Genomic DNA, 60,658 nt, shown 5'->3' on the forward strand with positions numbered 1-60,658 from the left:
GACAACTCGATTTCCGCATTATACGGGTCCACTCCTTCACCTGGGATTCCCCCTCCCCTCTGGTTCCTCTTGCCAGAGAGAGAGAGACAGAGATAGTTTCGTACCCAAGGCAACCCACACGCATTCTCCGGCCGGCGTTGCCTTCACTGCAAAGCTACGTAGCCGCGAGCGCTGCTGAACCAACTGCTCGCGCACTCGGAGCTCGGTCGTCGACGAGCGGCAACGACGCGCCTTCACCGGACAGCGAGCGGATTGTTCGGCGTGCAGGGGGCGCTGGGAACACCCCTGTGTGTCATCGTGCGCTCAGTAAGACATCACGAATTGCGGATTGGCCATGGCCACCTTCCTGGGATTACCGGATTGGATTATCTTGGCAGCGACGGTCTGTGTCCTCTTATATCTGTGAGTATATTATTTTACTTTGCGATCCGAGACATGCTACGCATCCTCTTGGCAGCCAGAAGAAGCTGCGCGCCATGTGGCGGGTAGCTAATTAAATTAAGGATAGATAAAAAGAAGGCACAAGAAAGGGCACAAACGTACGAAGGGCATTCAAGGGTTGTGTGTTCGAGGTGCATGCGTACATGTATATCCCTATAGGAATGCACGCTAAAAAAATTGGAAATGGTCCTCTCAGTTAAACACAACTCTCTCTCTCCCTTGCGTGGCTCACAGAAGGCGTCTTTAAAGGACAACGTCTTTAAATGGCCAGAACTCCCCGGCCGTTTTTTCGTCGTGACGAGAAATTGGATTTTAAGGCGAAAGCCTTAAGTTGCTCATTCCCCGATGGCCTTGATGAAAGCGCGTCGTCTTGTCCAATGTTGCAAAAAGTATCATCATCAGGAATGACTCATATCCCCTAAGCAAGCAAAGAATGCACTGGCTCATCCCTCTCGTAATGCTGAGGCTACACGTACGCATCAAAGCGAAGTGAACAGTGAATGCATTCATTGAATCCCGATAAAACGTATAGAAACGCGGCGTCTAGTTGAGCGGTACAAAAGAACCGTGTGACTTTCTCAATGGCTCAGACACCTGTAATCAATGGCTCATGCCCCGGAAGCAATCAAAACATGCAATGACTCATACCCCCGTATGGCTGAGGCTACAAGAGCTCAGCAAAGTGAAGCCACACCATTGAACTTTTGAATAACCTTCAAGTGTGCTTGCGGGAATTGTTTCATGGTCAATTTGTTGTTCAATGGCTCAAATATGTATGCTAATCTTTCTTTGTTTTCAAGACATGTATTCACTCCTGCGAGGTCTTGCTTAAGGAAAATGGCAGTAATTGTAAATAAAATAAACAAATAATAACTGAACAGGACGTACATTCATTGAAATCACACATACAACATAGGGAACAGCATACGTCCCAATCCCCTACTGAGAGGATGCAACGTGAAGTCGAAGAGAAGCGTCGTTGGCCAGAGTCTGACCCCGCTGTACGCGCGCGCAAAGCCGCAGCTAAACGTCGAAAGCGAGCCGAAGCAGGTGAAATGAAAAATCAGCAACGCGACGATGCGAGTCTTGCGCATTGCCAAGTGGGCAGCAGGCTTTCGCCTTCACGTGTTACAGGAGTTTAGCATGCTTCCGAATTTTGTTTGTTTCGTTGTAGCTTCTCTGTTATTTATTCGATGTAAAACGAAAGCCAAAAATTTTTATTTTTCTCACAACTCCTCTTGGTGTAAGTGGCGAACAGAGGCAACAAGAGATAACCTAAGGTTACAATAAAGCGGCTGACGTAGTATCTCCAGGGCACCTAAGCGGCAGCGGAGGAAGCAGAATGATCCATAGGTTCGGGCCGCCGAGGCCGGATCGTGCCATATAACGTTACGCCTTACTTCTCTGCTGATAGGTTGTACATTCTGGAGAGTCTTGCGAAGCAATATTGACCAAAAGTAGGACAATGGAAAAGCAGAAGAATATAAGGTCGCTATGGCAGGGTGTCCCAGAGTTAAAAATATGCCGATGCAATCTGAACACGACGCGACGAAACGCATGTCGCTGACTATTGTATGTAGTAAGCCAATCTATTTTTTTTGTATTCTGCCTAATTACAAAAGTGGAGAAGGTTAACTTCATTAACCAACTTCGGAAGCAACGAAGTTAGGCAAAAAATTCTAATTATCAAGTTGGGGAGCGCTTTGCAATATGTCCGATTAAACAGTTTCTAACTTCTTATCTATCAGGCATTAGTGCTTTTCCGCTTATTGCAGACGCCCGCGAAATACAAAAAAAGAAGAAAGAAATACTACGCGACGTGCCCACTCACGCGTCGCGATTGCAGCGCAACGAACATAGCATCTAGCAGGGCGTGCTACCGCTTAAAAGGCGACAGGACCGTGACGTAAGCGTCGGCGGTGCGATTTACGCCACCGATGTGATTCCCCCACGGCGGTTCATGATAGCGAGAAGCCGGCGACGCGGAAGCACTCAAGGTTAAATCCATTGTTCGTTTGTACGCGGAGCGTTTGGCAACGCGGAAATCACGGCGCGCAAGCGGGCATTTCACCTGGTACATTTTTTATCTATTTTGTGGGTATCTGTAGTAAGAGGAAAAAAATCACTAATGCCTAATAGATATAACGTTGGCAACTGTTTAACCAGACGTTTCGCAAAGCGTTCTACAACTTCCTAATCCGTGTTCTTTTTTTTTTGCCTAACTTCGTAGCTTCCGAAGTTGCAATGTTTAGTTAGCCTTAACTAATTATGCAATTAAGCAAAATACAAAGAATAGTATGAAAAGTAAGCCTGGACACCCTGCAAATTATGGGGTTTTACGTGCCAAACCATTTTCTGATTATGAGGCACGCCGTAGTGGAGGACTCCGGAAATTTTGACCACCTGAGGTTGTTTAACGTGCCCGTAAACCTAAGCACACGGGTGTTTTCGCATTGCGCCCCCATCGAAATGCGGCCGCCGTGGCCGGGATTCAATCCCGCGACCTCGTGCTCAGCAGCCCAAGGCCATAGCCACTGAGCAACCATCGCATGTATATGTAGTGCAAGCAATGAGAACAGAAAGAACAAGTGCAACAAAAAAAAAAAAGAAAAGCAACGAGGGCCACAGATATCGCAAGCATAACATGCCTTAACGCAAGACATTGCTATTGAGGCCGACCAAATTCAAAACTAGGAAAAAAAAAAGATCGGAGGACGCTTAAGTTTCGCTTTTAACAGTGGAATGCGATAGGATTTAAACACCCCTGACTGCTTCTCACGTTTCCCAGAAAGGGCAGTTTATGTAACCTTAACGTGTACCGGGAAACGCTGGCGGCGAACGGTATGTACGCAGCCGAGCTTTCTCGTAGAAACGCGGCCTCTTGCGTGGGCCTATCCTGGAGGTTGTACACATAAGCGCCAAAATAATTACATCATTTCGAGGTTTCTCGTATTCAAGGTTCAACTTGAAAGGCATGCGCTGTCGGTGTTTAGTTTCACGACAGTTGTTCGTGGGCTGTCATTCTCCAAATTCCGAGGAATAACTTTCTCAAGAATGTAAGACATGGTATGAACCACTTCAATGACAAAATGGCGTGGAAATATAGCCTGCATATACCACATGTGCATATACCTAAATATATATGGCACTTTTCACTCACGGACAACTTCGTCGACGGCGACACCGGATTTGCTGCGACGTGGGACTTTTAACGCTACCAAGTTAAAACATCGCCCCCTTACCAACTCACCAAAATGCGCAGTTTACTTGTGAAGAAGATGGACGGAAAGGTACGACTCACCCCTTAAACTATTTATTCCAAAATCTGTCCTATGCAAGACACCTAAACCAAATCGGCTCCTCATTGGCTGCATTGTCGTGCTACTGAAAACGAGGTAACGGTTTCGGAACCCGGCTGCGGCTGTTAAATTCTGATAAGGCCATCCCCAACAATCTTTACACACGCACGCCTTGAGAGCCAACTCATGCGCCACTATCGCTATGCTGTGCTCGTCCTTTGTTTCCTTCACACAGTCCGCCATTCTTTTTCGTGCTGTTACCACTATGAATGCTTACCATCTTGCTCACCTTTCTACTTTATTACTTCTACTACTCTCCCCCCCCCCCCCCCCCCCCCATACTGAGTCTTCAAAAGAAAAAATGAAAGGTGCCCTTTCTCACAATATTTCATTCGAGTTGTCGACAAATTCGACTTAACTCTGCCATCTGCTAGTCGCATGGTTAGCTTAGATGGTAGAGCGGCGGCCCAGGAAAGGCGGTCGTCCCGGGTTCGAGTCCCGGGCCAATTTTTCTTCAACTGCGAGGCTTTTCTTTCGAGTATCTCGTATGGATTTCCTTTGTAGCAATTGCTACGATTGGGTGGATGTCTCATTTTCCCCTAATTAATGCAATATACCAAATTCCGCTCGGCCTTGAGCGATCGGCGCGGCGGCCACAGCTGTGTTTCTTAGCAAACCGTGACTGCTTGATGACGTCATTAACCTGCGCCTATTCCGTCACACAAACGTTAGCTTTGCCGTCACGCGACGTGAAGAATGAAAAATGAGGCGGTTCCTACGAATCAGCAATTTTGTCCCTCGTTTCATAAACACGCTGCTTCAAACTCCCAGTGGCGTTTCCCTGATGTGCCAATGTGGCCCCTGTCTAAGCCTCAAAATTGGTATAACAAACATCTGGGGCCGAGTCCACAAATCTTATCGTTCGTAAGTGCTGTCATTGGCAGGTCGCCTTTGCTAATGAAATGTCCTGCACCAGCATGGGCTGGAATCGGTTCTTAGGAACAATTCTAGTTTACGAGCTTTATATGAATACCGGCCGTGATGAAGAGGGCGCTTTCTGCACTTTTTGTTACTGCCCAGTTCATTGATGCACGTTCTGTGCAAGCTGCAGAAGGATGTCGCGATACACCTTTCAACTTAGTATATACCTGTCGTAGAAAAAGGTTTAAATAAAGGTAACGCAAGTAATATTTTCAAATTATTTCGATTATGGTGGCTGGCAGTTGGCTGTGAGTTATTAGCAAGCTGATGTATTATAAATATTAGTTATATACATTTTCTTGACAGTCGATAGGTTCTACAAAGATGATACCGTATCATGTCGGTAAGAGCAGCTCATAAGGATGGACTGTATGGTTCCTTGATTTTAAAAATCGTTTACCAACAGTCACCAGTACCTTTACAGCATGTTATTAAAACGCCTAATGACAGTTAATAAACTCGATGCTCACTATCAATTGGTTCTCAAACATTAATCTGTTTTGCAATGTACTTTTCGCTAGAAATTTCAATTTCAATTTTGTGCTTCTAAAGCCCTGAAGCAGGAGTTTTTATGGGGGCTGAGACGAGAGAAGAAATAAATGGCGCTTGTCGATGACGTCACAATTAGCGATGTGTGCGTGCGGCTGTGCGTGTACTACATGTGCATGTGTGGAATGAGTACGCATGCGATACCAGTGGGTTGCACATAGTTCTTGCACATATCAGCGTAGTGCGACATCCTATATTCGTTCTGCGGTTCGCCAGCAATTCTATGGCACGTGAATAATGAAAAAAAAAAAGAAAACAGTGTCCATGTTAACAGATAATATTTGAGGTTGCGCAGTTCACGCAAAAACCAAACGCACGAGCAACTGTTATTTCTTCAATCTTCGCAGGTATGCATATCGGAACCGCAACTACTGGAAGAACCAAAATGTCACGTCAGAGCCATTTGCCCTCATATTTGGCCCCACGTTGAAGCTCATGTTCCAAGTAAGCTATTATTTACAATTATTAGTAGTTATTGTTACAACTCTGCCATGTACCGACGCCGTAAAATAAGTAAACTTCAGAGTTTGAAATTCGAAATGCTTATATCTGCCCGGTCATTCTTCGTTTCAAGAGGTCGCATACGCGGAAGCTCATTAACCTTTCAGATCACATACAGTACAACGCACGAAGCATTATGACTTGAGGCAACCCTTCATCACGAAAAATAAAAAAAAGAAAGAAAAGGAGAAATTAAAGAAAACAGAAAAGGAAGAAAAAAGAAATATATTTAATGACCATCAATTATTATGCTCTTTCAACAAAACGTTGTTATTATGGGTCATTTTCTTGTTTTGTATAATACGTGTTTGTTCTTTATACCAACACTTTACAATGTTAAAACCAGTATGTAGCTGCCTGCTTGATATTTCAACTGATTGCGGTTTGTTTGTAAACAAATACGTGCACAAATTACGGCAGAATGATGTCTTCTTCTATGCTTGAGCAGCATCATGATGTGTGTTCCTGAAATGTGTGTCGAAAGAGACTTTTTTTCTGTAATATCCTTACCACGAAGTTGCGCTCATGAATGGATAGCTTCTGACCTCCACGCTCCATAACCCCACAAAGCGTTGCACCTCACCGAACCAGACAATTATATTATTCAATGGCGCCTGTAGCAATACGCTGGTTCCTATCCTCAGGCAGAATATAGTTAGGAACGTTGGCGATGCAAGTATTGCTGTCTTCTTACCAAAGGCTTAGCGCTTGACAACCGAGGCAACTTCGAGTTATCAAGATGGTTGCGTGTTCACCCGTCGCCACTGCTATGTTGTATAGTTTTGCATAACAAAATGATTTCATGGTTTCCTTCCTCGCGTCGTCCTGATTGATGTGATCGTTGTTTTATTATTTCACTCAACTGATCTAGGAAATGTTAGCGCCATTTGTCGTCTGGCTTTCAAGCCATAACTGGTCGTCAGACGACGAAACGGAAACGACATGATGGAAAAATAAAGCCGCAAGAGAACGAAAAAATACGCTTAACACAAAGGGTGTCTGGAAAGTAGTGACATCATCCATAACGAAAGAGTATATGGATTGAAGGACTCATATTAATTGCGGTGTACGAATTAATGCCGCAAAAATGATATAAAGCTTTGCATAATCATTTTCCTAATAAACTACCGAGTCATATACCTGCGTTATGAGTAGCCATGCTACATTTATGCGCAGGAGTTAGGTTCGCTTTTGAAGGCAATAATTACCATGCTTAAAATAATCAAATATCCAGGCGATATTGTGCGCCAGAGATCCACTCTTCACTTAAGTTTGTCGTACTGTATTTTCCTTCATTACATGAACGCACGCGTTCTGTTTTGTTGAATTTGGCTTCAATGCCCTCTTACTTTACAGCCTATGCATTTCCTCGATACCAACCGGTACAACAAGTATGGAAAATTATTCGGGTGAGTGCACTAGTCACAGTTAGGTAATTGTCTCTGGCTAAGCAAAAACATGTAGGGCACACAAACTTTTAAGATGTTTATTTGATTCATTGCATCGAACGCGAACCAGGGCTCTTGAATACTAGACGCCACAGAAATCTAAATAATTATCTCATAATGAAGCAGACGATAAAACAAGTATTTTTTTTTTTTTTGCTTAGTATGGTAGATATGTTATTGGCCGCTCGATACCTGGAAGTTCGATACCGGCAAATTCTTTTTTAAGCACTGAAAGCTTAAACCATACTCAAAAGCAGCGCTTTCGATGAGCTGAAGTGAGATTTCAGTTGTGGACAGTTTAGCACGTAAATCGCTAATTAATTATTTACTATACTAATCAAGTTCTAGCACAAACAAAATATCACCGCCTTTTCTTATATATACAAATCTGCTCTCCGGTGTTGGGAAAGAAAGGTGAGCCAGTCGCCTATTTTTCCTTCATGTGGAAAGTTGGCAAACTATTTTACATCAAAGAAAGTTCAAACTTGTTCACATTCATTTCTGGCTATGGAGGGTATTCCCAATAAGAAAACAGTGAAATAAATGACAGTTGATGAAAAATTATTACGCTAATTAATGAATTAGTAATTGATTTGCTGAGGTAGCCACGACTGAAAACTCCCATCAGCGCATCAAAAAAGCTAGTACTATGGGCTCTAAATTCGGTTTCCAGCGCTTAAATTCAAGTTTGTAAGCATCAATATTAGCGTATCACAAATGATACGTAGGGCTCTGTGGGGTTAAGGAGAAACGCAATAATGCCCTGATTTCGTGCTTTGATTGAGCGTCAGAGACGCTCGGCCCTTAATTGCGTGTGCTGACAGTGCAACTAAAAGTGGCCTTCCGCCATCTAAATTTTGTGAAGTATTCGTACTATAACGCGTAAGTGGCTGTCGGTTACGCTCAGTCAGGTAACTGGAGAAACCGAAACTGCACTAGAACCTAACCACGGACTAACATGGCAAAGCTCCACAATATTTTATTTTTTTATTGAGAGCCTAGACATTTGGACAGCGTGGTGCATTAGCAATCAGTTAAATACATGTCACCGAATGTAACTTTCCTCATTCTCCTCTTGTGATTACATGCAAGGGACGACTGGTTAATTTTATGCAGCACCTTTGAGACCGGCAAGAGCGTCCTCTTTGTCGCCGAACCCGAACTGGTGAAGCAAGTCATGGTCAAGGATTTTCCTGCATTGCCCAATCGAAGGGTACGTCGTGTAGCAGGGCTACACCCACTTCCTCCTAAGTGATGCGATGGAAATATGACGAAAAAAGAAGCTGCGGTGTGTATAAGATGATTGATATTGCAACATAGTTCTCTTTTATTTCGTAGAATCAACCACGTTGCAAAACTAGATATTCTGCGACAAACGAACAAACAAATGCATGAACGAACGAACGAACGTACGAAAGAAAGAAAGAAAGAAAGAAGACAAGAAAGAAAGAAAGAGAGAAAGAACGAACGAAAGAACAAACGAACGAACGAACGAACGAACGAACGAACGAACGAACGAACGAACGAACGAACGAACAAATGGATGGCTGTATAGACACAACTTTAATACCGCAAAGTTTAACGACCCGGGCTCAAACTAAGAGCTTAGCAGTGTTCCCTCATTCTATATATTGCACCCTTATTCACACTACGGTACCGTCATTTTAGGATGCAACGGTTACTTTGTCTATTGACTTTTGCTGAAATTGCCGGAAGTGACCTGCGGACCTTTTCTAAAGGGGACAGTGAACAGGTCAATGAGTCTTTCCTAGCTACCCAATTTCTCCTGTTACAGACGTTCAAGTTCTCCGACCCCATATTGGACAACATGATGAACATCACTCCCGTGGATAGATGGCGTAAGATTCGACCGGCCTCGAGTCCTGCATTTTCCACTGGAAGGCTAAGAAAGGTGATGATAGTTGTTGCCTTCGTTATTTTTAGCAGTATATAGCCAGTACGTAGTGACAGTGCCATGTTATAGAACAGAGACGGTCCAGGACAAGAAGTATATTTTTTAAAGCACATGCATGCTTAACGGAACGCTGAAGATGCATAGCCGGTGGGAAAGTAAAAACGAAACAAGGAGTTCACGAAAAGATGGAGTCGAACTGCTGAGCCAACGGGCGGACCAGGAAAATATCAGACTGAGTCAATGTTTCAAAGACACGTCTCTTTGTCGAAACTTTGGCTTCAAGCTTACACTTTTCTTTGTTCTGTCGCTGGTTATCACGTGAATAACAAAATAAGAAATTGGAAACGTGATCTCTAAAGACAAGGAATGATTGAGACGTTCTTTAAACGAGCGTAGCTGCTTGTTTCCTATTAATGTTCATTGCATAGAGTTTTATTGCTCCCTGAAGGAATATGCTCACATTTCTTTTGGTTAATACGAGCGAACATAGCCCAGCGGGGAAGTAATTATTCAACGCCAAATAACATATCAGAAAGGAGTCGCAAGCAGCCTTTTAACTGCGACATTATGGATGTGTACTGATCATTCTGCAGAAGGCTCGATGTCAAGTATATGTTCAGCAGTAGAAAAAAAAATGTTTTATTATTTAAGAGAGGCTACATTGTTTACGAGTGCTTGGGTATTATAACTTCTATCTAGCGCGTTAAAAAGTTAAAAAGGGGGGATATTAAAAGGCCTGTGTAAGAAGACAGTAATGATCCATAACAGTGTGGGAAAACGCTTTTTTGGCTCTTCTGGAAGAAGAAAAACAGGAGGCATTGAAACAGAAACCATCTTTTACAGTGACAATGGTATCGAAAGATAGTAGCTCGCCTTAAAATACCCATGATGATAAAGACAAGAATTGGCAGGTGCGTAGGAAACAGCTTGGTGAACGGCATGATAACGAATGTTAAGCCGTGAGAACCCTTGCTTTGGGATGGACGTGTCGGTCTTACACCGCAGTACAGATTTCACTGACCATGTCTGTTTCTTAGGGATCATTTAGAACACAAACTTGTTCTATTGTTCGGGCATAATAGCCAAAAAATAGTTGGAAGAGGGTGCAACACAGCGCAGTCGAGATGAATTCTCAACAAGTGCACAACCATGAAAGACGTTGCGTGGAACGGCAATATTCCATCATGAAGCCATGCGTCAATGTACCAGTGCACTCGCATTGCTGTATAAATTGTTTTCACATATTACTGTCTTTTGTTCAGTAACATAGTTGTGTTTTATTTGTTTTTGTAGCTTGTAAGAGGTTTTAAGGCACAGAAAATCGTCCGGAAGTCGCAATGATAGTTAAAGGGGTTTATTCGTGGGGACATCCAGGTGTGCTACTTTAGTGGCATGTAGCAAGCAAATATTGCTAAAGGTAATTAGCGCTAAGAACACGCACGCACAGAAAAATAGTACGAACACAAGTAAAGGATGCAGCAATATCACACGATGACGCTTGCAAATCAAACACGGCTGCTGAGCATTCACATTCAGAAGCATGCATTACAAATAGCGGCTCAAGTATGCAGCTTAATTATCTAGGGCTATTTTCCCTCCACCGTTAAGCAACACAAACTAGCGCAAGGACTAGTACTGCTTCTGCAAATATTCCGTTTAAGTTGCCATAGTCAGAGACATGATGTATAATTGGCATCTACAAATAAACGCAGATGAATTTCTTGATTGAGGACTGCGCAGTGGTTACAGCACAACACCTGAAAGAGGCGGCGGCAAAGGAGGAGGACATCGACATCAAACAGTGAGTGCCCGCGCCTAATTTTCGAAATAATTAATATAATTAAAGAAGCAGCTCCAACGCTCGTATTCTCAAGGACACCCGGGATATCGGCCAAGGATTTTACTTTTAGGAGCAAATAATAGGGAAGCTAACGAAATAGCATTGTTCATAATACTATTACGGGAGCATAAAGAAGAGAGAGGAGGGAGAAGATCGCGAGAAGCTTGCTGCTGCGTGGTGTTAGTAGTCAGCCATCTTAACCCCATTGACTCTGCTTATATATACATTGTGAATACAGTCTTATACTCTCATACTCTCATACTCTCATAACATACCCCTAGCATATTGGTGGGAGGTGCGGGGTACCACGGAATTAAACAGAGCTCGGCAGTGGACGTCACATCACCGTCCTCACCATGAATGACGGTGAGAACTTGAAATCAACGTCGCTGCCGCCTTTTCACCATCGCCCGCTACGCCGCTGTCCTCTTCGGTTGTATTCGTGCCACCCAAGGATCCTGGAACTTTCTTCTGACTGATGACGCCGACGTTGAAGAGTGGGTGGCTATGTACGAACGTGTGAGGGGAATCAAGAGATGGAAGCCTACGCTTATGCTAGCTAGCCTGTTGTTGTTCCTAAGAGGCACGGCAAAGCTGTGGTTTCCAAACCATGAAGAGGAGCTGACTATCTGGGACCTGTGCAAATAGAAGTTCACAGAGTTCTTTGGCAAACCAGCGGGCCGTAATATTGCCGCAAAGCAGGAACTGGCCTCTCGTGCCCAATCCCCCACATAGTCCTATGTCTCGTATATCCAGGACGTGCTGGCGCTTTGGCGTGAAGCCGATCACGACATGACAGAAGTTGAGAAGGTAGGGCATGCGCTCAAGGACATTGCTGACGACGCCTTTAATCGGCTCATGTGCGAAAGCTGCTCTAGAGTTGATGCTATCATCAAAGAGTGCCGACAATTCGAGCAGGCCAAAAGCCGACGCGTCTTGCAACCATTCGCCAGACTTCCCAATACTGCCGCAACGTCGACGTGTGAAGATCAGCCCGCACAGCTGCATGCGTCACCATCAGAGGACGTGTGCGAATCGTTCGACATGAACTGGACGCGATGGCGCCCGCAGCTTTCTGTGCGCGCAGCCTTCATGCTACCCCTTTTTCACTTGCCGTCATGCAAGCCATCGCTCGACAGGAACTTGAAAACACTGGCCTACATCCTGTCTGTGCTGTCGACCACCTCAGAGCCAACGAACGCCTTTCTACTATTTTCGCTCCGCCCCGACGCTTCTGTGCGCGTTATCGCTACCCGACTGATTGGATGGATGGATGGAAAACTTAATTTGGTCCTGCAAGTAGTGATAACTAACCACTAAGCGGGCCGCTGCCACGTCGGGACCGGAAGGCCAAGCCCCACGGCCACGTAGTCAGCCTGCTGGACAGCCCAGAATTGTTCATCCAGTTACGGGCTGATTGCAAAAACGCGGACAACTAGCCGATATATTTCACCTGTCCCCGAATTGGTCATGTCGCCAGATAATGCCGCAATTCGTGGCCCTCAAGACCTCGCACCTTGACCAACCTGAGCGGTTTTAATTGAAATGCCCGCACTGTTTCGCCCACCGCCGAGTTTAACAGCGCCGACAACTCTGCTAGGAACACGTGGTATAGTCGCACACCATAGCCGAGCGGACACCAGCCTCGTTCACCGCAAACGCGCCGCCCATTTTCCCGCTCGCCGCTGCCACGTCGCCTTTCGTCCCCTGTGGCTTTTGGCCGCACCCTTCCGGAAATCTATAAAATGAAGCCCTCGGAGGTGGTGCTGCATTGCCTACTACTGCAGCAAATCCTCTATCTGTGCCCCCAAAGAGAAGTGTAATTGACGTTTAAATAGACGGCTTACCTGCCCAAGCATTCGTCGACACTGGAGGTCACGTATAAGGAACACGTGCATAGGGTACACCGATGCACCTTTGCCGTCATGTAGTGCAAGGCGAGCGCTATGGTGTCGAGTTTCGTGTTCAAGGTACATAGTTGCTATAAGATATGCAGGACGTCATCGATGCGCAAACAGATCGGTGTGTGTTACTTCAGACGTAGATGATTACAATTTGCTCTAAATCTAGAGGTGTTTATAGTACCACCGCATTATTCCTTTATTATAGATATCTACGCTCTAACCTCACAGCTGCGCCTCACTCGATTTTTTTTATTTGGATCAGTACGCACGTGCATGTTGTGTCCTTCTCATATAGATCGAAGGAATGAGAAACTACAGAGTAACATCGACTGCTCACTTTCGAAATTAACGATCACAATCTCGTCAACGACATTTGTGGGAAGGCTGAACTAGTAAAGACACTGTTTGTTTAACTGATGAAATATCCTCGTGTTGCCGGCTGCGGGAAGCATAAAATGAAAGGAACATTGCAGCTGCGCGCGTGGTAGTCAATAGCTATAGTAAGTCTGAAGCAATGCGTTGACCTCAGCTATTCGCCATTTTCGACAACTACGAAGAGCCTTCACCACTATTAATGTAATCATTTTATTACCTACAATGTATGGCCTACTTAATGGTTCCTGCCACACAGGTTCTTCAGCAACTATGCACTAGACGTAATTGCAAGATGCGCATTTGGCACGAAGTTGGACTCTCACTCGGACCAGACCAATGAGTTTGTCACCAAATCACGACAGATCTTCTCGGGACGTGTCACACCACGCCTTATTATGTTTTGTGAGTAGTCCAACGTGAGCATATCATTCTTTTCTTACTTAGCTCGTTACTTGATCTTTCCACGCAGGTGATGAGTCTATGACTACTTTGTTTAGCGAAAAGCAACAGACACAAGAAAGATGACCAGGACAAGGCGCTACTATCAACTGACATTATTTTATTGCGTCACTCCTTTATAGACGGCTGAAACTAGAGGAACATGCGCAGTGAGCACCATGTGCTGGAACCACCAACATCGAATCCCAAGAGCGCACTCATGCGACAGAATGAAAAAAACATATTCAGCACTGTACAAGTTTAAGGAAGGCACACTAATGCACTGTGACCTCAATGACTGAATGAAGAATGCTTCCGATAATAGAGCCGTGACACCACCGCCCGAGAGTTATCGGAAGCATTCTTAATTCAGTCATTGGGGTCATAGTGCATTAGTGTGCCTTCCTTAACCTTGTACAGGGCTCAATATGTTTTTTTTTTTATTCTGTCGCATGAGTGCGCTCTTGTGATCGGATGTTGGTGGTTCCACTACATGGTGCTCACTGCGCATGTTTCTCTAGTTACAGCTGTCTATAAAGGAGTGACGTAATAAAATGTCAGTTTAATGTGCTTTGTCCTGGTCGTCTTTCTTGTGTCTGTTGTTTTGCGCTAAACAAAGTATTCATGGATTCGCACCAACTAACCCGCCAACGCATTGTGATAATGAGTGTTATTTACAACAAGCGTTATTTCTCGCCTTATACCTTTTGTTTAGTCGTTGCTTCCGTTTTTCCACCAGTGTGACTTAGTGGTTATGGCACAAAGGTGAGTTTAAGGTCCCGCTGCGGCCGCTGCTCTGACGGGGATGGAGTGTATAAACTTTCACGTACAGTGCTTCCGGTGCATGTTAAAGAACCATAGGTGATCAAAATCAACCCGGAGTCCAGTGTCCCTCATAAACCACTACGCAGCTTCGAGATGCTCAGCCAACGTATCTAATGCGTTCATTCCATTTGTAGCGCGTACTGTTTAGTTCTTTCTTTTTTTAAACATTGTGGCCTCAACAAACGTTCCCGTTTGGTAACATAAAATGGTGTTATCGAATGTCAATAAATAAAATAAAAGAAAGCTCAGCCTCTACTCCGCAAATATTGGCTTGTTTTCCCGAACGTCGCATGAACATTCATTCTCATACTACTCGCCACATGCATGTGCATGTGGCCAGTAGTAATAAACAGACTACGTACGTAAGGTTAAGATGTACCCAATGTACGAAACATTGTAGCGCTTAGCGCGGGCTTGGGCCAGTTAAGATATATTCTAAGAAAAAACATGGTGCTTGTTTTCATACAGATGGTGCGCATAGCTCTGACACACATTTTATGAAGTTAAAGGCCGCTATTGACTTTAGTTTCTTTCTTGGATAGATAAATGAGGCGCTGAAATAGCGAAGTCTGCAATAAATAATTTCTCCATTTCAGTTGTATTCCCAGCCATCTCAAGATTACTTGGGCTGCGACCATTTAATATGGAAATATTTCTCTACTTCAAGCAGATATGCCTCAACATCATCAAGGACCGGCAGGACAAACAATCTGTAAGTAATGTTGTGGCCGTTTTGTAAACGTTAATTGACGATTAATAAAGAAGCAATGCTTGCGCCTACCGATGCCGATACCGTCACCACCTTCTTATCCAGACATGACATTACGGCACTGCTCTCCTGTGCAACAAGGAGAACCTTCAGTATGGACTGGGCCATTTATAACTATCGCCAACCTTACTTTTTTCCGCCAGACCTAGAACTGAGTTTCAGTCATCATCATCATCATCAGCCTGGTTACGCGTTACGCCCACTGCTGGGCAAAGGCCTCTCCCATACTTCTCCAACTACCCCGGTCATGTACTAATTGTGGCCATGTTGTCCCTGCAAACTTCTTAATCTCATCCGCCCACATAACTTTCTGCCGCCCTCTGCTACGCTTCCCTTCCCTTCGAATCCATTCCGTAACTCTTAATGCCCATCGGTTATCTTCCCTCCTCATTACGTGTCCTGCCCATGCCCATTTCTTTTTCTTGATTTTAACTAAGATATCATTAACTCGCGTTTGTTCCCTCACCCAATAAGCTCTTTTCTTATCCCTTAACGTTACACCTATCATTCTTCTTTCCATAGCTCGTTGCGTCGTCCTCGATTTAAGTAGGACCCTTTTCGTAAGCCTCCAGGTTTCTGCCCCGTACGTGAGTACTGGTAAGACACAGCTGTTATACACTTTTCTCTTGAGGGATAATGGCAACCTGCTGTTCATGATCTGAGAATGCCTGCCAAACGCGCCCCAGCCCATTCTAATTCTTCTGATTATTTCAGTCTCATGATCCGGATCCGCAGTCACTACCTGTCCTAAGTAGATGTATTCCCTTACCACTTCTAGTGCCTCACTACCTATCGTAAACTGCTTTTCTATTCCGAGACTGTTAAACATTACTTTAGTTTTCTGCAAATTATTTTTTAGACCCACCCTTCGGCTTTGCCTCTCCAGGTCAGTGAGCATGCACTGCAGCTGGTCCCCTGAGTTACTAAGCAAGGCAATATCATCAGCGAATCGCAAGTTACTAAGGTTTTCTCCATTAACTCTTATCCCCAATTCTTCGCTAGCCAGGTCTCTGAATACCTCCTGTAAAAATGCTGTGAATAGCATTCGAGAGATCGTATCTCCCTGTCTGACGCCTTTCTTTATTGGGATTTCGTTGCTTTCTTTGCGGAGGACTACGGTGGCTGTGGAGCCGCTATAGATATCTTCCAGTATTTTTACGTATGGCTCATCTACACCCTGATTCCGTAATGCCTCCATGACTGCTGAGGTTCCGACTCGTGGTTTTGGCACGTAAACCCCCAAATATTATTATTATTATTAGGTTTAGACTGAATCAAACGCTTTCTAGTAATCAATGAAAGCTATATATAAAGGTTGGTTATATTCCGCACATTTTTCTATCACCTGATTGATAGTGTGAATATGGTCTATTGTTGAGTAGCCTTTACGGAATCCTGCCTGGTCCTTTGGTTGACGGAAGTCTAAGGTGTTCCTGATTCTATTTGCAATTTCCTTAGTAAATACGTTGTAGGCAACGGACAGTAAGCTGATCGGTCTATAATTTTTCAAGTCTTTGGCGTCCCCTTTCTTATGGATTAGAATTATGTTAGCGTTTTTCCAAGATTCCGGTACGCTCGAAGTCATGAAGCACTGCGTATACAGGATGGCCAGTTTCTCTAGAACAATCTACCCGCCATCCTTCAACAAATCTGCTGTTACCTGATCCTCCCCAGCTGCCTTCCGCCTTTGCATAGCTCCCAAGCCTTTCCTTACTTCTTCCGGCATTACCAGTGGGATTTCAAATTCCTCTAGACTATTATATCTTCCATTATCGTCGTGGGTGCCACTGGTACTGTATAAATCTCTATAGAACTCCTCTGCCACTTGGACTATCTTATCTATATTAGTAATGATATTGCCGGCTTTGTCTCTTAGTTTCAGTATTCCAACCTAAGCAAAGCAAGTGCATACAACTTTACTGCAGACTCAAGATGACGTTTATCGGACGTTAACTTGATAAGATCGGCCGTGAAAGTGACTCCGACTGCCACAGCCAAAGCCAGAGACGATCTCGCTCATCCTCTGTGACGGCCCTCATCGCAGTAAAGAATGTTGGGCGCTTAATGCCAGAGTGTCTGGTTTGAACGACAGACGGCTTTCGGAGCTGAAGATTCTGGCGCCATCGAAAACACCAAAAGTGCATGGCGAACAAGAGCCCCCTTGAACTTCGTTAACGCAGAGCGGCCTCAACTCCGGGCTTTAGAACTGTATGACAGGCGCATGCGTATTGTGACGTGTTATGCGATGAACATACTTACGAGTCGCACGCATAGGTAGTTCACTATAGCCTTCATGGCGCACTGTCTCAATTGCCTTCCCTTTCTCCTTATCCGCTAAGTATAATAGGCCAGCGAGCCCTTCCGGCCAATCCTATTGGTTTTTGGCATAAAATATATATATATATATCTCTCTCTTAGCGGCACGAAGACTTTCTTCAACTCATGATGGACGCCAAGGAAGGCAACCTTGCATCCGCAGTAGAAAAGGCTTCTGAACGCGACAATCAACTCTTCAACCTTGGTTCAGGCCTGAAGCCAGACACGTCGTTTTCATCAAACAAAAGTATGGCTATCATTTACTAAATGTTATCTTTTTTTCAGATCTAGTAAATGGGAAAGGTGACTAGGTGGGGTCGAGTGACACGTACAGACACGAAGCTGAATATACATCAAGTGATGTTGAAGACCTCAGTGCCACTGAAATATAGCATTGTTAGTGCTTTCTGTACAGTATGCTGCTCTTCAAGGTGCCGTCAAATGTGGCCGCTTCATTGAAAACAGGAGGCATCAGGCGTGAATCCGTTTAAATGAGCATTCTGTCATTCTGCTACCGTAAGCATACCTCGCTTACATTAGCCCATGCTTGGGCATCGAGAATATCCCACGAGCAGACGTGTTTTTGTGCCTCTACCTGTACCCACAGCGTTGGGCTTTTACACGTTGAAAAGAAGAATTAGCTTGTGCCAGTATGATTGTTGACAAGAGATTCTTACTAACGTATGCAATGCGCGATCAACCTATCAACGAAGGAAAAAGAACTTGATGCTTTACACGCCGGAAATGCCAAGCAGGCTAAATGTGAGCATCTTTGGTTTACGTTTCTGGTCATTTGCAGGTATTGCCATGGCAGAACATATTCTAGATTGTTCTTGGTTGTTCGATGTGATATTAGTGCAGTGTACCCGATGGTGGCCGTCACGATATTGTGTCTTCATTATTTCCCACTTGATTTCAGATTAGCTCAGCGCTATGTTTCCAAACCAGAGGATCACTAAATGCACTTTTATTATAGCGCCTACAAGAATTCATTATGCAGCGTAAGTTGACAGCGTAACAATTACATAAAATCTTCAAAGCAACTCTAACGAATTTGAAAGCTTTAATGTGAATAAGTTTGATGCCATATGGTCCTGAACCCGGCATTGGTATTTTTAATATAACCGTTGATAATTCTGTAGGTTTCTCGGAACTACCTCGTTGAGCCCAATCCAGCGCGACAGACTTGCGTGTCACAGCGAAATACGGTACCTGCAGAGAAAAAAAAACTGTTTCACACTGAAAGCATAAAAAATAGCCACGATATAGGCACTGTAACATTTTTGCTTGCTCACCCCTTGTCATCACCGTGCCTTGTATTATACATGTAATGTATGATTACGCGTGAACGCGTAGTAGCAGCTTTAAATGGTACTGCATTGTCTCTTTGCCAAGCTCTCTTATTTTTGCGTTCGTTACAGTGCGATTCTATTCTTCACAGCCTTACAGTCTTGTTGAACGGTCTTATGCTATTATTAATCTACAAAAAGTATGACTGTCATGAGCGCTTGCCATAGCAGTGGGAACTTCAGTGGTACCATAGCTCAATCGCATGCGAGGACAGCTGGTCTTTTTGACATTCAAGAGCCGTTCCTGCAACTGGTTAGTGCTTTAGAGCACGGGAAAATTGGCTAGGCGCACCGTAACAGAAAAATTATGCGCCAACCAGGACTCGAACATGGAAAGTAGGCAACACACAAACCGAAGCTGCTTCGACATCACTTGTAAACCATCCTACGTGGTGCCTTCCTTCATACTGGAGATCCAAGAGGCATATGTCGCTTATCAAAGATGAATCTCGCTTAGTGCGGTGGGGGCCCCGGAATGCGCTAGACGAGATGACCGAGCAGCAATGTACTTAGCCAGACCATCGTCGTCATCACTGCCATCTGTAGATCACATTTAGAAATTAAGGAGCGGGTAAGGTTACTAAAGAAGATAGTGAATGTTTGCCTGTTTTCAATAGCAATATAGGGAAAGGGGCGTCAGATCGAAAACTGCAAGAGGTAGCTTCAAATCTTTTGATGCTAGGTAACAAACGCCACAACTAGCAGCTCATCATCTAGGAAATATTTCTGTATCCAGACTAATGGCAAACAATAAAATAAGAAAAAGCCTATACTGGTTCATATGTACCACACAAAGACGTCATAAAACGGCATTAAATCTATAGAGAAGAGTGCGTGCGCGGTCTAATACGTTCAGTTAGCTACAAGTATAGTTCGCAAAGAAAGCGGCGCTTTAAAATCTAACTATGGGAACTTTCTCTTATAGCTACATATTTAGGTGCAGCTTGGCGAAGCTGATCTTCGTAACAGTTACTAAAGAATAATATTGGAAGAGGATTAGAAGCTGTGTTTCAAGGTTGCTGTAAGGGTAAGGTTAAACCGTATTTACATAACTGAGAGCAGAAAGCGTGGAGCTAGTGCTGCGACGATCTTTTTAACCACTGATGCGCATTTTGCAGCACTGACTCAGGATGAAGCAATGGCCCAATGCGTGCTCTTCTTCTTTGCCGGCCAGGACACGACCTCGAGTGTGATCTCGTACACGCTTTACCAACTGGCAATTAACCCCGAGGTGCAGGAAAAGCTGAGAGAAGAAGTGGACGAATGCTTCACTATGCACGTACGCTAAGTACATGCTTATATAATGTAGCTTCGTATGTTACAAAATATACGCCCTTTCTTATATGAAAGTATTCGAAGCAGTAACATTCAACAATCTGTTACTGTCCGTCGTTTCCATAGCGGCTATATGCACTGCAGAAAGAAGAGTCATTCTTCTTAAGACCCTTTTGAAGACCCTTTTTTGCTGACGTTCCCTTCTTAGTAAAACTACAATGATGCTGCTCGCCGCATCGACGCTGAGGGCAGCACTGCTCCAACAACACGTGCGAGCCTATTCATTTTAGTTAATTGAGAGGAAACACGGTAGCTACAGTAACGGTACTAAACGTAAATCTGCGAACACGTGGCACATAAACGCGGTCTTGTTCACAATCCCCTTTTTATCACGGGCTTCGTGTAGCGCTTTAAAAGCAGTGCCACAAAAGGGCTCATGATCCAAAAATAAAGAATATAGTAATAAGAAAACCACTGCGAAAGAGATAGCGGGACTTTGTCACTTGGAAACGCTCGCGAAAAAAAAATATATATAGTTGGTATACCAGAGGCAAAATTGGTGATCACTTTCTCAGAATATTCTCTAACATTTTGTCGTTTTCCGTGTGCCCAACAGGGAGAACGTCCCAGCTTGGATGTGATTACTAAACTCAAATACCTACACGGTGTTGTCTCCGAGGCTCTTCGAATGTACCCTCCAGCTACACGGTAATGTCATTTGTTGCATATGTTGCCGATATCACAGAATATAAGCGGCACGAAAAGTGACGTATTTCCCTTCGAGTACGAAGGAAGTATCTTTACTCTGATTGTCTCCCCTTTGCGCAAATGGTTATTTTATGCACGTTCAATATATTCTTGTTTAGTGTAGTATTGCATTTCTTTTCATTATCTTGAGAAAAACTGAGGAATTTGGATTGCTGCATTCTTGCTTTTCCGTGTTCACTACTTCTCATTGTTTTGTATTCGTGTGCCCTCGCATCAGTTCTTTAAATGCGTAATAGGAGAGTTTTACTACAGAGGTTTCACTTCAGAACCCTTTTCTGTTCTTCGGTTGGCCAATCCAGTTTCTCTATAAATGTACAATCGCCGTACGGTGTGTGCCTCTTTTTCCGTGCGCTTTCGAAGATGTATTATGGACGTGCCAAAATACTTGCTTGTACGAGCAAAAGAAGAAGAGGAACCGAGGGGCTCGATCCGGTTAATCATGACCACACAAAGCCAACAGACAATGAAATCAAGGAAAGCATCGAGGAAATTAACTGTGGTTGAAATTGGAATGTATAAAATAATGAAGTAAAGAGAAATGAAGAAGGAAGAAAAGATAACGTGTCGCCATTGGGAGCCATTATGTCATTAGGTAGCATAGAAGGGTTTATTGGACAAATGCCTGCTCTCCTAATATAACGTGTTAGGTGACGCCATAGGGCAAAAAAAAAAATATGTTCCACATCTGCCCACCATGGCTCTGAGTGGCGCTGGCTAACATTCCCAGGGCTGGACCTTGTAATACATAAATTCCCAAGTTAGTGGACGAATTGATAGCCGTGGCCGTAGCACAGCTGGCAGTGCAACGCACGCGTAATGCGGACGTTGTGGGCTCGGATCCCAGTGGCGACAAATGCTATTTTCGTCAACTTTCATTTCCCCTTGACTTCATTATTTCCTACATTCCAATTTCAACCGCAGTTAATTTTCATGATGATTTGCTTGGCTTCTTTGTCTGTTTGCTTTATGTGGTCATTACTCGTATGTAGTAAGTTAAGTTCATACTCTTTTCAAGCTGCATCAAAGAACTCGTAAGTACACGTCACCATTCACACACCAGGAATATAAATATCGTGCATTGGCTAATCCAGGAAGTAATCTAATTTTACATATAAGTGGCACGCTAAGTGGTTATTCATTCGTTTACTTCGCGATATATTTGCGTCGACTTTGCCTGGTGAAGCAGGCACTGCTTCAGCAGATCCTAACAGTTCACACAGGAAATTATTGCTGACTAGCGAAATATTTCTGGATTAATGAGCTTAGCATCCCGAATTTAAGAGAGCTAGTAGGTAGGCATCATATTCACCGTGCCTTTTCACGTGAGCGCCCGATCCACTGAATGCTAGTACCCGCTAAATTCGGTCAAGTACCGAATTTTTCACGATACTTGAGTGATACAACTTCGAAGCAACGTCTTTCATTCCATTCTCAAGCTTTGAATTATCACTAAACCTTTCATATTAGTTCATATTTAACAACTGAGCGTAAATGGCTAAAAAATAATACAGAAAAAACCGTAACGTAGAAATATGTGCAGATATCGCTACTGTGTTCGCCTGCGTAAATTCACACAATCTGAAATATTATTTACCCTTAATTTTATGGGCTTTGTGAACTGGCCCATAGTAACAACGGGTCACAATGTCAAATTAGGCAGTAAGTCCTTGCTTCCAATGAAAGCCAGAACGGGAGAGAGACGAAGAAGGGAATGTAAGGAGGTTGGCCGTGCGGAGGAAAAGACAGACAGATTTATAAAAAAGGAAAGAGGGAGTCAGTGCGAATATACTCACAAAGCCCATCGCAAGAAAATTATAACTTTCGGAAGTGAGCTCCAAACCTCAATGACAGTTATACAAACGACTGATAGGCTACTGCACCTCTCATTGTGACAGAATTGAGCGATCGCCAGTCGAGGACTACGTCCTGGGAGACACTGGAATCAAAGTGAAGAAAGGAGACATAATTGCAATCCCCGTCTACTCCATGCATCACGACCCGCAGTACTTTTCTGATCCGTTTACGTTCAACCCCGACAGGTAAGGCAATAAATCCTGAATACGAAAATCTCGAATACTCTGTACTTAGAGGGTTGAAATGTCGGCTTGTTGGTGTATTATGACAAAGCGAGTTACAACACGAAAATAAAAACACCACAAAAGGACACAAGAAGACACAGAAGAAGAGACAGGCCTCTCATAAAGGCCGTGTGTATTGAGTGTAAAGGAGCAAGACACCGGGGACGTTGTCGACTGCAGGCTGATCTTACCTTAGAGGGCATGTCGGTAAGTGCTCTGCCCGAGCACTTTCTTTCAAACAGCTTTAGAAAACCCCAATGTTATAAGTATCTCTTAAAGTTCGTCATCGTTAAGAAGCGCAGTGCCAGAAAGCTGAACAAGACGACGCTCAGAGCGACACTTAGCTGGCCATAGTCACTGAGCTCCTGGCATTCCTCTCTCGTCGTGCTTCTTTTTTTTTATCCCCGGAGTTATGTGTAACTCGCCTTGACTGCATACTCCGCTGCCTCATGCTGGTACAGTCACCTAAGCTTAGTCTATTTTGAAATGAAGAAGGTCAGAGAGACACATTTGACCTACTTCTTGCAGGTTCAGCGACGAGAACATGGATTCCATCCAGCCGTACACGTACCTGCCTTTCGGTGCTGGGCCGCGCAACTGCATCGGCATGCGCTTCGCTCTGCAAGAAGTGAAGCTTTCTTTGCTCTACACTATTCGCAACGTCAAGGTGGTGCGCACGAAAAAAACGAGAGTGAGTTGAAATGCTTTCGTCAACACCGTGCGTTTGTCTTTAACGGTTACAGAATACTTGGATCATGTGAAAGAAGCTAGCAAGGTACCAAGGGAGGGGAAGGGGGGTTGTCAAGAGCGTTTGTGAGACACTCATTATAAAGTCACCTGTTAGGTTTTAACACCACAAATTACCGTGCTAGCACCTCTGAAAGCATGGCTTGGTGTCATATTGTGTCACTGTGTTAAATAAGTTTATGGTGAAATCATATTGCGATCTTTGGCGGCGTGCTCGGATGTATCAGTGTAAATGTGTATATTGAAGACGTGCCAAACAAATATTCTAGAAAGTACAGAATTTGCATTTGTACAGTTTCTTCAAGAATCTCGAATATCTAAACGTTCCTGACTTTTATCATTGAAATCGTATTTGTGGATAGAATACTTTTTCTGCATTTGCGCATAACCGTATTTCCGTGTTCTCTTTTTTCATCGTCTTCCCTTGGCTCTTGCGTAGAAATAACGCGAAACTCATGCGTAATATCATTTATACCTCCAAAGCAAGATTTATGTTTTGGAAAATGTCTAAGAAATGTTTCTGTTTCTGTTGGTGATTTTATGTTGTGAAAGTAAACTTTAATTGTCACTATAATTCTTTCGTTATCCTTTGCTTCATGTTCTTGCATCATTTCGTGCATATCTAGGAATTAAAAAGTAGCCAACACTTTCTTAGTGACATCTATTTGAACGTTAATTAATATATGAATATCACAACAGAACACTGTAGCTCAGTTTGCGGTTTAAACACAAAAACATAAACGAAATCAGCTTGAGAAACATGATGAAATAAAATCACTACGTCACAAAAAATGTTTTAATGGATGAACGTGTCAGATAGGTGCTGGAGACAAGGAGAGTAGTGTAGAAGCTTTGATTATTTGCGTAGTGGAGGAGTGCTTCACTACAGGTTGTTGAGCTAAAGGTGCAGATAAACTTGAGTGCTCAAAACTGGTTGCGACAGTATTTCATATTTTACTGATACTATCTGCGGATCCCTTCATTAACTTTGCGGAGAACTGCAGCACATTTGCGCACGCGCTTGAGACTGCGGAAGTATGATCCTATGAAGCTGGATGTTATGGTTCCATTTGTTAGCTTAAATCAATCTCAATGTACTTCATGATCAGCCATAGACATGAAAACAGCAAGTACGAAAAACGTCCCAAGTTTCGGTCACCGAGAAATCACTGCGCCTTACATTTTATGACGCTCAGAATACCTTGCAATATGCTTACTGATCCTAGGAACAAAGTTGAGAATTTCGACTACCTTTGATCAATGACCACATATCTTTTAGGGTTTGCGATACTATGGTAAGTAACTAAAATTATCTTTATTTACAGGTGCCTCTGGAATTCCAAAACGGGTACAGCCTCCTCACTGCCAAAGACATCACACTGGGAATCAGGAAACGAGGCTAACAAGGGGAATGTTCTCTCAAGTTATTAAACTCGTAATAACCTCGAAACTTGGTTTCCACCTTACCACCTGACGAAAATTTTCGCCTGGCCGAAACAAAGCGACACCAAGCTACTCTCTAGAAAGACAGCGTTATCAATGCAGGCGCAAGTTCCCTCCCGCATCGCAGTTCCTAATGTATAGTAGCAACGTAAGTTATTATTAGGTTTACACAATCAAGTACTGTGCGAAGAACAAAGGAGATCTAAATTAATTTGGTTTCTTACCTCAGATACACGTAGTGCACTTGACGTACTTATTATAATACGCAGTTGCCAATTCCTGCACGAATACAGACTGCAATGGAATAAGGAGTTTGCAAATAAAACCTAGCATTCATTTCGTGAATTCCGAAAAGCGTTATTAAATTTTCTAAGAAATCTTCATGCTTTTCACGTTGAGACGTTACGAACTAAGAGAGCAAATAGATAATACGTGATAAGTGGACCGCTTATAGACACAAAATACAGCACTCTTAGATTTAATAAAGATGCTGAAATGATACACAGAACCACACTATCTCATTGTTTCGATTATATATGCTGTAGAGATGTTCTCCACCCGTGTTTTATTTTAAGTATACTATTTTTGTGTGCGTGTGTGGGTGGGCGTACGTGCGTGCGTGTTCTCACGCTACCTAATACTGACGAATACACGTGAGAGAAAGTCGGTTGAACGGTTAGGGTCATTTGGCTGCGTAGCCGTAAGGTATGGTGCAAGGCAGCATGCGTTATAATTGGGCAAATATTGGCTTCTTGGTCGTCCTCACCATATCAGTGCTGCAGAAGAAAAATTCGCAAAAAGACTGCGCACCAGACGGCAGTTGCATAGGAATCACTCCAAAAATAATGTATATCCTGTAACTGGAGCGTTGATCAGGCAGTAAGGTGTATGATGTTTGTTTGGAAGACATTACACTTGGAAGATGAGCTTGGAAACCCAGTCAAAGTGCTGAAGTGTAGAAGAGTGTTCGTGGCTATGACCTGAACGTATGTTGCCACCTTAAAAATTGGGCACCTTCTCGGCTCAGAAGCATTGTCAAGGACAAGATGCTGTGGCGTTGTAGAATGTGTCTGGCAAAGATGAGAAGTAATACTAGCCTTTATCAATAAATACATGATTACGATAATTTGTTGCTGAATAATTACGAACACGCTCTTTCGCAAGACGCACTTTCCAAACCAGACACTGTCAGCCAAGAAGCTTTTCAGAGCTAATTTAAGTTGCTATATGAAACTGTAATGGTTTCTTGCCCCCATTTTTATTGAAATGGTGTAATAGGAAAGATTCTTTAGTTGGCACCGGCTACACCTCGTCGATTGGCAAAGAAAAAAAAGTTATGACAATGTGTCCCGCAATGCATCCCATAGGCTTTTAAAGTGCTAGATTTTGTTAGTTACTTCGCCCACTTTGAATGTTTGGACAATTCTGAACAATAGACAGTATAACATATGCAGCGACTCTAGTTGTGTATACTAACTTGCGTCACGAAGTTTGTACAGGCTCCTGTTTTGTCGAGGAGACAACGTGCTCCACTGTGTATGTGCCACTTGGCCTGTCGGAACATACAACATCGTAGCAACGTCGGAAATGTGTATGTCATATTGGTGTGCACCTATTATTTGACAATTCTCCAGGATGGATGTGCCAAGGTGACACAAGGGGCCGTTCTTGGCCTTGGATATTGTTACGGTGCAACCAAGAGTGGCGCAAGTAAGAAGAAGACGATTTGACGTGTGGACGTGGAATCGCTCTCGACAGCCACCTTGTTTATGCATCGTTGTCTCACTTGTTAAATTCATCTTCATATGTGACTTCTGCAACATAACAAATTGGTGGAGGTACTGGGTGCGCACGAGAAGCAACAACGGAGTTCCGCAGTGGTTGTCACCTCGTACGAGACAACATGAAGGATGAAAGAGGATACGACGTGGCGCGGCCCACGTCAACGCCTACAACAGCGACGGTTGTGATGGCTCAGCTGCGGGACCCAGGAACGTTCTGCGGCACTGACCGCTTCGACGTAGAAGGCTGGATCGCCACGTATGAGCGTGTAGGTGCCCACAACAAATCGTATCCGACGATTATGTTGGATAACTTGGTCTTCTACCTACAAAGCACGGCAAAAGTGAGGCATGACACCACGATGAAGAGCTTAAAGACTGGGACACATGCAAACAAAAGCCGAGGGACTTGTTCAGCCGTCCCGCCGGGCGCAAGAGCACCGCTAAGGAAGAGCTAGTGACCACCCCCGGACGTCCACAGAATCGTATACGTCTCTTACATCCAGTACGTACTGGCTCTGTGCCGTAAGGCCGACAGGGATATGGCTGAGTCAGAGAATGTTGGGCATGTACAGAAAGGGATCGCTGACTATGCTGCAAAAGTTGTGAAGCAGTACAGGACATCAGAAAAGGGTGTGAACGCTTTGAGTAGGCCAAGAGCCGCCGCACTGGAACGCAGTTCGCACGTCTGCTGAACACAGCTACGACATCCTCTTGTGATGACACGCTAGGAGTTCAGCGACCATCATCATCAGATGACCAGATGCGGATAGCGCGGCGAGAACTTGAAGCCGTTGCAGCATTTTTTTTTTTTTTTGCGCCCCAGTGAGCCGAATAACGTGCCTACAGTACCATTTGTGCAGGCAATAGTCCGTGAAGAACTCGATAACCTTGGAGTTCATTTTATATGTGCCGTTGCTGCTGCACAGCTGTCTCACGCTCCAGGTCCATCGACTGGTCCGCGGTATCCTGCACGCTACCAAAATCCAGCCGAGCGGCGAATCGCGGACAATCGACCAATCTGTTTTGCCTGCCGGCGTATTGGTCACGTTGCTGGCCATTCTAACAACCGTACTGCATCCTTCCATATGGGACCGCCATTCACCAGTTATTGTAGCCCCGAACAGAGCGACTGTCGTTACCAGCCTCCATTGGCACCGCAACAGTCAAACAATGACGCTCGTTCTCCTTGGAACAGTCCCTCGTCGTCATTCAGACGTCACCAGTCCATTTCGCCCCCTTATGGTCGGCGATCGTCCCTATCAACGCAAGCTCGTCGCCCACCGTCCCCGATGCAGCCCGGTGCCAGTCTCTGCAAAATTAAGCGCTGCAGCTCCCGTAGGTGACGCTGCATTGACGACTCGACCGCAAAACCCTCTGATCACTTTGCCGACCAAACAAAACGTGGTTTTAGTCGATGGCATCAGTGGCTCAGCACTCATTGACATTGGCGTGCACGTATCCGTGATGAGTGCGCATTTGCACCGACGCCTGAACAAAGTTCTCACACCCGCTGCCTTACGCACCCTCCGTGTGTCCAACGGAGTAGCACCTATCGTGTTTGGTATGTGCACCTCTCGCATTGACACCGGGGGGCGCTTAACGACTGTGTTGTTTGCCGTTTTGTAAATATGCCCTTACGACGTCATGCCCGGCTTAGACTTTTTATCATCCGATTCAGTCCTCTTTGATTGCGCGTCCAGTGTAATTCAGCTTGAACTACCCCATAGCTACTATAGTCTACCAGTCATAGAACCACGGTTATGCACTCCCGGAGACATCCGTCCGTCGCCTCAAGCTACGACGTAGGTCACTCGATTGGCGTTCACATCTGTCCCTGATGGTGTCAATGTACTATGTCCCACCGCGGACATACTGCTTGAAAGAAATCTGGCCGTTCCCCATACCTTGCTCACTGTTACAGGCAATCAGACTTCGCTCCTTCTCCTTAACTTTAACTGCTCGACTCAATTTCTTCGCGGAGGCATGTCTTTGGGCGATATCTCGCCTGTGAGCAATTGCGAGATATTGGCTCTTGACATTGAAATTCGGTCACCCTCTACAGTAACCTCCGATTCACCGACTCTCACAGACAAATTTAGCAAGATGATTGCACCTGATCTTCCGGCACAAGCTGCTGACCACCGCTGTCTCTTGGAAACTTACTGCGACATTTTTGACCTCGATGGCCGCCCTTCAGCCCAGCCATCAGTGGTCACCCATCGTATTTACATCGGAGACCTCAATCCGATGCGCCGCCGGCCATAGCGTGTTTCACATGCTGAACAAAGAGGGATACAACGAGAAATCTATAAGATGTTGAGTAAAGGCGTTATCGATCCATCCTGAATGAATGAATGTTTGATGTTTTATGGCGCAAGGGCCAAGTATGGCCAAAGAGCGCCATGTCCGTGGTAATGACTTCGCAGTGTAATCATGAGTTCGATGAAGTTGGTGTGACGTGGCTGTAGAGGGGCCTTAAAAATGGTCGCGCTAAAGTGCGCAAAATCTGTATAAGATTATGGCGATGACTTATGACGTGTACTATGAACATTAAGATGTATTTAAATAGGATGATACGACGCGTAAAATATATAAGGTTATAAGATATGCTAGAGCACTACTGCCTCCTTAGAGCCCTTGAGAAACAAGGGCCTGGAGGCATGTGCTATGCAAAACTGTTATCGCAGCGGCATCCTCTGGAGCGAGGATGCTATACGAATTTGATGGGCAGATAACGTGTAGTACGACATCATTTAAGAAGCTGAGGACTGCCTTGGTGTCAAAAAGCGGTTCCTTACCAAGAAACATAGCCGGGTGTAGAGGGATGTAATGTTGGTAAGGAAGCGGAAAATGTTTCTTTCTCTCCGTTTCGGCTTCCTGACACTTCAGAAGCGCGTGGAGGACGGTAAGCCTCTCACCGCATCTACCACAGATTGGAGGTGTGTCCTGTTCCGAGGCGACAGAATAGGACATCTGTTCGCCGAGATTTTGTTGGGGAGGGCCAGAAACCTAACTGTTGCTTTATAACGTGCAGTTTATTATTTATTTCTGCGTCCAACATGCGTTGCCAGTGGTTTCGCAGTTTCTTTCGTATGTAAGGTTTGAGATCTGTGAGAGGTACCACAGCAGTATTATTAACAGCAGGGAGTGCAACTGACGTAGCCATCTGGTCTGCCAAAACGTTACCTTCGATTCCCCTGTGGCCGGGTACCCAGCATATGATGATTTGCTGGTTAGATAGATAAGCTTTGCACAGGTCGGAATAGACCTCAGTAAGTACAGGATTTTTATGTTTGTAGGGTGACATTAAGGCCTACACCGCACTTAGGGAATCTGTATATACAACGGCCTTTTGGAGTTTTAATTTCTTTATATGCTTTACAGCCGACCATATAGCGTAGGGCTCTGCCGTAAAGATACTTGTTTCTGGATGTAGTACATCGGATTCGGAAAAAGAAGGGCCGACGGCTGCATAGGATACTCCGGCATGTGACTTGGAAGCGTCAGTGTAGAACTCTGCATGAGTGCTTGTACTGAAGTTCTAGGAAATGCATTCGAATTTCTACCTCTGGAGCATGCTTTGAAACTTTTAGAAAGGATACGTCACATTCTGTGACCTGCCAGTCCCAAGGAGGTAATAGCTTGGTTGGGCGCATTAAGCGGTGCTCCAGGAGTGGAACATGCATGTCATCGCTAAGCTCCTTCACACCCAGCGTGAAAGGCTGTCTTATAGACGGACGGTTGCGGAAAAGTGTAGCACACGTCATATCAGTAACGGTATTAAAACATGGATGTTCAGGATTAGAGTGCACTTTAGGGAAATATGCAAAGCTGATGTATGATCTCTGCAAGTGGAGCGGCCACTCATTCGATTCGGCATATAAGCTTTCAATCGGGCTTGTTCTGAAAGCGCCAGTTGCTAAGCGGATGCCCAGATGGTGGACAGGATCCAGCATTCTTAGCGCGCTCGGGCCGGCCGAGTTATACACTATGGCACCATAATCCAATCGTGACCGAATTAGGCTCTTGTAGAGGTTCATTAGACACTTTCTGTCACTACCCCACGTAGTCTTAGATAGAAGTTTCATTAGGTTCATTGTTTTTAGACATTTCTCTTTCAGATATTTAAGGTGTGGAATGAAAGTGAGTCTATCGTCAAGTATAATACCTAGAAATTTGTGCTCTTTGTTTACAGGTATTTGCTGTCCACACAGTTCTAAACAAGGATCCGGAGTCAGGCCTCTCTTTCGTGTAAAAAGAACACCAGAACTTTTGTTAGGATTGATTTGAAATCCATTTTTCTCTGCCCATTTTGATACTTTGTTCAAGCCATGCTGTACCTGTCTCTCGCACACTGCGATGTTACAGGACTTAAAAGCTATTTGAATGTCGTCCACATAGACAGAATAGAAAATGGCCGGCGGTAATGAAGCACGAAGCGTGTTCATCTTCACGATAAAGAGCGTGCAGCTAAGCACGCCTCCCTGAGGTACACCGGTTTCCTGTGTAAAAGGACGTGACAGTACATTACCGACTTTTACTCTGAAGATACGATTCGACAAATAGCTTTCTATTAGGTTTAGCATATTGCCATAAATGCCATTTCTGACAAGTCTCTCAAGATTCCGTAGCGCCACATTGTGTCGTATGCCTTCTCCATGTCGAGGAATACGGATAGGAAAAACTGTTTGTGTACAAATGCATCACGGATGTTTCCTTCAATACGTACAAGATGATCAGTTGTGGAGCGCCCCTCTCTGAAGCCACACTGATAGGGATCAAGCAATTTCTTCTGTTCAAGGAAATGAATGAGACGCCGATTAATCATTTTTTCAAATAACGTACAGAGGCAACTTGTGAGGGCTATCGGGCGGTAACTTCCCACTGAGGAAGGGTCTTTGCCTTGTTTCAAAACCGGGACCACAATGGCTTCCTTCCATGCGCTTGGAAGGTACCCTGCAGCCCAGATGGTGTTGAAAAGTGTGAGTAGTGAAACTTGCGTATCATTGTGTAAGTTTTTGAGCATTTCATACATGATTTTATCAGACCCTGGTGCGGAGCTCTTGCATGCGCTCAATGCAGCTCTCAATTCGGCAATACTAAAAGGACGATTGTAAGGCTCATTCTCTCGACTTTTTTTGTGAGTGGCTTACGTTCTTCTATTTGTTTATATTTAAGAAAAGATTGTGAATAATTGGTTGAACTTGACGCCCTCTCAAAGTGCTCCCCAAGTGAGTCTGCCTGATCTTGCAGTGCATCGCCCTGTGTGTTTACCAAAGGAAGTGAATATGCTTGTCGCCCTGTCATCCTATTAACTCTGTTCCAGGCTTTGGCCTCATCCGTAAACCAGTTGATACTCGATAGAAACTTCTGCCAACTTTCTCTTCTGGCGTGTCGGCGGGTTCGCCTGCCTTGGGATTTTACTTTTTTGAACTTGATAAGATTCTCCGCAGTGGGAGACGCGCGTAGCCACCCCCACGCTTCGTTCTGTTTCTTACGGGCGCTCCTGCATTCGTCGTTCCACCACGGGACGCGCCGTTTGCGTGCCAAGCCACTTACTTCAGATATGCATTTAGATGCGGCATCTATAATGAATGCTGTAAAGTACTCCACATCAGCATTGATTTCTAAAGAACACATATCAGCCAACGAGATATTAGTAAGAGTTCGGAATTTCTCCCAGTCGGCTGTATGTATCTTCCACCTAGGAGCTTGTGGAGGAAATTCATTTTCTTTAGATGTTCTTAGCAGTACGGGGAAGTGATCGCTCCCGTAAGGATTGCTCGTAACTTCCCATTCGAGTTCGGGTAGTATAGACGCGAAAACTATACTAAGATCTATTCACGAAAAGGTTCTGTTTGCAAGAGAGTAATATGTGGGTTCTTTCTTATTGAGAAGGCACGCTCCAGAAGAAATAAGGAATTATTCAACGAGATGACCTCGCGCATCGATACGAGAGTCTCCCCACAAGCTGCTGTGTGCATTGAAATCGCCAAGAAAAAGATAAGGTTCTGGCAATTGATCTATCAAGGACTGACATTCATGTTTGTTTAGTTGGTAATGCGGGGATATGTAAATCGAACAAATAGTGATGAGTTTGTTTAGCAGGACAACTCGAACCGCTACTGCTTCGAGGGCCGTTCGTAGCTGTAAACATTGACACGCTATGCTTTTTTGAATTACAATAGCAACACCGCCCGATGATGCGAGAGCATCATCGCGATCTTTGCGAAAAGTAACGTGGTGTCGAAGAAAATTTGTGTGTTATGGTTTCAAGTGTGTTTCCTGTAAACACAGCGCTTTTGGATTGTGTTGGTGGATGAGCTCTTGTACATCATCAAGGTTTCTAAAGAGACCTCTGACGTTCCATTGAATAATTTGTGTATTCATATTGGAAGTAAATATGTGCTGTGTGTACGGAAACGGAAGTGATGCATTAGATTACAGAGCTCTTTCGAGGCCCTGTAACCGGGGTTTTGGCTTTCTGGAGCGTTCGAGGGAGCCTCGCCGCTCCTTCGGCGCTTGGTGCGCCGTGGGGATAGGTGTTGTGTCCGTTCCCTTTTGTGAGGCGCCGGACACGCGCTCTTGCGAGCTAGAAGTTTTTCGGGAGAGTCTCATCTCGGAAGGCAAGACCCCTGCGCCCACCAACCCGGAGGTCGATGGGGCTCCCTGTGGAATTTGGCTGCGCCGGCTGTTGCCAGCGCTGGGAGGGGCCGGGGAGGTCGAGGCAGCCTCGGCTGCGCCTACCTTCGTGGCCGCTATCGGTTCTGCGAGATCGCTGCGCGAAGCGCAGGTTGCCGCAGATAACTCTTGTGGGGCCGGCAACCCAAAGGTAGCCTGGCCTGTTTGCTTGTTGGATGGCGTAGGCTTACCTACTTGCACCCTGGGGGCAGGATCCAAAGGTGCCTGCTCGCTGGACGCGGGCTGGGCTCTTGGCAATGGCCGCTGCGACGCTACCCCTGACGCGCCGCATGAGCATAAGGTGTGCTGTGGAAAGGTGAGCACCGTTTACGGGCTTCCTTAAACGAAATATTTTCCTTGACTTTAAGGGTGATTATATCTTTTTCTTTCTTCCAGTTCGGACAGGAGCGTGAGTAAGCTGGATGGTCACCACTGCAGTTCACATAGTGAGGTGTGCCACTGCAGTTGTCGGAGGGGTGGCCCTGCACTCCACACTTTGCACAAGTTATTTGACCACGGCAGCTCTGCGAGCCGTGGCCAAACCTTTGGCATTGGAAACAACGTCTAGGGTTTGGAATATATGGTCGGACAGTTAGCCTAATGTATCCCGTTTCAATGGTTTCCGGCAGAACGCTAGTTGCAAATGTTAAGACGACGTGTTTCGTCGGAATTTCTTTGTTGTCTCTTCTAAGGGTAATACGTTTTACATCGGTCACATTTTGATCTTTCCACCCTTCCAGGAGTTCAGCTTCTGTCAAATCCTGAAGGTCTGCCTCTGACACGACTCCGCGTGAGCTGTTCATTGATCGGTGTGGTGTAACAGAAACTGGCATGTTGCCAAAGGTCACCAGGCTGCCTAGCTTTTCGTATTGATTTTTCTGTGGGATCTCAAGAAGAAGATCTCCGCTTGCCATTTTCGTCACCTTATAACCTGACCCTAAGGCTTCGGTCAAAGATTATGAAACTATGAATGGTGAAATGAGTCTGGCCTGTTTTGCAGCGTTCTCACTATGTACAACATGGTATTTCGGGTAGTTCTCTTTGGTGCGGGTCATATATGTACTTAAGTCATCGGTGCGTCCCCTCTTCTGAGGGTGACGATCAAGTATGCGCGGAAATGCGGGTGTTCCCATAGTATGTTAGTTCGTTTTCGGCAGCAATGGCGGCCACCCGCCATGGAGCCCAACAGGGGGACGCTGTAGCACTTAACGTGTAAGGCTGCAGACGCCAGCCGTGCATTTCTGCTATAACCTAATATAACATACCCAAGGGAGAGCACATACACAAGGTTAACCCTAGCCGCCTAGAAAAATTAGGAAGTGACGGAAGAGAAGAGACGATAGGACAGTAAAAGAAAGAAGATAGGAAAGAAAAAGATTGAAGAGGGGGACAGGAAAAGGCGACTGCCGATTTCCCCCGGGTGGGTCAGTCCGGGGGTGCCGTCTATGTGAAGCAGAGGCAAAAGAGGTGTGTTGCCTCCGCCGGGGGGCCTTAAAGGTCCAAACACCCGGCATCGGCTCAACCTCCAGGATCCCCCTTTCCCCAGACACGGCTAAGCCGCGCACGGCTACACGCGGGAGGATCCAACCCTCGTGTGCTCGGGTCCGTGGCGTCGCAACACACCAAACGCCTGCTTGCGCAGACGCCCCTGTGGGCGTCTGTGGGCGTTCCTGTTGTCCTTGTCAAGAAGGACGGCAGGTGGTGCTTTCGTGTGGTTACAGACACCTCAACAAAATCACACGCAGGTATGTCTACCTCTTGCCGCGTATTGATGACGCGTTAAACTGCTTACATAGAGCCAAGTACTTTTCATCGATAAACCTTCGATGAGGCTATAATAGAGAGACAGCGCTCCGTCCACAACAGACACCTCCCGCCACGAGTGCGGTAGCTTGATTGATAGCCATTGCAACGAAGTTGCAGCCAGGATACTGCGAATACTAGGGGTTGCTATGGCGTTTTAACTGGGGCGCAAGGATTACAACGAGACATACTACGCCATGGTATCATTAGACTTCATCATTGGCAGTGAGATTGCTACTCCGAGTGCCTGCTGATATATAAGTCCGTAAGGCTTCGTGATGCACGGGTGGTATGGGGATATGATCATGAGGGCACAATAATCATCATAGTAATAATCAAAACGTATAAAACATATCATCATCAATTACATACCTAAAATAGGAAAGATTGCTAATCGCCTTTACGCTCCTAATCATCTCCAAAGAGTAGATGCGCCGCCAATCTTCTGTTTTTTATAATGCCACTCGATTCCTGGTCTACATTGTTTGTGCTCGTCATAATTATTATGAACAAGAATACGTGGGCACGCGACAGCTCTTCATCTTCCACCGAACGACCGGCTGGACGAAGCACAACAAACTCGTGGAGCAAGCGAGCATCGACGACACGACCAGCTCGGTGGGAACACTCATAGACGCCGGAGAACGTTCGCCCCGAAATCTCGCTAAAAGGTAAGCCAGTCGACCTTATTTGAAGGACATCGCGTCCGTGAGCATGGTCCATTGGCTATAACAGCCGTAGTGGCGAAAGAAAAGAGTTAGGTAACCGCAATTAATACAATTCATGTAGGCGGTGTAGGACGGGCATCATGAACATTAGTGTCTGGACGGAACTTTCACCTTCCCAAGCGCTGTCTCTACCGTGCCAGCATATGTTGCGCTGGCCTGTGTGTAAATATATATTATACGCATGTGTGAGGTATCCTTCCCGCTTTGTTGTTTCTTTCTTTCCACCCACCGTCATTTCTTTCTTCATCGATTTCTTTACCTTCCCACTCTCATTCATATAGATAGTCTAGACTCTTGCAATGCTTCTGATAATATCGCGTAAGCGTTGAACGCAAGGCGTGTCAGCAGCGTTACCCGCCGTGCTTGCTCAGTGGCTATGGTGTTGGGCTGCTGAGCACGAGGTCACGGGATCGAATCCCGGCCACGGTGGCCGCATTTTCGATGGGGGCGAAATACGAAAACACCCGTGTGCTTAGATTTAGGTGCACGTTAAAGAACCCCAGGTGGTCAAAATTTCCGGAGTCCTGCACTACGGCGTGCCTGATAATCAGAAAGTGGTTTTGGCACGTAAAACCCCAAATATTATTATTGTCAGCAGCGTTGTAGCGGCGAGGAATGGCGGAATCGGTGACAGTGTGTGTCCACGCGCAGGGCTGTTATATCGTGCATATTACTCAGTACGACAGGAATGGAGACATTACTCATCCTCTGCGTTTATTCCATCCTCTTTTTCCTCTCCCTTGGGCGGCTCCAAGTGCGCGCCAACTCATGGCGCTGCGGTAGGCAGCGACGTCTTATATCACCATATCCCCTCGTGAAAAAAAAAAAAAAATACAGTCCGTTACTTCCTGATGTAGTCGCGCAGCTTCTTTGGTGTCTTCTTGTTGCGGGCGCTTCTACTCACGCACTCTTCGCATCTTGGCAAATTACCTCAAGCTTGTTGCGTGCGCCCTGCAGCAGGTGGTTCAGGATTCAGGGGTGCATTATCTGCGCTTTATGTGCCAGGTTGTGACGGATGGCTTACAGCCGCACTAGTTGAGTGATCGGATGCCGGTGACCAGTTCATGGCAGCAGTGGTACCTAATTTCATCCTGCTGATAGATTCAGGGTCAACGGCCGCTAATTTGGAAGCATTCCATACCCGCCCATCTTTCAAGAGGTAAGAGGCGGGTCCGCGCTTTCCAATAATTTTCTTGGGCGCAGAAAACTGTGAAGACAACTTCCCATGAACTGCTGGTAATTTAACCCGCACGTAGTCACCAACGGTGAAGTTGGGTTCCTTGGCACCGCGTTTTTGATCGGTGTAGCGCTTCGACGTCATTTGCTTGTTCTTGATGCGCTCTCTCAACTGCTGTAGTGCCTTTGAAGGGTCATTGATGAAACATTTGTCAGGGAATCCCACAATGTCAAGTCTGGTGCGAGGTTGGCGTCCATGAAGAAGAATAGTGGGTGCAACACCAGTAGTCGCATGAGGCGTACAGCGATATGTTTGTAGGTAATCAAGCATCGCTGTTCTTATCTCACGACGTTCTAACAGGGCTAATTAAATATAGGACTTTAATACCCTGTTAAATCTTTCCACTAAACCATTAGCTTGCGGGTAATACACGGAAGAGTTGTAATGGGTGAATCCGCGCTCTGTGAGAAAATCTCCAAAATTTGCTGAAGAAAATTGTGGCCCATGATCGGATACGATACCACGTGGATATCCTTCTCTTGCGAAAAGTTCAAGTAGGAATTTGGTCACCGTAGACGTAGTCGCATAGCGTGCGAAAGTCACCTCTGGCCACTTGCTGCAATAATCAATAAGCGTAATGGCAAATCGACAGTCCGCTGGAGCTTGCGTGAAAGGTCCCACAATGTCGACAGCAACTTTGTCCCAGGCTTTCTCGGGAAGAGTGACGGGTTGCATTGGGGCTGCAGATGTACGTGCTGATTTGTCACATTACTGGCAGGTTACACATGTGCATACAAGTTCTTCAATGTTATTATCCATGCACGGCCACCAATATGACTCCTTAAGACGAGCTTTGGTACGACTAATTCCTGGGTGTGACTCATGAGCCAGATCCATAAGACGGCGGGTCAAAGCTGAAGGCACGACAATCCTGTCACCCCGGCAAAGAATGTTTCTAACAACAGAGAGTTCAGATCGCACGTGAAAGTAAGGTAGCACCTCTTTTGACAAGGATTTCTTGTCAGGCCAAGAAGTAGTGTTAAACTGCTTAACTTGAGAGATAGTCTGATCGGCGGCACTTGCTTCTTGAAGCTCTTGCATGGTAACTACTGGGGACAAGAGACATATAAATTCTTCTTCGGGTGCATCATGGACGAAACTCTGCACGGGCAGCCGGGAGAGTGCGTCAGCCACGACGTTTTCGCTACCCTTCCTGTATTCCATGATGTAGTTGCAGCACAGCAACCGTGATGACCAGCGCGCAATCCTTAAGGGACGGTGACCTGTGCCTTTCGTTGAGAGGAGCATAACCAAAGCAGCGTGGTCTGTCCGCAAGATGAAAGGTCGGCCCCACAGGTAAACGTGCCAGTGCTCGCAGGCCCAGACGCAGGCAAGGGCCTCACGTTCACCGACAGAGTACTTCCATTCATGCGGTTGAAGAGTGCGTGAGGCGAACGCGACAGTTTGCAGTCATGTTCCGTTATCCTGCTGCAGTACAGCACCTAATCCATATCCTGAGGCATCAGTTGTAACGTACACAGGTAACTGAGGATCAAAAAGGTGAACTTCGTAAGATGTTAACGTTTTCAGCTGCTCCAAGCCGGTTTGGGCTGCCGCAGTCCAAGCGAAAGGCGCGTTTCTTCGAAGCAAAACACGCATTGGTTCCACAACACCAGAAAAATGCGAGATGAACTTGGAAGAGAAGCCTGCGAGTCCCAGCAGCGAGCGAAGTTCATTAATATTTGTAGGTGATGGTGCCTTGGTTATTGCCTCGATAGATGACATCAGTGGGAATAACCCTTTGGCACTGACAACACGGCCTAGGAAAGTCAACTCTGTGACGTCAAAAACACATTTATAATTGAGCCTGAGGCCAGCGTCAGAGAGCCGTTTCAAAACAGTGCGCAACTTGACCAAGTGATCCTCTCTGAAGCGTCCGCACACGATTATGTCGTCAATGTAAAACAAGACGCATTTGCATCTTTGGAGGATCATATGCATCATCTTCTGAAACGCTGACGGTGCCGATGCCAGTCCGAAGCACACCCTCTTAAAGCGAAATAGTCCGTCGTGGGTTATAAACGTCGTAAGGTCACGACTCTCTGGACTTAGTGGTAACTGATGGTGTGCAGAAGCTAAATCTAGCTTGGAGAATCACTGTGCACCAGCCAAGCTGTTCAAAAGTTCCTCAGTTTGTGGCAGGGGAAAACTGTCCACTACTATAGCTTTTTTTGGCTCTCGTAGGTCTACGCACATGCGAATCGAGCCATCCTTTTTTCTGGCTACGACAACTGGCGAGACCCACTCTGAAGAATCGACGCGCTCAATGATGTCCTGAGCTTCTAATCTTTGTACTTCTGCCGAGACTTGCTCATGAATGACGAGTGGTAGTCGTCTCAGTTTGCTGGCCACTGGTTGAACAGATGCGCGAACTCTGACCTTATGAGTGATACCTTTGACAGTTCCTAGCTGCTCTTCAAACAAGTGCTCGAACTCGGAACGTAATTCAGGAGGGAGCACAGGAGTTTCTTGCGTCATTAGCTGACACCTGAGAGGTGACCCTTGAATCTTCATACCCAGAGCCGCGATACCATCTAAACCAAGAATTGTTGTTCCTCCCGACACAACGTACAGAAGGACAGAAGTGCATCGGCCATGAAATGAAACTTGAGCAATGAAACATCATTTTATAGGAATTGCTGACTTAGAATAATCGAGGATCTGTACGGATGTCCAGCTTCGTCGCCAATTACGTTATATCGTGCATATTACTCAGTACGACAGGAATGGAGACATTACTCATCCTCTGCGTTTATTCCATCCTCTTTTTCCTCTCCCTTGGGCGGCTCCAAGCGCGCGCCTTCTCATGGCGCTGCGGTAGGCAGCGACGCCTTATATAACAAGGGCGATTTCCAGTTCGAATTCCATGTGCTGCGCCATTTTCTTGAAAAATGTACGCCAGCACTACAAGGACGCTGACACGCCATGCGGTTGACGCTCGTGCTATGTAATTTTAAGAAGAATGGAAGGGTGTACATGCTATCTGCTTCTAAGCGCGCTCTTCGCGTTTAATATCGATAACTGCCGACAATTAGCCATTGTAGCGCCAGGCAACGTTCATGCGTCACACTTGTCGCTAGACATTATGAAACTGAGAGGCACATTTTGTATATCAGTCTACAAAAACTGCAGGGTCATTAGTCCATAGACTGTCTGTAGATTAATTTCAAGAATAGAGCATAGAAAGTTTATCAACTTTGCAGACACTTGTCTGTGAACTTTACATAGATTCTGTTAAAATATCTATAAGGGAAGGAATACGTTTTTACACCTAAATGGCATGTAGCAAAGGAATAAGTTGTCCTGTTTCAGAGTAGCTGGAACGCCGTGCAGCCCACTCAACCCGTAAAGGGGAACACATTGGCTTTCTCATGGTGTGGTTTCTGATGTGCTTATGAACGTAGAGCTGAACACCATGATTACTACCCGATATTTGGCTCACCTCGCGTGCTGTACTTTCTTAACATGGAAGTCCATGAGAGAACAGAAATTTCTGTCGTTTCGAATAATTTTTTAAAGGATACCAGCAACACCAATTGAGAAGTAAAAGAAATAACGGCTCTGTATAAGAACGATAGCGAGAATACGAAGAAATAGGTTTGGTAAGTGAATCACCTGTACGAGCAACTTTGCAATAAAAACACGAAGGTCATTTCTGACATAATAAATAAGAATCGTCGCTCCGCATACCCAAGAAAACATTTTTAGGAAATTGCCACTCAAGGAAACGATTCAGTACAATTTTTGTTCGTAACTTATTGTGCACCAGGATAACTTTAGGAAACGGCAACATTAGGTGCCTACGTAGTCGAAATACACGTCCAGCGGCAGAAGATGCTTTACACTGAAGCCCCACAAGAGTCAAGGGAAGCTATACTACTGAAACCTTTCATTTGTCGCTACTGCTAGTAATGGGAAAGAAAGAAAAGAAGAAATGGAAGCACGAAGGCATTCTCATTATTCAACGCGGCATCATTTTACTTATATAGACTGTGTGCACACAATGCTGAACTTTACATACCTTATTCGACAGAAATTTGGACCTCACGGCCTAACGCCATTGGCTGAGAACCCTTATAGAGCGCAACTCCTAGGCGCCCGTTCCCGAGTTGAACGTCGGCGTGCTTCGGCGTCGTCCCTCGGTGTAACCGAGCGAACGTGCACAGCGAAAGATGAACGCGAACGTGGAGCGCAGCGGGAGATGAAAGAAGAGAGCGCTAGAAGGAAAGGGGAGGAGGAAGCTCCAGCGAATACATGAGGCGGAAAATTGATGCGGAGAGTATACTGAAAGGGTGAATAGGAAAGCAAAGTGCCGCAAGAGGCTACGAGATGGCACCATATTATTTGTAATCTGATTGTATGTGCGACGCGAATTGCGTAAAACTTTCTGGAAGCCACGAAATTACAGTGGAACACTCGATGAGCCATGTATAGCAACCGACGCGCTTGACCCACAGATCAGATTTTCAACGATCACCGACTCTGCTCGCCGGTATCATAGTGCTTGAGTGTAACTCGTTTTGCAACACTTCGCTCCGTTTGCAAGGTGCCGCATGAGAAATTCTCCGCGCCCGTATTATATCGCGAAGTAAAAACGTGCATGCAGCTGCGCTCGAATTTCGTATTACGGAGTATCTAATCGGTTGTGAATTTTTCACTCCTCCTATTCTGCCTGCAGCCTATAATTATCCGGCCCATGAATGTGCTTCGGGTAAGGGATACAGTTGCTTTCGTGAAGAAATGTGACATAAATAACTTTACTATAGATCAAGTGTGAACATCCGCTGACTCACTATATATTGCACAAATTTAGTATTTGAATTTAATATGAATATATTCATTTATATGTTACAGCTCTAAATTCCACCAGCTTTATTCTTTTCCATTGGGGTGTACACCACTGTGGCATGCAATCAAGTAACGCCCAGGAATTTACCAACAGTTAGTCATAATATGCGTCTGGAAGGGCTAGCCGGGATCCTTCAGTCAGGAACGATTGGCGCCGGCTGGGCCTTTTCAGGTGACCATGGAGTCGCAGAATGACAGTCTGGAGTCGTGCCAGTCCAGTAGGGAGCCGTGCCCAGACTGCGGTTCTCCGACCAGAGCCTCGGAGCTGTCAGCGCACCGACGCGAGCTCTGCTCCAAGCGGAAGGTTCGCTGCAGCCGCCACTGCGGCTTAAGCCTGAGCGCCGACCGCCTGCGTGACCACGACTGCGTGCAAGATTTGCGCAGCTTCATCGAATATCTGGAGCGCATGCGGGACGAACTGCGCCACCGGCTTGACTATTTGCAGCAGCACGTGCATCGCGTGCAACGGCCGGCGAAACGACTCCCAGCCGGGATGTAGACGCGCACTGCGCCCCCGTATACAACGCGAACCGGGACACAATACAGTTGCCCTGTGATCGATAAAGTTATGTGCATAAGCAGCTTCTGTGAGCCTCCTCTTTTACTAGAAGATGTCCTAAGCACGTGTTACATTCATCGCGCCCTCAGACGATGACGACATTTGCTCTTTTAGACGCATGCACGCACGTACACGCACACACACACACACACACGCACGCACACACACGCACGCACACACACGCACGCACACACACGCACGTACGTATGTACATATATATAGGGAAATAAATACAGGGGTACTTATGGTACTAGTAGGAAAATACCAACCTTTCAATAATTTAAATTTAGCAAGCAATCTACAACCTTTATCAAAATAAAATTGGACAAATAGAAGTATCAATGATGGATTATTTCTAGAATATATACAAATACGTGATGTAACATGAATTTATGAGCACGTGGAAGAGGTGCCAGAACACAAGGCTAGAGCGACGATCCTCCTGCTATTCACTGCGATAGCGCAGTGAAAGAATATGACGCAACAGTACAGCATAGTATCAGAAGATGTTCCTATGCAAGGAATAGATAAAAATTACAAGTAAATTAGAGGCATGCCCCAAATGCACAGCAACTGGAGCGTGCTGTGTAAATAACGGAGAGGCTTAAGCGTTTACTGCATGGAAACTATGTGGAATGAAAGTGGGTCACTAAAAGAAGGAACAGGAACTTCGTGACAGAGCTATCTACAAAAGAACATTCACTTCAAAAGTATAAATACATGAATTTTTTTAGGGGTCGGTTGGGCCGGTCCAACTTTTATAAGAGAGAGAGAGAGAGAGAGACAAAGGAGAGGAAAGACAGGGAGGTTAGCCAGTGTAAGTCCCGGCTGGCTACCCTGTGCTGCCAACTTTTATAAGGTCCACATTGAAGTCAGCGAACGGTGTTAGGCTGCAGCTTCCATTTATGACGCATTGGCAATAACATAGAATGCCGCTGGCTAGGACTGTTATTACGAGACAATGATGATGATGACGTTAGGAAATAGTAGAAGTATACTGTGCGAGATATATGGGGCAAGGATCAAATCGCAGAAAGCAAGGAGAACGGTAATTGTAACTACAAAGGTAATTTATTATGAAGGATATAGAAGTCCTTGACTATCATGCGCTATCCAAGCGATTATGCGGTATGTGTGCTCTAGCAGACACCTTGCACAAGGTCGAGCTATAGATGGTGATGTTTCACGATGTAAGAGTATGTGTACTAACATGGAATGATACGCCACGTTATAAAATATGGAAGAAAATGAAAATAATATGCATATGGAAAAATTATGTTACAGAAAAGAAAAGACTGATGTAACACTGTAGTGTTACATCAGTCTCTGGTCATCAGTGTTTCTGGTTCAATGCGTAAAAAAGTGATCTGTAAAAAAAAGTACGTGGAACAGTGCAATGTTACGGAGAATTTGATGGCGCATGTCTCCAAACTGATGTCATCCCAGAAATTAATTTCAATTTCAGTAGCTACTATATAAATGTATTTCCGAGCGTGAAAGAAGCCTGCAATTGCACGCCAAGTTGCCACGCGACTGGCCGCTCCAACCACTGTGCGTGCAATCGCGGACTTCTTTCACGCTCGGAAAAACACTTGTGTAGCACGTACTCAGGAACAGAAAGCCGTATCGGGAGTTTTCATGTCGCTCAGCAGTTTCCTCATTGACACTTTACATCTAAATATAATATTAGAGAAATTGATTAATTAAGACTAATTACCTAATTAGGCGGAATTAAAGGAATAGTTCATCTCCAAGCGACGGCAAACAACATTATTTTGGTTCTCTCCAGCTGCGTGGGACTGGCATACTTTCTAAAGTCTGGGTAAAGTTAGCTGGAACACCTTGTATATGCTCTGCACAATCGGTTGCACGAGGCCCAACCACATCCCGTTTCTTGGCCGTTTCCCCGTTGTGGGTACGTGCCAGTGCTTGGAATCATCATCATCATCATCATCATCATTTAACCGGCCCGTGGAGCGCTCGAGCACCGGTGGCACGACCAGGTGGGCGGGGGCACTCGCGGACACAGGATAACATTCACCCCGAATCGGAGCAGAGGTAAGCCATTTAACCTCGTTTAAATCGCAACGTATTTATAAGCATAGCGCTGTGGCATAGCGGCCGTACTGGCGAGACAAGACAGTTAGGCGACCTAAACGAGACAGTGAAGCCACAACCACATTCACGCGATATTCAAGCGACGGAGACTCGACGTGAATGGCAGGTTCTGCAGCACAGCAGTCGCGTCACAGCGTGGAGCAACCAGATGAACGTGACATCGTGGAAAAACGCAGCGACAAATTTACGTTCTTGTCCGAATAAATATCAGGCTCTTGTTAAAAAAAAGTCAAATGTGCCAGGAGGTCAGTGTTTTAACCGCGATATATTAGACCTAGGTTTAATCGTTTCGTGATGCCAGCGTGAAATGCGGCGGCGCCATACGGTGGGCTCTCGGTGGCACCTTAGGCCCAGCAGCGTGAAAACAAACTACCGATCACAATAATAACGACAAGACAACGCCAATACTTTTTCTTCGGCGTGAGGTAAGACGAAGCAATGGCTAATGTTACCTTCTTTCTTTCTTTCTTTTTTTTTTTTTTTTGCTGTTACAGCAAAAAGTAAGTTGCAAGAGCAAATTCAGATCGAAGTGGGCTGCCTGGCTGCTTGGATGATGTTGCTCAATTACGCTGTCCTTCGCTGAAGTCGCCGCGCGGACTACCGGGGAGAAGCGAAATTTTCCGACCTTCTAAAAACCGGCGACGCGACAAGCGACAGCGACGGATCGCCCTCCGCAACGGCAAAACCTGTCGTTCCTCGCCGTCGCTTGTCGCCATCGCTGGAAAATCGCGTGCATGCCGTTGCGCCTTAAGGCGAGCACGTTTAACCACGGGGTTCGGATGATGACTAGCTTCCTATGCGCTGACTCCCCCGTGTTAGTCTACAAGATGCATCAGTATCAACCTAATTAAACTGGCTTTTGAGGGGTGTAGTGTGTAAACATAATAAATGCACGAGAATAAAGCTGTGACATTTGTGTTGAGATCTCACTTTGCATAGGATGAACGTAAACAAAAGTTTACGCATCGCCGTTTATTGCAGAGAATTTGTTCCACCGTTTCACTAAAGCTTCACTTGACAAATTCCAACATATCAATTGAATCTGGATATTTTATATTATTGTTATTACTAATACTATTATTATTATTACTCAGTTGCTTATTTATCTATTTCAATAGTAGTAGCAGTAGTAGTAGTAGCAACAGCGTGTTAAATTGTTGATTGTCCCTTATACGTCAGGCCCCGTCAAATGTTGCGACGTCTCAGGTACGGCGTCTACACACTAGCTACACCAGCTATTCATTTTCGCTTTCTCTTTCGCACAGTACATTGAATGGTCATTGGATCACGCATCGTTTTTTTCTCCTAGAAACGCGCGTCACGCTGAAGCGTACATTACCCATGTGGCCTATAGGACGTGGATCGAAACGTCTCAAGGTTTATGTTCCTTGCTTTGTCTTTTCACTGTCTGTCACTTTTCATTGCTTCAACCACAGTATAGCAGTTGGAAGTAACTGGCAATATGCAACTCTGATGTATCAGTGTGATCCACTGTCGAGGATAACACGTTAGAGTAGACCACGTGCGAATATTTTCTTTCTTCTGACAAGTGCATACAATGACGCGAATTCGCAAGTGACAATTTGTGGTTGGTACGCTATGGTGTGTTATGAAGAACTTGAATGGCGCCATGGCTACATTTTACACGCATGTACAGTCCACTGACAAATAGATATAAGCGGACACTTGCCACTATAAGACCAGCAAAGTGACAACTGCACATTAGAGAGTTGCCTATACCACCGTACAGCCCATAGCGCTGTTTTCTGAATCCCGGGAGTGACGCTCTAGAAAGGGCACGTGCGCCGTCTAGCGATGGCCACTGCGAGACAAATTGCTTTTAGTGTGTGTAGCCGTGTGATCTGGCCATCGGGATGCTTATGCTTGTGACTTGGAAACTGAATTTCTGTGCTCCCTCTAACAACCGAGACCAATTCACACCAAGCGAGCTTACTTAATCGACAGGATGCAAAGTGAACGTGTGCCCTATTGCCATGCGCGACTCAACCTTCGTCCCGTCAGCTGTCTGCTCTGCATATCAGGCAGCAGGCGGCGCAGATAACGGTAGCGGTCAACGTCACTTGCTCATAAGTAAATGTTTTTGACTGATAGGCACCCTCTGGATAGCTCAAACGGACAATGCTTAGATTACCGGGCTATACGGAAGAGCACTGGGGCTCTTCAACAAGAACGCGTATCTCCTACGACGTGTTAGGGTGAATCGATGGCGCCTAACATAAAAACATTAAGTTAAAGCCGCACATTCCACGAAGTTTTCTTTCTGCGAAACAAGTTTACTTCATCTCTGCCAACTACAGTGCTTTTATTCATTTGAAGTAGCCAATTACGTGGTCACAAGAAAGCTAAGAGCTTGAGATGAACAGAAAGAAAGTGCACGGCAGATAAGGGCGCTTATATTTGTTAATCACATCTTCACTCGAGGGTGTGGGATCGAATCCTGGCCGCGGCGGCCGCACGTCGATGGGGGTGAAATGCAACGACCTCCTTGTAGCGTACATTGGGTGCACGCTAAAGAACCCCACGTGGTCAAAATTAATCCGCTGTCCCCCACGACGACATGCCTAATAATCATATCTTCGTTTTGGCGCGTAAGAGCACACAATTAATTTTTAACGCGATAACGTTAAGAGGAAGCTTTAGCTCGGGCCCAACTCCGACGCGGCCTATTCAAATACATGTAAGAACGCAAAAACGTTTTCCTGAGATAACCCCTGGACCGATATTAATTAAATTTGTTGCATTTGAGAAAGCAAGTTAAATTCTGGTGACTGTTGGTCGCGGAATTTCTATTTAGCTCCTGAATTCTGTTAAAAAATGTTTTCAAAAATTCTAAAGTTTGAAAAAAAAATAGAAGCACCAAGTTTACGAATTAACAGCTCTGCATCAAGAAGAGATATCGCGAATCTGTAAACGGCATCCATTAGATCACTGAAAGCGGACAAATTCGATATGTCATTTTATATCTTATGTGAATTTGTTACGTTGTTTACAAGGGTTCTGCAAAAGCTATATTCCCATATCACTAAATTTTTTGACATTCTTGTGTAACATATCAATTTTGTTTGCTTTAGATGTACTATTATATGCAATTCACGGTATTGTATTATAAGTTTTCGTTGCTGAGTTAGAGTTGTGAACTTGATAGTTTCGTTTCTTGAAAATTTTTGTTTTTTGCCAATTTTTAATCAAAAATTAACGACCTAAATCAGAAATGCAAAACCAACATTCACTAGATTATTAGTTTTTCTTTTAAATGCAACAAACCTTTCAAATTTGGTGCCGAGGTTGCCGAGACAAACGAATTCTCCTTTTACGTGTATTTAGATAGAAGCACCCGAGCTAAAGCTTCCTCTTAAGGGCCCCATGTCGCAGAAAATCCGGCAGTGTCCGAAGAGTTGTCCGTGAGCTAAAATTTCTGTATATATTTAAGCATATGTATATGATATGCGGTATTTGTGGGTTGTATTGCCACACCATTCTATCACTAAAGTTGCTCATACCTTGTCTTACATTCTTTGTAAAGTTATTCTTCGGAATTTCGGGAACGACAGCCCAAAAAAATTACCGACGATTACGTTACTTCCTAATGCGAAATTTGAGCGCAGCAAATAAGCTGTTTCACCTTTTCGATAGATTGAGGCAAAGAAATCGAGCAACACATGTATGCGCTATCACAGAATTTTTTTTTTATTTTTCACACGTGTTCCTTTAACAAAGACTCCACTAACAGTTCTTGACAGTCATGAAGGAAGCTTTGTGCTTCTGCTTCAGCCTCGCTTACTGCTGGTTGCTCTCGACGGCGGCGATGAGCCTCCGCTTCGGCGGCGCGAACGGCAAGGTCTTCTCGGCGGCGGCGCTTAGCCTCTGCTTCGGCGACGCGTACTCCTGGATCATCTCGACGGCGGCGACGGTAAGCTTCTGCTTCGGCGGCACGCACCTCTGGATTCTGACGGCGACGGCGCTGGGCCTCTGCTCTGGCAGCTCGTTTAGCAGCAGCAGCAGCAGCAGCAGCAGCAGCAGACGGAGGACTTCCATCGGTCGTCTCGCTCATGGCTCAGAAAGAACTGGCAGATAATTTCGCAGTGGCGAACGGAAAGCGGCAATTTCGGCTCGGGCGGTGCACATATACAGATCCGCCGCCACCGATCTGGCTCTCTGATTGCCACCGCACAGGGCGAACGGCAGCGGCAATTTCGGCTCGGGCGGTGCACATATACAGATCCGCCGCAACCGATCTGGCTCTCTGATTGCCACCGCACAGGGGTTGCATTGGAGGAGGAGCGAAGAAAGGAATTAAGTTCGAGCCGGCGCTTTGACAACCGGAGACTCGCAGGAAGAGGGGGGAGGGGGGCGGCGTGTACACCCAGCGGCAAACGATGGGGGCAGAAGCGCGCGCAGCAAGCGGACAACACGATAAAGGGAGGAGGGAAGAGATAGCAGCGACTGACTGATGCCGCTGACGCCGATAGTGAGTCAACCCCAGCTGCGGAGTTGGTTTCAGGGACAACGCCGCCGATGCCGACACAAACAATATGATACCCTCGCTTCCGCAGCGCCAAGAACCAGGTCTAGCCGTGGGAAGGTGGTCACGTATTCGTCGACGTGCCGGGGCCTACGTGAAATAACCGGCGCGTCGGCAACTGAAGAGCACCCTATCCGCCACACAAGAACAGGGGGGGGGGGACCCTTTCCTCCTCTTTCTGCATGGCGGCGACGGTGTTCTATGCAGTCACGTTATCTTGACTCTCTAGCGGCGTCAGCGGCATCCAGCGGTATCAGTCGGTCGCTGCTAGCGCTGGGGGGATGAAAGGGGGGCGGAGCTGGTTACGAGGCCGACGACAACGCCGACGACGACGCGAAACCCAGGAACGGACGCCAAAGAGCTGCGCTCTAAAACAAATGCCATGAAAGAAAACACCGACAGAACATGCCTGTTACGTTAAATCTTCTCCGACTTAAATATTAAAAGTGCGAAACAATAACAGAAACCTGCAAATGATGTAATTATTTTGGCGCGGCTGTGCACAACCTCCAGGATCAGCCCACGCAAGAGGCCGCGTTTCTACGAGAAAGCTCGCCATTGTACATAGCCTTCGCCGCCAGCGTTTCCCGGTAAACACTGCGGTTACATAAGCTGCAGTTTCGGGGAAGCGTCAGAAGCAGTCAGCGATCTTTGAATGATATCGTGTTCTACTCTTAACGACAAAACTTGACCGTCCTTCAAGTTTTACATCCGTGAGCATTTCTATGCCTACACAACGAGAAATTTGCCCGTCACCTAAGACAATGAATAGTTCACACTCCTGTAAGCAATAAACAAATAATTACTGATACCCATGTAAGGCAGAGGCTATAGATTAGCGTTTATCAGAGAAGCTAATTGTGCATGTACTCATTGAAATCACCCACATAACACAACACTTTCAATTACCCTGTTTCAATTACCCTCTCCGGTTGCCAACTTTCTTGACCTCTTCCTCCGTTCTGTGTGCGTGCTTTTTTGGGTACAGATATTCGTACACTTTAGCCGTCCAGTTATTTTGATCCATGTTCCTGAGTCTTTCTTCAAAGCTAATTTTGTTCTGCGCTTCTCTGACATCAAACGAGGTCCAACCCATGTCCCCTTAGATTGCCTCTTTTGTGATTTTGCCGTGGGCTCCTGAAGCCAACCGACACACCCATCTTTGGTTAACTTCTAACCCCGAGAATATATCGATTTTAGGCACAGAATGTCATTTGCGAACGTCAGCACTAGCACCGTGACTCCTTTCCAGATTCTACGCACCACCTCATGTTTACTGCTGCCCCAAAGTGCCCTATGGTTCATTATATTGCTGCATTCCGCTTCCCTTTTAATTTGGGATTATCATGCTGAGTGCTTGAAGAAGTGTTTTCTTAGTTTATGTGTACGCCGACTTATTTATATTGATTGACTATGGGTATGACTCGCTCTCGAATCGACACCATGTGGTTACTCGTCTCTTCATTAAAAATAATAATTCTCGATTTCCCTGTGCTAAATTTAAGGCCTAGATTTGTCGTTGCGTTGCTACACATACTGGCCAGTGTCTGTAAATCTTTTGCATTGTCCGCTAGTAGCCCTATGTCGTTCGCATACATTAGTGCGGTGACCTTCTCTTGCACCATTTATCAATTAGGTCTGTATGATGAATCAAATCCTAATTGACTGCTTTCCAAGGTAGGTATTCTGTAAGAGTCGACCTAGTGGACATGTCTGTTTTGTCTGCTGCTGAAGTGCTGACTGGCTGTGGCACCACGCTGCTGCGGACGGGCAGGCCAGCCCAGCCAATCAGAACTTGAACAGAAGACGAAATGGACATGTCCACTAGATGGACTCTTACAGAATACCTCCCCAGTTGTCTTTCTATGCCCTTGACATAAGCCGTGAAGGACAACGGAGACAGAGGGCATCCTTGATTCAGTCCTTGGTTAATTTCCACCAATTCCTCACAATCTCGGCCTCTATCACTCTTTTCATATTATATATATATATATATATATATACATATACAGTCTATTCTGAGCGACTGAAATCTCTATGCACTGAGTTGTCTGAAAGTATTCTGTAGTTCCCCCATGTATACATCATTTGTTTCCGCCCATGTCGACAGTTCTAATTTTATAGCTTACATTACCATTCTATATAGCACCGATGTTACTGCAAATGGCCTGTACGAGCTAGACCTATCCCTATCGTATTTGTCCTTGTAGATCAGGTTCACCTTGGTTTCACGCTATCAAAATGGAATTTTCTTCGCTTTAATCCCCTGTTCAATGACATTAGTCGGCAGTTCCTTGCTCTTTGGACTGAGCTTTTTTATTAGCTTTATTGGTATTTCATCTGGTCCTGGGGCGGTATTATTAGGGACACTTTCTTCAGCTTTTTTACAGTAAAAGAGTTCTATGATAAATTTTGTTCTCTCAGAATTCTCTGTTGATGCTGGAATTGTTTGGGTCTGAACTATGCATTCTTTTGTGCCGAAGTTAGCCCTGACAGCGTCTGTGACATGTAGCAGTTGTCAGTGGTTGACGCACACGATAGCACGACCGATGATCAAAAACAACTGGTTTTATTAGCGATGGTTGCAGATTGCACAATCAGCTATCGGCGATCGCGTCTTCCTGCTCCGAACCCTCGTCCTCACGTGACGTGTCTTCTTCCGCCTCGCTCACCGGTCGCTTGCCGTACTTTTCGGAGCTGTGAGTGCTCTTACGTGGCTCGAAAATCCGCCAGGGTCCATGGCCAGGATGAATGGATGGATGGAAGGCCGGAGCGTCCCCTTTGAAACGGGGTGATGGCAGCTCCCACTATGCGCAGTTATTAAAATTCGCCATTTTCTTTAACTACGTCTTCCTACACTTTTAACCTTATGTCACCTCTCTGCTTTTGAGCCACTAATCTTCCAATCGCTTTTTGCTAACTTCCACCGCATATTTATTTACATGACTACTGTTATCTCTAAACTCTAGGGCCTCAGAAAGCGTGACTGTGCCCGCATCGACGTCGGGATGGATACCATCACATTTTAGTATGAGGTGTTCTATTGTTTCTACAGATTTATCACACACAGTACATGTGCCTTCTTCTTCGTTAAATTTCTTTTTATATCTGCGCGTTTTAAGACATCCTGACCTAGCTTCAAAGAGTAGGGCGCTGCCTCTTGAGTTATCATAAAACGCTTCCTTCCTGATCTGCTGTTTCCAGTATCGATATAGTTGAACACTGTGCTTCTTTTGCATTGAATTTATCCATCTTTTACCTTCCGCGTTTTTAACCTGTTCTTTAATGTTCTGTCTTTCTCCGTCCTCGTGTCTGGCATGCTTACTGGCTAGCTTCCTAGTTCTTTTCCGCCATTGTGAATCAATGCTCTTTCTGTATAGGTATTTAAATACCTTAGCTGCCCACCTGTTATCTTCCAATTTCCTCAGGCATTTTTCGTACAGGATTTTACTCTGAGCTTCCAGTGCTTCGAACGATGCCCAGCCCATATCCCCCTGTACTGCCTTGTTTGTGGTTTTCCCGTGGGCACCTAGTGCTAATCTTCCACAGGCTCTCTGATTTGCTTCTAGTCTCGACTGAACTTCTGCCCTTAAGCACAGGACCGCATTCCCGAAAGTAAGCCCCGGCACCATTATTCTCTTCCAAATACCTCTCAGTACTTGATACCTGTCGTATCCCCACAATGCCCTACGTTTCATTACCCCGCATCTCTTCGCCCTTTTGCTATGAGAGACTTCGTGCTTTTCCATGTACATCTGCCCTTTGTTTATCCATACACCGAGGTACTTGTATTCGGCCACTCACGGTATTTCATGGCCGTGTATCGTAAGCTCCTGATCAGCTGTATCCTTGAAAAACATCCCACCAGACTTAGCCGCGCTAGAACTGAAACCTAGACTGTCTCCTTCGTCTCCACAATAATTAACCAGAGTTTGCAAATCTTCCTGGCTATCTGCTAGCAGTACAATATCGTCCGCATACATTAAACCCGTTAGTCGTTGCTCAACAACCTCTCCGCCTAATCTGTACGACAGTATATACCCTAGATTGCTTCCTTGTAGCCTTCTTTCCATACTTATAAAGCATGAACAGTGGCGGTGATAGAGGACAACGTAATCCTTTGTGTACCTCGACAATTGTCCTACACTTAATTCCTTCCCATGTTACTTCAACATTATTTTCTCGATATATTTCCTGTACGAAATCAATTTCCTCATGACCGATACCTTCTTCTTTTAATATGTTCCACAGGAGTTCGCTGTTCACGTTGTCGTATGCACCGCTTATGTCCAGGAAGGCTAAATACAGGCCTATCTTCCACATTAGCTATTTCTATGCACTGGGTAAGCACGAACAGGCTATCATCTAAGCGCCTACCACTTCTGAACCGGTTCTGGTGTTCTCCGAGTATTCTATTAATTTCTACCCATGACTGCATTCTTAATTTGACTGCCTGCATCGCCAGCCTATATATAACTGATGTTATCGTAATTTGTCGGAAGGATTTTGTGTTCGTCTTATCTCCTTTCCCTTTATAAATCAAATTCATTGTACTCTTTTTCCAGCTGTGCGGAATTTGCTTATTTGTTATGACTGCCTCCAATGCTTTTATTAGCGTTTCCTTGCTTCTTGGCCAAGTTCATTAATTAACTTGATTGGAATTTCGTCTATCCCTGCGGATGTGGATTTTGGAACATTTGCTTCCGCCTTTTTCCAGTTAAGATTGGCCAGTTCTAAGCTGTTTTCTATTGTGCTATCACTTGTTGCTCCCTCATTGGGGGCGATTACCCTATCGTCTTTCCTAAATGACTCAGCTATAACTGAACCAATGTAGTTCACAGCGTCATCTCCCTCTAAACATTTTCCCTCGGCATCGTGAATCTGTTCCTGCTTTCTGTGATTCGCTTTACCCAGCCACCTTATATGGTTCCCCTGATGGCAACCGTCGTTGTTCGATGGCCTTCCTAATTTCCTTGTTCCACCAACTTCGTGGCTTCCTCTGTCCTCTCCAGCGGTTTACTCCTTTTACTTCTTTTATTTTTGTACTAATGAGTAGTTCTAACTTATTATAATCCCACTTTTCTATGGGATCTTTCTCTCTTGCTTCCTCTATGCCGGCCGCTATTTTCGCTATTTGTTCGTCATTTAATTTTGCGTGCTCTTTTTGACTTCCCTGTATTTCTCTTTTGAGCAGGGCTCCCAGATGTAGACTAATAAGCTTAAGACCACTTCCGAGGCTGTACTTCCCCTCTTCGTCTATTTCCATTATTGCGAGCTTGCTATACATCCCCTGCGACATTAAGCAGTAGTCAATGGTCGTTTGCCTGTTACGGGATTCCCACGTGATTTGTCCCACACACTTCGTTTCTCTATTTACTATAACTAGGTTGTGTCGCTCACAGAAGTCCAGCATCATCTTCCCGTTGCAATCTGTGTATCCATCTAGGTCCTCGATGCGGCCATTCATGTCACCAAGCAGAATAATATCGGCACCTTCTCCAAACTGATTTATATAGTCATTGAGACACTTCACTAGGTCCTTGTTGTCTTGCCTGCATTTGTCCCCTGTCCCTAAATAAACTACTCCTAGCCATGTCTTTTTAGCGGCAATTGAACCTGATACCAAGACATGCTCTTTGCAAGTTGACTTTATTATTTGCCAATTTGTTCCTTGGTGTATGAGCACACCTACTCCTTCCTTCCTCTCCGTTGTTGTTCTGTTGCTCCCTTCCCAGACGTAGCCCTCAATAAACGATGGGTCTTCTAGACCTCTGAGATGTTTCTTCCTACTACTTCTTCGTCCTTTACCTGCTGTTCTATTTCTAACCACTTTCTCCCCCCTGCATGTTTATGTACCTGATCCTGGTGTTAAATTTCTTTTTTGTAGTTTTCTTCCTGGACCTCCTAGTGGCCATTTTATTGGCGTCAGCCTCTATCGTTGCACTTTCTACATTGTTTCTACCTACCCCTACAACCTGAGCCGCAGTGGACCTGCGAAAAAAGCTACCGCCCAGCCTGCCAGGCGCCAAACGATCTCGGCTCCTGGCCTTCCATTAAAGTGGATGCCATCTCATGTAAAGCCTCCGCCGAAGCCTGCTCTATGCACTTCTCTGTTTGTCTGCCACTTCAAAGCCTTTCTCCTGGCTTAGCTTTCTTATCTCCCGATTAACGGTCACAACGTCCTTGGTAATTCCTCAGTTTCGTCCTTGCACATCCGGCACTGTGCATACCACGATCTGGACTTGTGCTATCGCCCTTAAATTGTCAACTCCCTCCCTTACTTTTGCGGTTTCACCATTCAGCACATCATTTAGCCCCGCCGCTACCACTACCAAATTGCGCTCTGCAACGTTCTTAGAAAGTTCGCTTTTTGTCTCTCTCAGTACTGCGTGCATTGTCCTGCCTGGGAACGCCCCGACTGCTACCCGCTTATCACCCTTAACACGCTCCATTATAGTTCTTTTGCACTTACTCATATTTGAGTGACCACCAATAAGCACTAGGGTAATCCGTTCCTCCCTCCTAACTTCCAGATTATGCGGCCTCTTATCATTGACTGTGACCTGATTCCTTGTGCTTAGCTTGTTCCCCTCCTCTCCATCGCCTCTTGACTTCCTAGTTGCCACGTGTGCGTAGCTATTCCTGTCTGTACCTGCCTGACCTTCTTTCCTATCGCTGTCTATGCCACTGCAGGCCACATCCACGTGGCTGGCGCTGGAAAGTCCGCCAATGGGATTTTGCACGGCGGTGTCAACCATTTTTTCGTCCAACAATTCACTAAGCTGCTCTTGGTGTTTGCACTTTTCTGCCCTCTCTCCCTGTAGCGCCTTTTCTAGAGCATCCATACGTAACGCAAGGCTGGTGTTCGCTTCGTAAGCCCTGTCCAGGCATGCACTTAATAGGCAGCATTTGCCCATAAAATCCGCGCCTTTAGCCACCTCTAAAGACTCGAACCGTGTTTCTTTCCAATTCACCGACGCCTCACACTCCTTGCATTTAACTTTCAGTTGCTTGACCATCTTAGCAGCACTCTATTATCGCTACTATCGCCAGATTTGCGGAGGCGAGCGCGATCTGGGGGCGGGGCAAGAAAACCAGCGGCGATGTCGCGCGCGTCCTCCACTGTGATTGGTTGGCCTACTCAGCTACAGAACAGCCACGCAGCACCCACGGTCACGAAAAGTAGGCGAGGTTCGCAAAGACTAGCTTCGCTTTTAAAACTTGTATAAACGATGAGCTTTGAACATAAAATAACAAACCCGCCATGGTTGCTCAGTGGCTATGGTGTTGGGTTGCTGCGCACGAGGTCGCGGGATCGAATCCCGAGCACGGCTGCTGTATTTCGATGGGGGCGAAAAGACCCGTGTGCTTAGATTTAGGTACACGTTAAAGAACCCCAGGGGGTCCAAATTTCCAGAGTCCTCCACTACGGCGTGCCTCATAATCAGAGAGTGGTTTTGGCGCGTAAAACCCCATAATATATTTTGAAAATAATAAGCGCATTGATGTCTTTTTTGTTCGCTATTGTCTTACGGGAGAAGTGTGAATTAGGCTAGTTTGTATGGTTTCATAATTGCTACAGCGCAAACAACAATAACGAAGAGGAGACACGAAACGCACGGTTTTGTTGTTCCGTGTCTCCCGTTCGTCTTCGCTGTATGCCCTGTGGTAAATATAATTTATGGGGCTTAAATATATGTGTCTTCAAGCTACATAACTGCCTAGTGTCACAGACCAACTCAGGGCTGGTCAGAGGGCCCGTGTGACGGCAGAGGGGCTCGGCCTCTCTGTACCGACGTGAGAGCGGCTCGCATCAGTCCCAGACTGATCCCTCAGGACTAAATGAAGTTCTTCATACCATACAGTGCAACCGACTTTGGTAGCAATTCTATCAAACCATGCAAGCGGCAAACTCGCGACAGTGGAGACTGAGCTTTCTGACATAATAAAGACGACGACGTTACTTGGTCCCCATGAACTCCCGTAGCTCCTGTCGTTGTGACGCTGCGCTGCACCGCCTGGCACTGCATTGACAATTACTCTAGGCCTACAGACGGCCCTTTGCGACTGTAGGCACTACATATGGCACCATCACTACAAACACGGCCTCCGATATCGGGCGACGAGCAGTATATCTTGGAGGCTATGCTACAAATCAAGTTCACTCGCTGACAATGTTTTCGTTCTCCAAGACGCTGCGGCTGCAGGCTCGCCGTCACTCCCCCGATTCGTCTAAGGGATGTAAGTACACTGTTTGTTACGGGGGTTAGCCTGCAACTGAACTGTATTAAAACCAGCCTTTCCAGTATAAAAGCGCTCGAGCACATGACGACGTCCGAGTCACCACCAGAGCCATGGTCGCCAGTTTAGCGAATAGCCGGCGTTGAGGGCAGCCTCTTTGCCAGGGCCGCTGCTCCACCGACTCTTCTCTCATAAAGGTGGCCACGCTCACCTAACCGGCCACCTCCATAAACGTCATAAACTAACAGCAACTGTTCACCTTTTCGTAAGCATAACTCTTGTCAAGCTGATTCGATTCTGGAATATATATATATTAGCTGATGGTCTTTCCGCGCATGCGTCTTCGTTCGCAGCACCGGCGGAATGGGCTCCTTTGTGTGGGAAATGTTCGGCGCTTTTCCCCCTCACCCGACGGCCGCGGCGAGCGCTAGCCGGAGCGCCACCACGTGGCGCGCGGAGTGGCCGACAGACCCGGCCCTGTACTCGGTTGAGAACTTCGAGCCCAGGCCTCCCCAGGAACTGGTGTGCACCGTGTGCCTGGGCGTGTACCGGAACCCCGTCGAGTGCCCCTGCCGCCACGTGTTCTGCTCGGACTGCATCAACGGCTGGCTGGCGAACAGCAACGGCTTCGGCGGCGCAAGTTGTCCCGTGTGTCGCCGAGGGGTCGCCGCGTTTCAGCTGGTGCCTGTGCTGCCGCTCGTGAGCAACATGATCGCGCGGCTCACCGTGCGCTGCCCGAACCGAGACGCAGGCTGCACCGCAAAGGTGCGTCCCCTATCAGACGTTTCGTTCTTCAGGAACAAAGGCCACTAAAGGCGCCTGCACTGTAATGGTGCGACCCTGATAATTCATGCGATGTGTACGCATCCCACTGAAATGTGCATCCTTGCGTGACTTGCGCGACTTCTACCTCACCCTCATCTGTGAGTTGCGATATACAGCTATATATTGTCTACCTATACTGCTGTGTAGCTACCGCATCGGTCGTTTTACATCGATGGTTCAAGACGTTTTTTTTTTCTCTAACATCGCTCTGCGTCGTCGATTTCTTGTCTTCTCATCACCTAGACGAGCGTAGCGTAGCACAGGCGTTTCTGCCTCCAACGACGTTTTGTAACCCGCATACACTATAGCCTGTCCAGCCGCAAGTCCTTTCGGGGTTACGGCCGGCCTGCGCTGCGGATTTGACTCGGCGTTGCGCCACTGCTTCTCGCCTGCCAAGATGCGGTGAAGTCATTATAACTATCGGGGACAGGATTAGACGGCAGCACCTCTAGAGATTCGAGCAAAACTGTGCAGAAAGTACAGCAAACCAGTGCTCAGTTAATATATCGCACGGCGAAGGATGAAATCCCCGCAAATGGTGGCGTACTGCACAGTGTGAACATGTTTCATGACGCGGTATGCGGAAGGCGGGTCGAACTGCGGCGGTCCGCATTCTTCTAGACAGGGTGCCCGCCACACACTCGCGCAACCACCGCCTCTCCTCCTGTCATGTGCGTCTTTATACTTCGCATCACTCCACGTCTCTGGCTCTCTCCCCATATTTTTACTCAGTTAACTGTCGAACCCGTACCTTCCTATTTAACCGGACTACGTGTTTCAAGTTGTATGATGCGACCTCAATAAAAAAAGAGAAGTGATGGCCATACCTATACTAATCAAAATCATAAAGCAAGGCCTATGGCCGCCAAGCTAAGCACTTCGTTTTTGCGTGCAAGTAGTTGCTGCCACTTCCGCGAAATAGAGACAAAAAGTATGAAGGACATTCGATTACGTAATGCTGCGCCATTTTACTTCGGTGCGTCCGTGTACACACACAAGAAGTACTACTTCGGTTTATTTAGTTACTGCGTTATACGTCAAGAACGTCAAGCTGGAGCGTTCCATCAGCGCTGGGGTAAGAGATTCTTTTTCCTTTCCTATAATGCCTGCAGCAATAACCTGGCGCATGTCCTTTGAGCCAATGATTCAGTTCCTATCGCGTAAAGAATGCAGCAGGACAGGCTTGATATCAAATCGAGGATTCACTACAATGTAGTTAGATGCATTCGCTACATATCGCGCGTGCCTGTTTATTGCTGGTATTAATGGATAATTCTGCCATCTTGAATGTATTGCTTTAGGGTCTGCGCCATTACGACATAGAATTAGGTAAGCTTGAGGCATTTACCCACACCCCGCTAGAGTTCGCGACTTCAGTGGTTAGGTGGAGTCACGTTTCAAGCAACAAACGCAGCCTGCGCGGTCTTCTCAGGTGACCATGGAGACCCTGAACAGCCACCTGGGTTCGTGCCAGTTCCGCAGAGCGCCATGCCCAGACTGCGGCTCTCAGATACGTCCTTCGGAGCTGATGGCGCACCGGCGCGAGCGCTGCTCCAAGCGCATGGTTCGCTGCACCCGCGACTGCGGCTTAAGCCTGAGCGCCGACCGACTGCGCGACCACAGCTGCGTACAGGAAATGCGAAACTACATCGTCTCACTGGAGCGCCAGAGGGACCACACCCAGCTGAACGTGCAACGCCTGCAGCACCAGGTCGAAGACCTTACTGCCAGGCTGGCGACGGCTCCTGCGTCCGGTCACATAATTTAGGGGAAAGCAAGCGAATACAAATTGCGTAATTCTGTATTGGTACGGGAAACGTTATTCCTAAAGTATCCCAAAATTACGCGCGCGTACGTGCCGCTTGCGTCAGTTTCGCGATTTGCCTGAAGACGTGGTAAGCAAGTTTTCATTTCGTCGCGTCTCCACGGCCAACAGCCTCGTCTACACGACACCGCCGGATCATGCTGCGAGCCATGTACTTCAAAATTTCGATGCTGCCAGCAAGCAATGGCGTCGACGGAACAGGATT

At 45.9% G+C, this 60,658-nt stretch overlaps 2 protein-coding genes across 3 annotated transcripts; both read left to right on the forward strand.

Moving 5' to 3' along the window:
• The first annotated feature begins 203 nt into the window (after positions 1-203).
• LOC126531494 (cytochrome P450 3A11-like) lies at positions 204-25,268 on the forward strand. 2 transcript variants are annotated; one of them, XM_050179034.2, is made up of 14 exons: positions 204-402; positions 5,618-5,714; positions 7,128-7,180; positions 8,336-8,432; positions 9,015-9,131; positions 10,847-10,935; positions 13,510-13,655; positions 15,113-15,228; positions 17,704-17,848; positions 20,069-20,229; positions 20,842-20,933; positions 22,889-23,032; positions 23,600-23,762; positions 25,144-25,268. In XM_050179034.2, the coding sequence occupies exons 1-14, from the start codon at positions 335-337 to the stop codon at positions 25,219-25,221; spliced, it is 1,566 nt and encodes a 521-aa protein (XP_050034991.1). In that variant the 5' UTR covers positions 204-334; the 3' UTR covers positions 25,222-25,268. The 2 variants fall into 2 exon arrangements, with proteins under 2 accessions (XP_050034991.1, XP_054927175.1); XM_055071200.1 differs by lacking the exon at positions 22,889-23,032.
• Positions 25,269-44,863: 19,595 nt separating this feature from the next.
• LOC126532159 (RING finger protein 151-like) lies at positions 44,864-60,432 on the forward strand. Its single transcript, XM_050179837.3, has 3 exons — positions 44,864-44,959; positions 58,157-58,568; positions 60,061-60,432. The coding sequence occupies exons 2-3, from the start codon at positions 58,167-58,169 to the stop codon at positions 60,394-60,396; spliced, it is 738 nt and encodes a 245-aa protein (XP_050035794.1). The 5' UTR covers positions 44,864-44,959; positions 58,157-58,166; the 3' UTR covers positions 60,397-60,432.
• The last annotated feature ends 226 nt before the right edge of the window (positions 60,433-60,658 follow it).

This window comes from Dermacentor andersoni, chromosome 5 (genome assembly GCF_023375885.2).
Source record: "Dermacentor andersoni chromosome 5, qqDerAnde1_hic_scaffold, whole genome shotgun sequence".
In the NCBI taxonomy this organism is placed as follows: Eukaryota; Metazoa; Arthropoda; class Arachnida; order Ixodida; family Ixodidae; genus Dermacentor; species Dermacentor andersoni.

Bases quoted from the DNA above. Each gene is read 5' to 3' on its own strand.
- LOC126531494 (XM_050179034.2), top strand. From the start codon at position 335: ATGGCCACCTTCCTGGGATTACCGGATTGGATTATCTTGGCAGCGACG. The intron at 8,433-9,014 runs GTACGTCGTGTA...CTCCTGTTACAG, and splicing joins CTGCATTGCCCAATCGAAGG to ACGTTCAAGTTCTCCGACCC. The intron at 15,229-17,703 runs GTAAGTAATGTT...TCTCTCTCTTAG, and splicing joins ACCGGCAGGACAAACAATCT to CGGCACGAAGACTTTCTTCA.
- LOC126532159 (XM_050179837.3), top strand. From the start codon at position 58,167: ATGGGCTCCTTTGTGTGGGAAATGTTCGGCGCTTTTCCCCCTCACCCG. The intron at 58,569-60,060 runs GTGCGTCCCCTA...CGGTCTTCTCAG, and splicing joins ACGCAGGCTGCACCGCAAAG to GTGACCATGGAGACCCTGAA.